General features: G+C 38.2%; 1 protein-coding gene across 1 annotated transcript; it reads left to right on the forward strand.

The window, feature by feature from the left end:
- The first annotated feature begins 41,133 nt into the window (after positions 1–41,133).
- Positions 41,134–56,352, forward strand: EXOC1L (exocyst complex component 1 like). Its single transcript, XM_039249030.1, has 3 exons — positions 41,134–41,254; positions 50,462–50,592; positions 56,086–56,352. The coding sequence occupies exons 1-3, from the start codon at positions 41,134–41,136 to the stop codon at positions 56,350–56,352; spliced, it is 519 nt and encodes a 172-aa protein (XP_039104961.1).
- The last annotated feature ends 15,496 nt before the right edge of the window (positions 56,353–71,848 follow it).

Raw genomic sequence — 71,848 nt, forward strand, 5'->3', positions numbered from 1 at the left:
ATAAAAGCCATTTATGAGAAGCCCACAGCTAATATCATCCTCAACGGGGAAAAACTGAGAGCCTTCCCCCTGAGATCAGGAACACGACAGGGATGTCCACTCTCCGCACTGTTGTTTAACTTAGTGCTGGAAGTCCTAGCATCAGCAATCAGACAACAAAAGGAAATAAAAGCTATGAGAATTGGCAAAGAAGAAGTCAAACTTTCACTTTTTGCAGACGACATGATACTCCATGGAAAACCCAACAGACTCCACCAGAAGCCTACTAGAATTGATCCATGAATTCAGCAAAGTTGCAGGGTACAAATCAACGTACGGAAATCAGTTGCAATTTTATAAACCAATAATGAAGCAACAGAAAGAGAAATCAAGAAACTGATCCTATTCACAATTGCACAAAAAAACCATAAAATACCTAAGAATAAACCAAACCAAAGATATAAAAGATCTGTATGATGAAAACTATAGAAAACTTATGAAAGGGGGCACCTGGGTGGCTCAGTCGGTTAAGCGTCCAGCTTCAGCTCAGGTCATGATCTCGTGGTTCGTGGATTTGAGCCCCATGTCAGGCTCTGTGCTGACAGCTAGCTCAGAGCCTGGAGCCTGTTTCAGATTCTGTGTCTCCCTCTCTCTCTGACCCTCCCCTGCCCATGCTCGCTCGCTCGCTCTCTCTCTCAAAAATAAAACATTTAAGAAGTAAAAAAAAAAGAAAGAAAGAAAAGAAAAAAGAAAAAGAAACCTTATGAAGGAAATTGAAGAAGACACAAAGAAATGGAAAAACATTCCATGCTCATAGATTGGAAGAATAAGTATTGTTAAAATATTAAGCTGCATAGTTCCTTGATGGCCTTGCTGCTGCCCCACTGAAATCTGTCCCTATGTTCCTTAGATCCTCCTCAAAGGAGCAACTGGGGGTCTAATGAGCTCTCTATCACCCTGGCCAAAAATTTCTGGGAACGACACTACAGTTCAAGATGTTTCCCAGCCAATCCCCTTCCTTCCCTTTCTCTTTCCACGGGTGTCAGACCTGAAGTGTGGGCAAATCCCACAAAACAATCCCATTTTTTCCTGCTCCTTCTTTCAATAAATTTCTTGCTTTAAAAAAAAATGTCATTACTACCCAAAGCAATCTACACATTCAATGCAATCCCAATCAAAATTGCACCAGCATTCTCTTCAAAGCTGGAACAAACTATCCTAAAATCTGTATGGAATCACAAAAGACCCCCAAAGAGCCAAAGTAATATTGAAGAAGAAAACTAAAATGGAAGGCATCACAATCCCAGACTTCAGCCTCTACTACAAAGCTGTAATCATCAAAACAGTATGGTATTGGCACAAAAACAGACACATAGACCAATGGAATAGAAGAGATAACTTAGAATTGGACCCACAAATGTATGGCTAACTAATCTTTGACAAAGCAGGAAAGAGTATCCAATGGAAAAAAGACAGCTTATTTAACAGATGGTGCCAGGAGAATTGGACAGCAACGTGCAAAAGAAGGAAACTAGACACCACTTTCTTGCACCATACACAAAAGTAAACTCAAAATGGATGAAGGACCTGAATGTGAGACAGGAAACCATTGAAACCCTAGAGGAGAAAGCAGGAAACAATCTCCCTGACCTCAACCGCAGCAATTACTTACTTGACACATCCCCAAAGGCAAGGGAATCAAGAGCAAAAATGAACTATTGGGACCTCATCAAGATAAAAGAGCTTCTGCACGGCAAAGAAAACAATCCATAAAACTAATAGGCAACCAACAGAATGGGAAAAGATGGTTGCAAATGACATATCGGATAAAGGGCTAGTATCCAAAATCTAACAGGAACTTACCAAATTTCACACCCGAAAAACAAATAATCCAGTGAAGAAATGGGCAGAAGACATGAACAGACACTTGTCCGAACAGGACATCCAGATGGCCAACAGACACATGAAACGATGCTCAGCGTCACTCATCATCAGGGAAATACAAATCAAAACCACACTGAGATACCACCTCATGCCAGTCACAGTGGGTAAAATGAACGAATCAGGAGACTATAGATGATGGCAAGCATATGGAAAAATGGGCACCCTCTTACACTGTCGGTGGGAATGTAAACTGGTGTAGCTACTCTGGAAAACAGTACGGAGGTTCCTCAAAAAATTAACAACAGAACTCCCTTATGACCCAGCAATAGCACTGCTAGGGATTTACCCAAGGGATACAGGAGTGCTGATGCATAGGGGCACATGTACCCCTATGTTCACAGAAGCACTTTCAACAATAGCCAAATCATGGAAAGAGCCTAAGTGTCCATCAACTGACAAATGGATCAAAAAGATGTGGTTTATCTATACAATGGAATACTCCATGGCAACAAGAAAAAATGAAATCTGGCCATTTGTAGCAACCTGATGGAACTTGAGGGTGTTATGCTGAGCAAAATAAGTCAGGCAGAGAAGGACAGATACCATATGTTTGCACTTATAAGTGGAACAAGAGAAACTTAACAGAGGACCATGGGGGAGGAGAAGGGGAAAAAATAGTTGGGGAAAGAGAGGGAGGCAAACCACAGAGACTCTTGAATACTGAAAACAAACTGAGGGCTGATGGGGGTGGGGGAGAAGGGAAGGGGGTGATGGGTATGAATGAGGGCACTTGTTGGGATGAGCACTGGGTGTTATATGGAAACCAGCTTGACAATAAACTATGAAAAAAAACAAAAACAAAAAAATAAAGAAAAAGTAAATGAACTTTAAAAAATTAAAAATAAATAAATAAAAGTCCTCATTTTCTGACCTGCTAGGTAACAGTTTTCTGTAACAGCTGCTATATTAAATAATTTGAAATGTTAAGGTGCTTAAACCCTTAAGTAACAACTGCTACATGTCATGAACATATCTTGTTTATGCCATTTTGACCATTTTTAAGTGTACCATTCAGTGGCATTAATTACATTCATATCATTGTGCAACCATCACCACTATTTGTTTCCAAATACTTTCCATCATCTCATATAGCAACTCTGTGACCATTAAGTAATAATCCCCCATCCTGTTTCCTGTAGGCCCTGACAACCACCACTAAATTCTCTGCTTCTATGATTTGACTATTTTAGGATCCTTCATATAAGTGGAAAGATGATATCTACTGTTCTGTGACTTGCTTATTTAATTTAGCATAATATCCTCAAGTTTTATCCATACTGTCACCGGTATCAGAATTTCATTCCTTTTGAAGGCTGAATAATACTACATTATATGGATATGCCACATTTTCTTTATCCATTCATCTGATCATAGACATTGAGGTTATTCCCACATCTTAATGATTGTAAATAGTGCTGCAATGGACATGGGAGTGCAAATACCTCTTAGAGATCCTAATTTCAATTCTTTTAGATAAATACCATAAGTGGGATTGTTGGATCACATAGTAGTTCTATTGTGAATTATTTTTTGAGATTTTATACTGTTTCCCATAACAATGGTACCATTTTACATTCTCATGAACAGTGTTCAAGAGTTCTAATTTCTCCACATCCCCACCAACATTCATGGCCTTTTAATTTTATGATAATAATCCTTCTAACAGGTATGAAGTGATATTATATTGTGCTTTTGATTTGCATTTCCTTGATAATTACTGACCTTAAGCATCTTGTCATATACCTGGTGGCCATTGGTATGTCTGCTTTTGGAGAAATGTCTATTTAGCTCCTTTGGCCAGTTTTCAATTGGGTCATTTGGGTTTTTTGCTATTGAATTGTAACAGTTTCTTATGTACTTGAGATATTAATCCCTTACCAGATAAATGACTTGCAAATATTTTCTCCTGTTTCATCAGTTGCCTTTTTTATTTTGTTGATTGTTTCCTTTGCTACACAAAAGCTTTTTAGTTTGATGTAATCCTATCTATTTTTGATTTTGTTCCCTGTACTTTTGGTGTCATATACCTGAAATAATTGCCAAGATTAATGTCATGATGGAATATATCCCATTCACAATAGCATCAAAAAGAATAAAATACTTAGAAATAAATTTAAACGGGGCGCCTGGGTGGCTTAGTCGGTTAAGCGTCCAACTTTCACTTAGGTCATGATCTCGCAGTTCATGGGTTCGAGCCCCACATCGGGCTCTGTGCTGACTGCCAGCTCAGAGCCTGGAGCCTATTTCAGAGTCTGTGTCTCCCTCTCTCTCTGACCCTCCCCTGCTCATGCTGTCTCTCTCTCTCTCTCTCCTAGAAATAAATAAAAAAATATTTAAAAAAAAGAAATAAATTTAAACAAGGAAGTGAAAGATGTGTATGCTGAAAACTATAAAACATTAATGAAAGAAATTAAAGAAGATATACACAAATGAAAAGACATCTCATGGTCATGGATTAGAAGATTTAATAATTTCAAAATGTCCAAAGCGATCTACAGATTCAATGCAATCCCTATCAAAATCCCAAAGGCATTCTTTACAGATATTAAAACAAACAAACAAACAAACAAAACCCTTAAAATATGGAACCACAAAGGATCCTGAATAGCTAAAACAATCTTGGCAAAGAAGAAAAGAGCTGGAGACATCACACTTCCTGGTTTCCAAATATATTACAAAATTGCAAAAATTAAAACAGTATGGTACTGGCACAGAGACAGACATACAGACCAGTGGAACAGAATAGAAAGTCCAGAAATAAATCCATGCATATATGATCGACTGATCTTTAGCAAGTACACCAAGAATGCATAATGAGGAAAGAATAATCTCTTCAACAAATAGTCCTGGGAAAATTGTATATCCATATGCAAAATAATGGAATTGGACCATTATCTCACACCATACACAATCATCAACTCAAAATGTAATAAAGACTTAAACATAAGACCTAAAACTGTAAAACTCCTAGAAGAAAACAAGGGAAAATCTTCACAACATTAGTCTTGCCAATGATTTCATGGACAAATAACTTTGTATAACAGAGATTTGATCTGTAAGGAAAAAAGACAAAACACTGGACTCAAGTTAGTAAATATGTATCTCACATGGGTCAAGTTCAGCAATTCAAAAACTACTTTACACACATACTAGACGTGAGCGAATAAGTAAATATATTGTAGATGATGACAGCCAGGTTTGTATCTGTGAAAGAAATAAATTACAAACAAGCAAAGGAGAGTGCTAGAATAAACCTGATGGTAACAGGCTGGAGTTAGAGATACCAGAATGAACTAATGTTTATTTTAATATATATACAGATGGATATATAAAGAAGTAGATACATGGTTGAGTATGCATAGGAACACTTGCTAGGTCTATGCACTAAAACCGCCCAGAAACAATGACTCTCTAGTTGCAACAAGAACACCAAGAGGCCAGATTTGGGTTTCTAAATCCCATTCTGCCATAAGGATCGATGATTCTTAAAAAATTACTGATTCTTAGGCTAGGGCACAGAAAATACAAGATAAACCAGGAGGAGCATCTTACAGTGCCAGAAAGTAAGTTAGCACACAAAAAGAAAAAAGATATGGGTTTGTTTAGATGACACAGGAACCAACTCTTAAGAGCTCCTGATGGCCAGAGCTGGGATAATTTGAGCAGTACAATAAACAAGGATAGTTAGTTACTAATTACAAGACAAAGAATAAAATAAATATCCATAAGTCAATAAATATCCATGTGATCACACTGATATAAGTATAGGAATGAATGAATAAATGAAAAATGGCAATTCTTCCTACAAAAGAACTATAATTACAGGAAGAATGAGGAAAATGGAACATCATCAGTAAAGTACTGCTGACTTTAAAAAAAATAAATAAAAACAGTGGCACGTGGGTGGCTCAGTTGGTTAAGTGTCACACTTCAGCTCAGGTCATGATCTTGCCGTTCACAACTTCTAGCCCTCCATTGGGCTCTTTGCTGACAGCTCAGAGCCTAGAGCCTCCTTCAGATTCTGTGTTTTTCTGCCCCTCCCCTGCTCACACTCTGTCTTTCTCACTCTCTCAAAAATAAATAAACATTTAAAAAATTTTTTTAAAAGCCAGCCACTATACCAGCAAAATGAGTTTATTCAAAAATAGCAGAGAATTGCGATGCAGGACAAGCAAACTTTGGAGAACCATAGGCAAGTCCAGAGAATAGAAGAGAGGGGTTTGTTTTTATGGTGAAAAGGAAGAAGTAGGGAGCTGCTGTTTCAGAGATTTCACAGCTTCTCATTGGCATAGGATGGCAGTTTCTCAGTGGCTGGGCTGTTGCTAGACAAGGAGAAATTCTCCTTCCTCCTACTGGAATATGTAAAGTAAGTTTCCATCTCTTTAAGGTCTGAGTGATAGTGTGTGAGAGCTTCCACTTCAGGATGTCCAGACTCCATCTTGAATGAGGTTTCTGTTACTTGTTTTCACAGTACCAAAGTAACAATGGCTGCAGGCAACATCCTCTGATGAATGCTAAAATTAGTGAGTGAAACTTAAAAAAGCACAGGGTATCCACACTGCCTCATAGTAGCTCTCATCAAATATTTATTAATAACTGTGCTTTTTAACATATGTCTACAATTTCTTAAATACTCCCTCCAGAAGATGGATCTTAGATCCCCTTGACTGGACTTAATAATTCCAGTGGTCTAGACTTAGTAACTTACTCCCAAAGCACAGAAAATGGAAAGAGGAAAATTGTAACTTTACAGTGAGACGCCCGGAACACACCACCTAAGACAAGTGCTCAAGGTTAAGGTCACCATGAATAAGCCATACTGATATCCTATACCTCAAATCCACAATCTCAGTCTAATCATGTGGTAAAAAGGCAAACCCATCCTGAAGAACATTCTACAAAACATCCAACCAGTACTCTTCAAAACTCTCAAGGTAATTAAAGGAACTGTCACAGGTTGCAGGAGACAAAAGAGGCACTAAAGACAGTGTGGTGTCCTGACCTGAATCGTGGAACAGAAAAAATACCAGGGAAACCTAAATAGTCTGTAGTTAATTGTACTTGTTGAACCAATCTTAACTTCTTAGTTTTGACCATTGTACCATGACTACATGAGATGTTAGCATTAGGGGAAGCTGGGTAGAAAGTATACAGGAACTATCAGTACTATCTTTAAAGCTCTTCTGAAAATCTAAAGTTATGGAAAAAAGTTTACAATTTTTTTAGCCTCAGCTAAACACAGGGCTTATACTCAGCAACTTGGAATTAGTGGTTCTCAATCCCAGAGGACTCAAACCAAAAATAAAAACATATCAGTAGTAACCAATTATTACTAATCACTTGTGCATTTGAATGTGCAAGTTCCCCAAACTAAAATCTCCCAGGAGTGTGGCCGAGGTAGCTGTCTGACTGTTGCTCTGTGAGGTGGTCCTATTTCAGCAGAGCTGGCTGCAGATCCAGAGTACACTAAGGAGAATCCATCCCTTTCTCCTCCTAGCCACTGCATCATAGCTATAGATTAGCACTGGTGGGTCCATGGATGGCTGAGGTGAGATGAAGCAAATGGAAGTTGGTAATTGGCACTTTATAGAAAGGTCAAAAAGCATAAGGGATGTAGTTATGTTCACCTCAGTGCTTTCTCCTTACCTAAAAGGCATGTAACATTCATTCACTTATGCATCTACCTTCATGACAATGCAGAGTAAATTCTCTGGTGTACAATCCTTTTATTCCCCAAACTACTCAAATCTGATAACGTGCAAACTACTCATCCCTAGCAGTTTCTTTTTTACAACATCCAGAACAGGGATTTACAATGTGTCACTTCTAGAGTTACTTAAAGAATTCAAAGGAGTCTCAGGGTGGGCAGGGATTTTTGAATTTCAATTATTTTCCAAAAATCTAATGAGATCATTAAATTTACCTGTTATAAAGTTGGCCAGAATAATACTAACTTTTAACTTTTTTTTTAAGGCTCCACACCCAGCACAGGGCTTGAAATCATGACCCTGAGATCGAGACCTGAGCTGAGATCAAGAGTTGGATCCTTAACCGACTGAGCCACCCAGGCGCCCCCAGAATAATATAATTTTCATTTGGTTTAGCTGGAATAATGGCAACTCAGAATGAACCAAAGTGCTAATTGATAGGAAGATATATTTTTGATTTAGAAAGGCAGAGAGATAAATTAACTATTAAGAAATGACTTTTGTTAGTAGGCAAAAACGTTTGTAAACAGGGGGTTCAAGGGGCAGCAATGACTAGAAGCTAGTGTGCTACTTACTGCATAAAATACTCTGCCCTCAGCTCTTGACACTAAAAGCCACCCTGTGATCAGAATTCTTAGCCTCTATCTGCCCAGCATTTCTTCCCATGTTGGAAAACCTAATCTGGTGATCTCTGCCAGTACCTTACAAGTGTTTGGTAATTTAATGCTATCTTGATTGCCGTACACATCCTCAAGAAACTGTATACTTCATAGTCTATGATTCATAAAGAGTTGAGTAAATAGTGTCTATTTTTATACCTTCAGGAACGTAATTCTCTACTTAAAATAGGTTCTGTGAGAAAGATAAATTTAACTTCCATCGTGTTTGTTTATACTACTCTTTACAAGTTATAAATTCACAGTTGCGGACTATCTGTACCTACACAAGAAGATCAGCTCTTAGTAACAAGGATTTCAGGACTGTAATATTTACCAGGGTTAGATCCTCCCAGGCTAAAATGGCATAGGTAGATTCAAGAAAATTTGACAAGCATGGAAAATATTGACTTTTAGAACTGTCTGATGCCAAAGATGATGAATACTTGTAATATGGCACTTTATTTTTTAGGATACTCTGAAATGCTTCATATCTTAAAATGTTGAGAAATCAATACCTCTTTTTACTTTATAGCTGGTTTACAAAACATCCTTTAAAAGCTAAAAAAATGACAAATGTAAATCCAATTTGCCTAAGTGTATTAAAATTTTAATAGAAGCAGAGAAGTTTCACCTAATCTCTTAGAGGCAGAAATCCATATCTATATAACAGATCACTGAAGTGATCTGAAGTGATCACATAAAGATTAGTAAATTAAAATTACAGAAAACATTTTAATAGGCTTAAATGAATTGATTTATATTCAAAATCAATCATCTCAAATATATACCTCAAATGTAGTCTATAGTAGTACCCCAATCATAAATATTTCTTTAATAAATCAATGAAATAAATGAAAGAAAAGAATAGTTTGCCAAACCAAATGAAAATATAAATATTCCAACCCTCTTTATTTAATCCCATTTTGTTTTCTAAAACCCTAAGACAGGATTAGGAGAATCGAAATAGAGGGAAAATAATTTAGGAGTATTTTTTTATGATGTTAACCTATATTTGCTTAAAATGGTAAAAAAGCATAACGAACAATATATTGGAATGATATATTTCATATACTGGAATAATCATATATCGGGGAAAAATCTTTTTTTATTTCTTTACCTCTCTGAGATTTTCTTGGGTTCTTTGCTTAGGATGAATGAACCTAACTGCTCAGTGTTTTCAGCTTTTCAAAATCTTTGCTCTGTAAAATGAAGTATTTTTACATTGAATGCATTCTACCTGTACCCACAGATACAATTTCTTCTAAAAATTTGGACAGGATTTATAGCATAGGGAACATATTATGTTTACATAATATTGACTTTTAACTTTATAGGTAAACTTCATTAAAATAACTTTAATGAAGAATTAAAGCACAAAGTATGGAATTCACCAGTCATGTTACAGATAGGCAAGTTTGATTATAATTAAGACAATAAAACCATTATAGCAAATTAAGAATTTCTTGCATGATAGATGACAAGCTATTTCTTGAGTTATGGATATGAGTCACCCCATGAATGTACTTCAATCTCATGTCAACACAGTTCAATAGAGATCACATTCACCAAAAAGACTCCATGAACCTATACAAGAGCATCAACAGTCCTTTTCACCTAGGGAATTCAATTTCAAACTAGTGTCACAGACTAAGAGCTATGCTAGAAAGTGAAATACAATTCAATTTGGTTGAGTTTGTTTATCCCAATAGAATATGTTTCTTTCACATTTTTTCCAGGTTTAGGCCTCAACACAAAAAAGTATGACCTCTATCCAATATCTTGATAACAATTTACTCTCTTCATATCTCATACCTGATAATGAGAATCTGAATACAGATCTAAGATACTTCTGGACTTATTTTGATAACTTGTTTGCTCTTATTAATAGTAGTAATAATAAAAATAGTAATTTATTGAGTCTTTAGTATGTTTCAGGCACTATTCCAAGCACTCTGCATGTATTAACTCATGAAAGCAGTTTACATTTTCAGGCTTCCTAGGTAAGGAAAAAACTTTCCTGGTTATTTAACATACCTATGAATGACATACAGATATGCTTACTTAAGTCTTCTGGTTTTTAGCTATTTTAAAAAAAGGAATCAATGACAGCAGCACCATAGTCTACCAAAGCAATACAGCAGAGATGGTGCAATACATAATCTTTAAGTCAAGGAACTCTGCTCCTGTCTACCTCTTGCCTACAGTAGAAACTACATCACACAGTGTGAAGCAAATGAACACTCCAATCTGCATTGTTCTAATGGAACTGAGTAATTTATTCACATAAGTTCATGAAAAATGAACTTTTAATTGGTTTAGCCCTATAATCTCAAGTGAATGCCAGGAACCAGAAGAAACTTATTATTGATATGATTAATATATAGCAATTTCATTGCACCAAATTTTCTTAAAAAACAGAGAAAGTAAACTGCTTTATTTGATGTCAATATATTCTCTAAATACATATAGGAATTTAGCTCTATGAAGCATAATAAACTGTAATTTTCAGAATTCAATTTTACTCTGTGATAGAATATATAAGCTCAAATGATTTTAATATTAAACATATTAAAATTTCAGACAGATCTACAAAACCAGTATCATTGTAAAAAGAGCCAATGTATTCATATGCATATAAAGAATGGAGGGGAAGTATACCAAATTGTTACAACTGATCATCTTCATCTTGGGGATGGAATTTTTAGTCAATTTTATTTTCTTTTTTTATAACCTTTCTGTAAGTACCAAATTTCTTACACTTAACTTGTATTATTTTATTTTATTTCGAATTTTTAAAAAGCAACATTTTTTCTGATTACGTCAGTGACATATTTACAATAAAAAGTGAAAATCTATTGAAATTCTGCTTATTCACTGCCTCACCAAGTCTGGGTTCAGCTCCCTTTGTCTATACCAGTAGCACTGCAATGCTAATGCTAATATATGTTTAATTGGCTGTCTTCTTTCCTATACCGTAAGTTACATGGAGGCAGGGACCAACTACATCTGATTATTATAGCCCTATACTTACTACAATGTCCAGCAGACACAGGCACCCAGTAAATAGCTGTTGAAATAGAAGTCGTTTCCTTTAAAAATTATAAACTAAAATAGAATAAACATTCCTGCACATACAAATTTTTACACTTATCCAATTACTCTTATGGGGTAAATTTCTAAAACTAGAATTGCAAAGACAAAGCTATGTATGTTTTGAATTTGAATATACATTGTCAAATTGCCCTCCATAATCCCTGGAGAAATTTACATTCCCACCAACAACGGAAAAGTGTCCATTCCCCATAGCCTTGAAACACTGAGTATTACCACCTTAAAAACAAAACAAAAGACATAAAACACACACACATTTCCAAAGGAGAGCTCATTATTATCCATTACTTTTATATTAGGAAAAAATGTTAAGATATTACAGATTTTGCTCTTCTTAAAACTACAAAGCTATTAAGATGCAGATAAAAAGTACTAACCAAATTATTTTTTAGAATGAATGGTTGCTCATGCTGAATAATAGTTCATTAGCTGATTGATTCTCTCTGTTTAAGTAAAATGGTGCCCATTTTTCTGCTCTACTTTCTTCAATGTAATGATAGAGGAGACAATATAACTATGTAGGAAAATATGTATGCACAGGGAAAGGGAAAAAGCAAGGCAAAGATGTGGTTCTCACTGCAGTCCACCCCAGCCTGATCCACACGGAGCTGCAGACCAGAATACATGGCAGAGGGATTCCTCTTTAAGACAGGAGGTACCCCAGTACCAGTCATCCCTTAGCTGCAGGCCACATCTAAGAGTCTTAGGATGTAACCTCCTGGACATTCTTGGCATAGCAGCTTTCATCCACAGGCAATTCTTGAAAAAAGGTGCAGCTGTGAGTTGTCGGCAGCCTATATTCATAACAGCTGAAGCATGGTGGCACCTACCCACCTGAAATATTGTTTCAGTTTCCTCCTCCATAAAGTGGAACTAATGATAGCAGCTATTTCATATGCTTGTCAAAACTACGTAATACTGGATGAAAGCACTCAGAATAATATTTTATATAGCACAGTATATGTAATTCACTTAGAATCACACATAGCAATAGTAAATGCTCAGTAAATGTTGTTACTGTTGTTGGTGTTATTGTGCCCTCAGAATTACTCATACCAAGTGTCTCATTGCCCGGTTGTTTGCAGCTGTCCAGAAATGAGATTTTTTTTTAATTAAAATATTTTTATTTATTTCTAGGAGAGAGAGAGAGACAGCGTGAGCAGGGGAGGGTCAGAGAGAGAGGGAGACACAGACTCTGAAATAGGCTCCAGGCTCTGAGCTGGCAGTCAGCACAGAGCCCGACGCGGGGCTCGAACCCACGAACCGCGAGATCATGACCTAAGCGAAAGTCGGACGCTAAACCGACTAAGCCACCCAGGCGCCCCAGAAATGAGATTTTTGCTCAAACATTAGTTAAGAGCAATCTAAAGTTTCCACATCTAGGTGGATATGCATACCAATTTTATCTGACATTTTCTCTGAGTTCAAAATCAGATAAGGTAACTTTTCTGTGTTGCTCTTTAAAGAGTAGGGATGGGTATGAAAAATAGAGAGCCTTTTCTCCAAGATGGAGAAAAAGACTAGGATGTCTACTTTCACCACTTTTATTCAACACAATACAGGAAATCCTAGCTGTAGCAATCAGATAAGAAGAAATAAATGGTGGGGCACCTGGGTGGTTCAGTCGGTTAAGTGTCCAACTTTGGCTCAGGTCATGATCTCACAGTTCGTAGGTTTGAGTCCCGTGTCGGGCTCTGTGCTGACAGCTAGCTCAGAGCCTGGAGTCTGTTTCGGATTCTGTGTCTCCCTCTCTCTCTCTGACCCTCCCCCTGTTCACGCTGTCTCTCTCTCTCTCTCTCTCAGAAATAATTTTTTTTAAAAACATTAAAAAAAAAGAAGAAATAAATGGTATCCAAGTTGACAAGAAGTAGGTAAAAGTGTCACTATTTGCAGATAACATGATGCTATATATAGAAAATCCTAAAGACTCCGCCAAAAAACTACTAGAACTGATAAATTCAATAAAGTTACAGGACACAAAACAAATAAGCCCAAATCTATTGCATTTCTATACAGTAATGTAGCAGAAAGTAGCAGAAAAAGAAATTAAGAAAATAATCCCATTTATAATTTCCCCAAAAAGAACCAAGTATCTAGGAATAAACTTAGCTAATGAGGTAAAGACCTATACTCCAAAAATTATAAAATGTTGATGAAAGAAACTGAAGAGGATACAAACAAATGGAAAGATATTCTATGCTCATGGATCAAGAAAACAAATATTGTTAAAATGTCGATACTACTCAAAACAATCTACAGATTTAATGAAATCCCTATAAAAATATCAACAGCATTTTTCACAGAGCTAGAACAATCCTAAAATTTATATGGAATTCAAAAAGATCCCAAATAGCTAAAGCAATCCTGAGAAAGAACAAAGCTGGAGGTATCACAATCCTAGATTTCAAAATTTACTACAAAGCTATAGTAATCGAAACAGTACGGTACTGACACAAAAATAAACCCAGAGAACAATGGAGCACAATAGAGAGCCCCAAAATAAACCCCCACATATATGGTCTATTCATCCATGACAAAGGAGGCAAGAATGTACAATATGAAAAAAATAGTCTGTTCAATAAATGGTGATGGGATAAGTGGACAGCTATATGCAAAAGAATGAAACTAAACCACTTTCTTAAATATACACGATAATGAACTCAAAATGGATTAAAGATGTAATGTGAGACCTGAATCCATAAAACTCTTAGAAAAAGACATAGGCAGCCATTTCTTTGATGTAGGCCATAGAAATATTTTTCTAGACCTATCTTCTCCGGCAAAGGAAACAAAAGCAACAATAAACTATTGGAAATACACCAAAATAAAAAGCTTTCACATAGCAAAGGAAACCATCAACAAAACAAAAAGGCAACCTACTGAATGGTTATTTGCAAAAATATATAAAGAACTTACATAACTCAACATCCCCTTAAATCTGATTTTAAAAACGAGCCAAGGACCTGAATAGATATTTTTCCAAACAGATGTAAAGGTGATCAACAGACACATAAAAAGATGCTCAAAATCACCAGGGAAATGAAAATCAAAACACAGTGCACTATCACCTTACACTTGTCAAATGTCTAGAATGAAAAAGACAAGAAATAATGTCAGCAAGGATGTGGAGGAAAAGCAACCGTTGCACACTATTGGTGGGAAAGCAGCCATTGTAGAAAACAGTATGGAAGCTCCTAAAACATGTAAAAATAGAATTACCATATGATCCAGTAATCCAATTACTGGACATTTACCCAAATGGAAAAAAACACTAATTCCAAAAGTTATATGCACCCCTAAGTTTAGTGCAGCATTATTTACAGTAGCCAAGATATGGAAGCAACCCAAGTGTTCATCCACAGATGAATGGATAAAGATGTGGTGTATATACATACAATAGAATATTATTCAACCATAAAAAATGAGATCTTGCCATTTGCAACAACATGGATGGACCCGGAAGGTATAATGCTAAGTGAAATGAGTCAGAGAAAGATAAATGCCATATGATTTCAGTCATATGTGTAATTTGAGAAATAAAACGAACAATTAAAGAAGAAAAAAAAAGGCTCTTAATTACAGAAACTGGTGCTTTCCAGAGAGGAAGTAGGAGGGGGTATAGGTAAAATATGTAAAAGGGATTGTAAGAGTACACTTATCTTGATAAGCACTAAGTACAAAATTGTTGAATCACTGTATTGTGCACCTGAAATTAACATAACACTGTTAATTATACTTCAATTTTTAAAAGGGGGGGTAGCTAAAAAAAAAAAGGAGTGGGGATGGGTCTATCTCAACATTGGCTGAGATTTGGTCCTGTGGCACACCCTCACTAGATGGATTCTTCATCTAATTTTGATATGAAAACCAAAACCAAAAATAAACCCCTCTCTTATCTATGATGTGTGACCCCAATCAGGAGAAACCAGAGTTTTCCTCAAGGGTTTCCACAAAGCCACACCCCGTACTTGGAGCGACACTATTAAAAATAGTCCTAGGAGCCAAATCTCTGATTCTTGCATTCTCCAGAGGCAATACAGAACATTTAAACCGATTCTCCTCTCCTATCTCCTACGTCTGGAAACCAAATTGACCTCTTAGTCATAGTCGACTCAAGAGAGTGGGATGGGTCAGTGACCAGTAGATACAGGGTTCCCAGCAGAGAGAAGGCAGTGATTTGCCTGCCGAGGAATGCGGGCAAATTCGAGGAGGGAGCGGGCTTCACTGAGATGGCTGCTTCACCCCAGGTCCCGGCGAAGGAGCCCCGCGGTCCGGCTACCTTTCGGGCCAGCACACCAAAGGGGGCCGCTAGGGAGACGCGGCCCTGACAGCGGCCGGCAGGCGCCTGGGCGGCTGTTACCTTTTCGTGCTCGGGGTCAGTCCACAGGGGAGCGCCAGAATCCCCGACGCCCGCCCGCCGCGCCTTCCCCTCGCTCCCGCCGGCTGGCGACAGGGCCAGGGCCACCCGGCAGCCTGCGGGTTCGCCCTCCCGAGGGTCACGGGGGGCTCGGCTCCCTCTCCCGAGGCGGTGAACCGCGGGGGCGGTGCCGAGGGTGAGGGTGGGGGATGCCGGAGGACCCGCCTCTGGCCCCGCCCCTCGGACTGAACCACCCTTTTGGGTTTCCTCCCTTCTGGGCGTCTCAAAATAGGAAGCCCACGGGTTAGCCGGGGATAGCGAGGGAGGCAGGCGCTAGCGTGGCGCTGTAGCTGGGAAAGGAACCGCGTGCGAGGAGGTGGGGAAATTTGAATTTTTACTTTTATTAGGAAATTGCTAAGGATAAGCTATGGAGGAAGATGTAACATTTACAGTCGTTCTTAAAATAATATGTGACTGAATAAATTTAGCGAGAGTGAGGGAGATCCCCTCCTCCCCCAGGGTGGTGACTGGCAGGGAGATGCCCTTAGGTGCAAGTTTGAGAAGCCCTCTTGTGTACATGGGTGGTTCTTTCTCGAAACGCGAGCTCCCCCTTAGCTGGCTGCGCTCAGGGTTCGACTCCAGAAATCGCCCTCGGCCTGCGCTCCACTTAGACCCAAGCCCCCTCAGGGCAGGTGGGCAGAGGACCGAGACTACCCCTAGTCAACCTCCTTGACCAGGAAAGTCCAAATCTCTATCCGGGCTTCCGTGGAAAACACTGAAATCTTGAGATAAAAAGCCATAAGCAGAACTTTAGGGAATAGTCGTGAAAGGCATCGTCTCTACTTGGGCTCCAGGATAAACGGTACTGATGGCTCAGAGGGCCTTTTTTCCTGGGCTGAATTATAAGTTATTGCTTATAATTTTGGTGGGGCAACTTAAACAACAAAATAAACCCATTTGCTTTCAGTTTCATGGTAAACGAAGTTAAATACACTTTATTTTTAAGTACTTACAAGGTCTTCTAGCAATGGCTGCATAATAAGCTGTCCTCCACGTTGTTCACAAGTTGTTCCATTAGAAAGGCCTTGCAAAGGGCACCTGGGTGACTAAGTCCGTTAAGTGTTGGACTTTTGATTTCAGCTCAGATTTTTTTTTTAAGTTTACTTATTTATATTGAGAGAAAGAGAGAGAGAGAGAGAGTGTGTGAGAGAGCGCGCGCAAGCGCGCGCGCACGAGAACATGAGAGAGGCAGGAAGAGAGGGAGAGAGAGAATTGCAAGCAGATTCCATGCCACATAACAGAGCATGGCTTAAACTGTTCATGAGCCCAAGCCCCTTTTGGGATTCTCTCTCTCACGCTCTCAAAATAAATAAACACTCCCCTCCCCTCCCCCACTCACACGCGCTCTCTCTCTCTCAAAATAAATAAACAACCTTTATTTTAAAAAAAGAAAGAAAGGCCTCAAAATAGAATTATGCCAGAACAATGTGGAATCTGGAGGGCAATGTGCATAACTGGGAGAAAAAACAAATATAGAAGGAGGTTGCCTTTTTATGTTTCTTTTTTTTTCTTTTCTTTTTCTTTCTTTCTTTTTTTTTAAATTTTGGCTGAGGGGGAAAGTAGCAAGTTTAAAGCTTTATGAAGAGTTAAGTCGTCTTTTGGAAGACCCTCCCAAGGTGAAGGACCCTAAAGAAAAACACAGTGAATTGGAAAAATCTGTCAATTTTTCCTGTATGTCTTCCTCTGTATTTCTGCTGTAGGACTCACACAAAACACTTCCTTTCTGGTCACCAAATGTATGAAGGTTTTTCTCCACATCAAGCAATTCTCTGTGACACTGGCTGGAAGACCTACAATTTCACTTGGTTTGAACACTTATCTGTGTGGACCTAGTGTCAGAAAAGGGTTCAGTCCCCCAAGACTGCTCCCACCCTACTTCGGATGTCAATTGTAAGTAGTAGGTGACCCAACAACTTCAAGTCTTCAAGGAAGATGGAGATTCCTACCATCTTCTTCCTTGGATTTGATTATTTGCTAGAACAGATCACAGAACTCAGGGGGAAACATACTAATGCTTAACTACTTACTAAAGGATACAGATAACCAGATGAAGTACATAGAGGGAGGTCCGGGAGGGTGCTGACCGCAGGAGAGTCTGTTCCCATGGAGTCAGGGTGCATCATCTTCCCTAGAAGCTCTCCAAACCCCATGCTATTGGCATTTGTATGGAGGCTTCCTCAGGTAGGCACAATCATTTATGAACTCCTTCTCTGGAGAAGTGGGGGCAGACCTGAAAATTCCAAGCTTCTAATTATGGCTTCATCTATCTGGGGACCACCCCCCATCCAGGAGCCATGTAGGAACCTAGTAAGCATCGCCTCCATAGAAAAAAGGATGCTTCTAATGCTCTTAACTCTTAGGAATCGACAGAGGGGTTATGAGCCCTGTATCAGGAATGGTTCCTCATTGGCTTGAGGATAAACTCATCTCATTGGATTTTATAAATTTTTTAAAATATTTTTATTTATTTCTAGGAGAGAGAGAGAGAGTGTGTGTGAGCAGGGGAGGGTCAGAGAGAGAGGGAGACACAGACTCTGAAATAGGCTCCAGGCTCTGAGCTGGCAGTCAGCACAGAGCCCGACGCAGGGCTCGAACCCATGAACCGCGAGATCATGACCCAAGCAAAAGTCGGACGCTAAACCGACTAAGCCAGCCAGGCGCCCCTCATCTCATTAGATTTTAAAGGCTCTTTTTAACTGGCCTCACTCCTTCCACTTTCTTCTTTAGCCTAGCCTCTTTTTACCCTCCCTGCCTCTCCATCTCCTGCCACACCTTCTTCCCGACGGCTCTTGTTAAAATACTCTGATTTCTTCTAGGTACAGGAATGCATCTTTAATCAACCGGGCTGAAATGATCTTTGACCTTTTCCCTGGCTGGCTCCTACTGTTCTATCAGGTCTCTGATTAGATGATTTTTTCCTCGTAGTGTCCCAGATTCCCCTCCACAGGCTCTTATAACCACACTGTAACCCACCACAGCACCTATCACACAGTATTATAATTGCCCATTTCCAGTTTCACCAACAGACTAAGCTATTAACCTGTGCCCCAAAGGAAGCTGCATATGTAAGGAACCTGACCCTAGGGGCGCCTGGGTGGCTCAGCCAGCTCAGGTCATGATCTCACAGGTCATGAGTTGAAGCTGCTTCTCTCGCCCTGCCCCTCCCCTGCTCATGCTCTGTTTCTCTCAAAAACAAATAAACATTAAAAAATAAATTTAAAAAAGAGAAAGAAACAGAGCCTGGTTCCAACCCCAGTTCCTGCATTTATGAGTTATGTGTACTTTAGCAAGTTCCTTACCCTGTCTGGGTCTTAGTTTCCTATCCGTAAAGAAAGGGTCACTATAAAGATTACTGAGACAAGGCATGTAAAGCATTTGCACATAGCCAAGCAATTTGTAGATGCTCTCTAAATAGTAGTTATAAACAGTAACAGTTCTGCCCCAAAGTGTCTTCCCTAGACTGAACTCCTCTCAAACGAGCTTTTATCACCATCAAGTGGAGAGAGAAGAAGAAAAAACTATGATTTTCCTGTCCTCCAAAATACTCATTAGCTGTATATATTTAAGGTTATTTGGTCTTTCAGCCCTCAGTTTCTCGATCTGAATTTGCATAAGTAGTATCATCATAGGATAGATATGAAAGTATTTTGAACAGATACAGCATTAAAAAAAATTTTTTTAATGTTTTTTATTTATTTTTGAGAGCAAGAGTGAGAGAGAGCATGAGCAGGGGAGGAGCAGAGAGACAGGATGACACAGAATCTGAAGCAGGCTCCAAACTCTGAGCTGTCAGCACAGAGCCCAATACAGAGTTCGAACCCATGAACCATGAGAACCTGACCCGAGCCGAGGTCAGACACTTAACCGACTAAGCCACCCAGACACCCCCAGATACAGCATTTTTGAAGTGACACATTCCATTCCCTATTTTTTATTGAAAGAAATGTGATTTTAGGAGCCCCAACACATATCTAATTTTACTTCTTCTAATTTCTACAAAAACGGTAGTGAAAAGGTTGTTTTAAAACACGTAGGAGAGTGGAGGAGAGGGAGGGAAGCAAATCATGAGAGACTCTTGAATGCTGAGAGTAAACAGAGTAGATGTGAGGGGGGGGCAAGGGGAGTGATGGGCATGGAGGAGGCACTTGGGGTGAACACTGGGTGTTATATGGAAACCAACATGACAATAAACTATTTTAAAAAACCCCACATAGGATAAAAACAATGAGAGAGAAAACATTGCAAACAAGATATGAGAAGCAGGCAGAGAACAGTGAGTGAGTGGTAACTGACTTAGAGTTGAGTTAGACCTAAATATTAACCCTGCAGAGAGGAAGCTCAGAAGCAACAGAATCCCAGAAAGATCTAGAATTAGTAGCACCAGCTACCTCTGAAAGCAAGGGCAAACATAGGCCTATTGAAGGACTGACTAATGTCTGTTTAAGAAGCAGTTAGATCCTGGGACACCTAGGTGGCTCAGTTGGTTAAGTGTCTGACTCTTGGCTTCTGCTCAGGTCACAATTTCATGGTTTGTGAGTTCAAGCCCTGTGTCGGGCTCTGTGCTAACTGTGGAGAGTCTGCTTGGGATTCTCTCTCTTTCCCTCTTTCTGCCCTCTACCACTTGAGTGCACATGCTTCATGCACACTCTCTCTCTCTCTCTTTCTCTCAAAATAAATAAAAAGAAGTGGTTATATCCTCAGATCACTCTCTCCCACTCTGTGCAGCAGATCCAATATTCCTCTACCACCCCTTCCAATACTGGAATTTTACTCTTTGGAGATAGAAAACAGAGTTTCTGAACCAGGCAACGTTAGGCACAGATGAGGACAGAAGTATTATACTGAAACCAGAAATATTAGCAGAATATTTATATACTGAATATTGTACCCCACATATCCCTGTCCAATCTCTTTTTTTTTTTTTTTAATGAGCACTGGAATAAAGTGAGCCAGGACTATACCTTTCAAGCAGGGAATTAGAAATATTTCTTTAGCAAATATGAGTAGTCCAAATCAATACATCTAAAGATAAACCACAAAATGTCCCTCCCAAATCACCTTTCAGTGAATCCAATAGTCAAAAGCCCAGAGCTTCCAATCAGTTCAGAGCTCTCAAATATGAACAGATGCACAAGGATCACGAGATAGCTGAAAGAAAGCCTATAGCATAAAAATCAGACTAAAACAAAGAAAGAGGAAACAACTTGGAAAAGTAGGACCATGTAGGTAAAATAATGTCTTAAATAATTATTAATGTGAGGCACCTGGGTGGCTCAGCCAGTTAAGCATATGAGTATTGGTTTGGCTTAGGCCATGATCTCACAGTTTGTCAGCACATCAGGCTCCATGCTGACAGTGTGGAGTCTGCTTTGGATTCTCTCTCCTACTCTCTCTGCCCCTCCTCTGATCTCTCTATCTCTCTCTAAAAAATAAACTTAAAAATGTTTTAATACTTGTTAATGTACTCAGACAGATAGGAAAAGTTAATTTACCCATAAAAAAAAAAAAAAAAAACAAGGCACTATCCAAATCCAAGACTTACTATAAAGTTATAGTAATCAAGACAATGTGATACTGGCAAAAGATCGATGGACCAAGATAGAGATCCCAGAAATAGACTCCCGTATATATAGTCAACTGATCTTTGACAAAGGAGCAAAAATAATATAGTAGAGCAATGATAGTCTCTTCAACAAATGGTGCTACAACAACTGGACATTCACATGCAAAAAATAAAATAAATGAATCTAGATACAGACCTTACACCCTTCACAAAAATTAATTAAAAATTTGATCATAGGCCTAAAGGTAAAAGACAAAACAATGAAACTCCTAGAAGATAACATCAGAGAAAACCCAGATGACCTTGAGTAAAGAGAGGCTTTTTTAGGTACAACACCAAAAACATAATCCATGAAAGAAATAATTGATAAGCTGGACTTCATTAAAATTAAAAACTTCTGCTCTGTGAAAGACAGCATCAAGAGAATGAAAAGTCAAGCCACAGACTGGGAGAAAATATTTGCAAAAGACACATCTCAGGGGGTGCAGTTGGTTAAGCGTCTGACTCTTGATTTCAGCTCAGGGCATGATCTAGCGGTTCATGAGTTCGAGCTCCACATCAGGTTCTGTGCTGATGGTGTGGAGACTGCTTGGGATTCTGTCTCTCCTTCTCTCTGCCTTTCACCGCCGTGCCACTGCGCACTCCCTCCCTCCCTCTCTCTCTCTCTCTTTTTCAATAAATAAATAGGTAAACAAATAAATAAATAAACTTTTAAAAAAGACACATCTCATAAGGAACTGTTCTGCAAAACATTTTTTAAAAACTCAACAGTAACTAAACAAAATATAAGAAAATCTCAATTATAAAATAGGTCAATGATAGAACTCCCTTATGACCCAGCAATAGCACTGCTAGGAATTTACCCAAGGGATACAGAAATGCTGAGGCATAGGAGCACATGTACCCCAATGTTCATAGCAGCACTCTCCACAATAGCTAAAACATGGAAAGAGCCTAAGTGTCCATCAACAGACGAATGGATCAAGAAGATGTGGTTTATCTATACCATGGAATACTACATGGCAATGAGAAACAATGAAATCTGGCCATGTGTAGCAACATGGATGGACCTTGAGGGTGTTATGCTGAGCGAAATAAGTCAGGCAGAGAAGGACAAATACCATATGTTTGCACGTATAGGAGGATTAGGAGGAACTTGACGGAGGACCAAGGGGGAGAAGAAGGGCGGAAATGGTGGGGGAAAGGGAGAGAGGCAAACCATGAGAGACTCTTGAATGCTGACAAAAACTGAGGACTGATGGATGTGGGGGGGAGGGGGGGATGGGCATGAAGGAGGGCACTTTGGGGATGAGCACTGAGTGTTACGTAGAAACTAATTTGACAATAAACTATTTGTAAAAAAAAAAAAAAAAAATAGGTCAATGGCCTTAACAGACATCTCACCAAAGAAGATATATAGATAACAAATAAGCACATGAAAAGATGCTCCATATCACATGTCATCAGGGAAATATAAATTAAAATAGTGAGATACTACAGTACACCTATTAGAATAGTCAAAATCTAGAACACTGACAACACCAGATATTGACAAGAATGTGGAGCAACAAGAGCTCTCATACAGAGCATCTGGGTGGCTCAGACAGTTAGGCGTCTGCCTCTTGGTTTCCACTCAGGTCATGATCTCATGGTTCAATGAATCGAGCCCCTGTCAGGCTCTGTGCTAATAATGTGGATCCTGCTTGGGATTCTCTCTCTCTCTCTCTCTCTCTCTCTCTCTTTCACCATAAATAACCTAAAAAAAAAAAAAAAAAGAACTCTCATACATTGCTGTTGAGAATGCTAAACAGTCCAGCCATTCTGGAAGACAGTTTGACAGTTTCTTACAAAACTGAACATACTCTCACCATGTAATCCAGGAATTGTGCTTTTTAATATTTACCAAAAGGGGTTGAAAACTTATATTCACACAAAACTCTGCACACAATGCTTATAGCAGCTTTATTTATATTGTTAAAGCCTGGGAGCAACCAAGATGTCTTTCAGTAGGTGAATGGATAAATCAACTATGGTACATTCAGACAATGGAATACTATTCAATATTAAAAAGAAATGAGCTATCAAGCCATTAAAAGACATGGAGAGATCTTAAATGCATATAAGTAAGTAAAAGAAGCCAATCTGAGAAGGCTACATACTGTATGATTCCAATGATGTGACTTTCTGGAAAAGGTAAAACTATGGAGACAATAAAAAATCTGAGATTTGGGGTAAGTGGGGATTAGGGTGGACGGGGAGATAATTGGGCAGACCACAGTGAATTTTTCGGGCAATGAAAATACTAGGTATGATGTTACAACAGGGATATATGTCATTATATATTTATTCTGACCCACAGAATGCACCACGGCCAGAGTAAATTCTAAGGTAACCTATGGACTTGGGTGATTATGATGTATCCATGTAGGGCCATCTTTGGAAAAAAAAAAAAAAAGTACCATTGTGGTGAGTGGTATTGATAATGAGAAAAGTTATGCATGTGTCAGGGCAGGATAGAAGATCTGAAGTGGGCTCTGCACTGAGAGTGGGGCTGGAACTCATGAGCTATGAGATCATGACCTGAGTGAAAGTCAGACACTTAACCAACTGAGCTACCCAGGCACCACAAAAATAAAATCTTTTAAAAAGGAAATCTTAAAAAAAAAAAAAAAAAAAAAAAAAAAANTACCCAGGCACCACAAAAATAAAATCTTTTAAAAAAAAAAAAAAAAAAAAAAAAAAAAAAAAAAAAAAAAAAGGATAAGGGGCATCTGGTGGCTCAGTTGGTTGAGCATCAACTCTTGATTTCGGCTCAGGTCATGATCCCAGGGTCAGGGGATTGAGACCTGCCTCAGGCTCTGTGCTGAGGGCGGAGCCTGCTCAAGATTCTCTCTCTCTCTCTCTCTCTCCTCTCTCTCTCTCTGCCTCTGTCCCTCTTCCCTGCTCATATGTTTTCTATCTCAAAAAATTTAATTTAATTTAGAAAGAAAAGAATAAGATGTTCTTTTTAAAAAGGAACATTCAGGGCGCCTGGGTGGTTCAGTCAGTTAAGTGGCCAACTTCACCTCAGGTCATGATCTCAAGGTTTGTGGGTTTGAGCCCCATGTCGGGCTCTGTGCTGACAGCTAGGAGCCTGGATCCTGTTTCACATTCTGTGTTTCTCTCTCTTTCCCTTCTCTACTTGTTCTCTGACTCTGTCTCTCAAAAATAAATAAACATTTAAAAAATTTTTAAGGAACATTCAGAAAATCAAAAATTCTTGGAAATTACATGTGTAAGAACAGAAATTAAAACTCAATAGAAGTGTTAGGAGATAAAATTAAAGAAACCTTCTGCAAAGTATAAAGCAAAAACACATAGAGTGCTCCCTTCAGCAACACATATATTAAATGTGTTTACAGGTAAATACAGGTTGTCTCCCTAGACAACACACAAATTTATGAAGCATTCCAAATAATTATAATAGTAACGACAACAAGTACTGGTGAAGAGGTGGAGAAATTGGAACATGTGTGCACTGCTGGTAGAAATTTAAAATGGTGCAGCCACTATGGAAAATAGTCTGGCAGTTGCTCAAAAAATTAAACACAGAGTGCCCAAATGATCCAGCAATTCTACTTCTGGGTATATCTCCAAAAGATTTGAAAGCAAGGATTCAAACAGATATTTGTACCCACATGTTCATAGCAGCTTTATTCACTCTAGCCAAAATGTAAAAGCACCCCAAATGCCCTTCAATGGATAAGTGACAAACAAAATGCTGTATGTAAACACAATGAATTATTATTCAGACTTAAAAAAGAAGGAAAATCTGACATGTGCTACAACATGGTACTAAGTGAAACAAGCCAGACAAAAAGGACAAATACTGCATGACTCCACTTAGATGAGGTACCTAGAGTAGTCAAATACGTAAAGACAGAAAGCACAATGGAGGTTACCAGGGCCTAAAGATAGGTGGTAATAGGGAGTTAGCATTTAATGAGGACAGAGTTTCAGTTTAGGATGATGAAAAAGTTCTGGAGACAGGTAGTGCTGATGATTCCACAGAAATGTGAATATACTTAATTCCACTTCACTGTATGCTTAAAGTGGTTAAAATGGTAAATTTTATGTTTATGTATATTTTACAACAATTTTTTAAATTGACAATGCAAGCATTTAACTTAGAGATAAAGAGGCATATATTAAAAGGAACAATTCTAAGAGTTGAAGTGTTTTCCTCTGATCATAGGAAAAGGGTGAGGGATGGGTGCTGTTTCTCAAGCAAACTTTTGTTAAATTACTTATCTCTTTAAATTATGTGCATGGAAAAGTTTGATCACACTATAAACAACAATCAAAATAAATTTGAAATAATTTTGTTTCAGCCTCTCAATTTGATAGATAACCAAATCATGGAGTGGATAGGACCCTTGGCCAAGGTGATCTAAAACAGTAAGTAGCAGATTAAGAAGTTGAATCTACATGTTCTAAAATCAAAGTTCAGCATCTTACCACAGCATATTGCACCCCATAATAGCATCTTCCTGAGTGTCCTAAAATAAACTTCTGGGAGTCCAGCCTTAAGCCTTCTTAAATTACTTTTCTTCATGTTTTATTAAATGCCTAATAATACTACAGATGTTTCCATTTTGCCAACACTATTCGTTAAAAATGAACTTTTTTCTAATCCAAACACACTTCTGAAGTAACATATTTTTCCAAATTTTCTTTTCTATCTTCATAATTCAATTGAATGGAATTTTTGAGTCAGGCATTAATGTTGCTCCCTGAATAGCTTGAGAGTCTTTCCCATTGATGAATAAGACACTGTCCTTTATTTCTTGTGTGCAGTATTTTGTATTGAGTCTAAAACCCTAACCATGGTAACCCTTATGACAACTGAAAGCATTCCATTTCAATTTAACTCAAGTCACGAGTTGAATATTAATTTTAATGTGATTTTTTCCTTTGGAAATATGATATCATTATAGAAAACAGACTAAGCAATGACATACAATTTACCATGCTTCCAACTATAGAATAAAACCCTATGTGAATACGTTTTTCAACAATACTCCATTAATTATCAGTTGAACATATCCTGGGCATCTATAAAATAATGTTTTAAAGAACTATAAGGACCTGTCATAAGCATATTCTTCAACACTGACAAAGTGGCTTTTCCCAGAATAATGTGCTTGACAAATCATCAATCTTAGAACTCTAAATGAGATTTATTATGCTTTTAAGATAGCACTGCCTATTACAATATTGCAGATTACTATGTATGGTTTCTAATTTCTAATCTATGTGACTGTCTCAATCAGGTTGTGTGCTTCCTGACGTCAAGATAGCACAGAACTACATACATAATAAATGCTCATTAACCATCTGTAATAACTAAGTAATGATCAGAGAATGGAATCATGTGGATATAGATGTTAACTGATTTACACAGGATTATGTGGCTGGCTGCTGACAGTCAGGCCTAGACTTCAGATGGGCTGATCCCCTGGTGCAGTAGCTTATTGTCAGATCCACTAGTGCATATTTTAAGTTAAAACTGAGCTTCTGGAGACTGCTGGGTGGCTCAGTCAGTTAAGTGTCTGACTTTGGCTCAGGTCATGATCTCGCTGTTCAAGAGTTCTAGCCTCGCATCAGGCTCTGTGCTGACAGCTGGGAGCCTGGAGCCTGCTTCAGATTCTGTGTCTCCCTCTCTCTCTGCCCCTCCCCTGCTCATGCTCTCTCTTTCTCTCTCTCTCAAAAATAAATTTAAAAAAGAACATTTTAAGAAAGAGTTTTTAAAAAACTAATCTAAGACCACTCCAAAACGCCACAGCTAAGGGAAGACAGGAAAGTGGGGCCAGGTCTTCTGCCTCTTGAGGCAGGGCTGCACCTCATACACATTCTGGTTCAGTGTGCTGATAGAGATCTCTCTCTACCATGATCTATAAATCCATATTCCAGACATATCCTTCTGGAACTTTCCGTTTTTCCAATAATATTCTTTTAGATTTACAAATATTTCCAATCTCTGATTTATGCCTTACCCATTACTCTCTGCATCAGATCTAATTTATGCTCAACCTCACATTAGTTCTTTGCCACTTCCCTGTTGCTCAGTGGAAAGCTCTGGCTACCTCCGCCATTGCCTCTCCTCCTAACACTGCTGAAGTTCTCCTTCTTTCAAGAGGGCAGCCTGGAGGTTGGCATGGCCTTCATCATACTTGGAATGGAAGCAGCTATGACAGCTCCAATACCAAATCCAGTCTTAACAGATCCAAAGAGAAATTCTGTGCAGGGAAGCATGGAATACAGATTTCCCATGAGCTCTCCAAAAGGGGTCAATTAACACAACAAAATAGGGCATACCTTTACCAATGAGAGTCATAAGGGAAGAAGGAACCAACAGATAAATTCCTTTCTTTCTTTCTTACAATGAATTGCCCCTTTGTACAGTGGTCCCATTAAACCTACATGAAGACACCCTATTTGACCAAGTACAAGCTGTGTTTTCTTTTGAAGCTTTGGCCAGTGCAGTAATGTTCCACCCTCCCTTTCTGCCTCAAACTCCTTTACCCTCTCTCTTGCTGCCCTGGGATTGCATTGCCCAATAAAACATTCTCATGAACACTTTGTCTCAGGTTCTGTTTTCTAGCCAACTCATATCATGAAAGCTTAATTTGAGGAGGAGTAAAAGTCTTACAAACTAAAAATATCCTTTCGCAAATTCAGCTGGCAATTATTTACATGTATGCTTTTTTCTGCAATTCCGGGTCCTGGTACAGGAGGAAGCAGGAGAGGTAGAAGGTAGAGGCAATGCTCATCTCAGGCCTCACTTTTCTCCCCAGTCTAAAAGCAGTTAAACATATCTGCCATCAGCAGATATTTGATATTTATTAATGAACTGAGAACCTTGAAGTCTTCAAGCGAGATGAGGAGATAAGTAAGTATATTCTTCTAAAATATCTAGAATATCTATCTAGGCAATCATTTCTAGTGTGAACTCTCTGGATTGCTGTCAAGTTCAATGACAAGGGCCAGAAACTCCCTTCCCTTTGAAAGCTAGATGTTAGCTACCCCGTCTGATTCTGGAGAATAAAGTTTAATTTCTGGGAAGAAAGCCCCAGGGAACCAGCTGGCAACTGTCAGAACTCAAAAAAACCAGCCTGGCTGTATTAATCATGGTTTTTATTTTCTACATTTTATAATGTTTTAACATTGTGGAGGCCTTGCACACTGCCCCTCCTAAAGTTAGCTAATTGCTATAGACTCTTTTTTTTTTTTTTAAGATTTTGTTTTTAAATAGTCTTTATACCCAACATGGGGCTCGAATTTGCAACCCTGATGAGATCAAGAGTCAGACACTCCACCAGCTGAGCCAGCCAGACGCCCCTAATTTCTAAAGATAGTGAACAATTCGCCCAAAAGCACGCACTTACATGCAAACCAACCACTGTAAAGCCCAAAGCCCAATCACTTCCTTTACCAAACTCTCACTTGCCAAGCCAATATTCCCCCTGCCCTAAATGACTCCAGGGCCAAGTACTAGATAGCTTCCATAGCTCAAAGCCTGTAGAAACTACCCAAACCACCCAATCCTAATAATGTGTCCTGCCTTCCCTTTCTCAAAGACACAACAATAAAAACTTGTACTAGTGCTTTCTCCTCCTCCCTCTACCTCCTGACCCACCCTGATGCTTCCCATTTTGCCCCGCGTGGAATGCTATGTCTCCTTTTTCCAGAGATCTGTGAAAATGAACTTTTCTTCCTTCATGAAAATCATGTCTGCATCTGTGTGTTTACCATGTCTGATTACAAACAATCCCAAGTACATTTTTCAAAACAACAGCCAAATAGCATTCCTCCTAGAGACCTGACTTTCATCTGCATGGGGCCTCTTCTCCAAGTTTCTAAGTTTTAATGATTTCAGCCTCTTTCCTTTGCCTCCCCAGAACTAGAGGGTGGTGGTTGTTTCTGTAGCTGCTACACCTATGACAGGTGTTTCTTTTACCTTTTCAGTTAAAGATTCTTTTTCCCTAGTCAACAGCTCTTCATAGAAAATTTTCTCTGTCAAAATGACTGTTATGTTTTCTGCCTCTTGACTAGACCCTGATGAATACACAATTTTATGGTTAATCTTGGCATTTAGGTTTGCATCAGAGCTTAATAATTTATCAATAGCTCATGAGATATTGCCAAGGAAGGGGGGAGGTGTGTGTGGAATAAGCTCAGCCAGTAAAAATTTCTGGGAAATCAAAGAGATTTAGATCAACTTATGATGTGTCATTCTCAAGAAAATAATGCTAACTTTCTTATACTTGCCAATTCCTCATCTTATGCAGTAACAATATTCTAAATCTTCACCTTTTACTAAATCAATACAGGAGACATATCCAAGTCTCTATGGTCAATAAAGGTCATGATATATTTCCAAGCTTATAAAAATCAAGAGGATTTCAAAAGCATATGTCTTTGTCAATTGGGCCACTATAACAAAATATAAATGGGGTGACTTATCAACAAACACTTAACTTTGCACAGTTCTGGAGGCTGGAAGTCTGAGATCAGGGTGCCACTAGTCAGGTTCTGGTGAGAGCCCTCTTCAGGGTTAAAGACTGCAGACTTCTCCTTGTATCCTCACATGGAGGAAAGAGAGTAAGCTATCTCTCTTGCCTCTTCTTGTAATGGCACTATTCCCATCAGGAGGGCTCTACCCTCATGACCTAAATATACCAAATACCATTACATTGGGAGTTAGGATTTAATGTATAAATTTGGAACATAAATATTCAATCCACAACAGCCTGTATAACATGCCACTTATTATTGTGATAACAGTTCATGGGAAATAAGTTATCCCCTGCTTATCAAAAGTTTGCATGAAGCTACTTTTCTTTTTATGAAAGACTTAAATTATTTCCTGTTTTTGCTAACTGAAAGAAATCCAAAGAATATTTTCACTATTATGAAAAGGGGGTGAAAAAGAAAAATGTCATTCAGCATTTGTTTCCCAGCAAGCTATTATGGAGGCAACAGGCACCCCAAGCAGCAAAAATGGAACCACCAAAATCCTTCCCCAGGAACTACACTCAGCATCTCAGCATCAAGCCTCCGTGGTTTTGAACTGTGCCTGTGAGCATCTGTATTTTATTTTGATTTATTTTGTGTATTCATCAGCAAGTTGTGTCTCAAAGTATAAGAAAGCCTAAGAGAGGTTATTTTTGGGGTCTGGGCATGCTCATGTAAGTTAAAAATTGCCTCTTTGCTTTTCACCATATTGTCTTATAAAAGGTTTCATAGGAATGTTCTACTTGCAGGTAGGAGAAACATGTACTCTGGAGTAGGTGGCAAAGTGCTTGGGTTCTAACCCAGCTATACTGGGTACCGACTTGGTAACCTGACTTGGTAGCCTTGGGAAAAGCGTTAACTTCTCTGAGCTTCAGTATCTTTATCTGTAAAATAGGATTATTAATACTAATCATTTTACCTACTTTATAGACTTAATTTCCTAAATATTTAGAGATCACCTATAAGCAAGATTTTATGGTAAGCATTCCATACACAAAGAGAAGTAAAACAGGTACCCTGCCCTCAAGTTTATAATCCAGTAATTTTCTATCATTCAACAAACACTTGTAAAATACCTCCTACCAGCACTATGCTAGGAGCTAACAATACAGATGTGTCTAAAATGTGGTTCTTTCCTTCAAGGAGCTCACAACCTGACAGAGAGATAAAATAAAGGCAGAGATAACAAGAACAAGAGGTAGAGTGTGAAACCAAAGGTTGAAACAACTCAGTGTGGCAGTTAAAGGAATAGAAACCTACACCTAGTTGAGAAGGTCAGGAGAGGTTTGGTGGACCTAGTGCCATTTGAACTGACCATGAACAAAAACCAAAAAGAAGAAAAGAATAAGAGAGTAACCAGAAGGGTGAGCCTAGTTAGGTATCATAAGAGCCTGAAGTGGAGTGGAGATGGCAGAAATCAGACAGAAGGAATAAATATAAGTGATATTAGATGAACAATGCTTGGAAATCCATATGGGACAATTATAATAGTAACTGAGAATTATGGATGAGTATACAACCCTGAATAAGGTGAGTGTGGCCACTATTTTCAAGGACCTATAGATTGGTTGGGAATAGTACATTTTTTTTAAAGTTCTCCTAATATGGCCCCTGTTTTAAAATATAGTTTGGAAAAAAATATATAGTTTGGAAATAGAAAAATTGGAGGTTTAGTACGGCTGACAGACCAGGAAGCATGTGCCATTAAAAAGATGGTTTGCTATTTTCAAACACCCATGGGAGAGGCCAAGAATGCCACACCACAGGGGGCCAGGCAAGGAAGCCTCTGGGGTCTGTCAAGAGGCAGAGGAAGAGGGGGGAAGTATGGGCAAGTGTCTTTACTATGGTTTCCATGGGGAGAAATGAATAAGGCAGGGTCAGCAGGTTTGGGATTTGCTAGTTTGATTAATTTCAGTGGGCTCTGGGACTTAGGAGCTGTCCCCAGATGGCTGGTAGTTTGTCTTGGGTTGATTATGGCAGCTAGCCCTGTGTAAGAGAGCCTGATAAGGAAGGCAATGAGGTTATGACCCATGCAGGGTCAACAAGGCTCCAGATGTCAAAGCTTCAGAAAACAGAAAATAGAACACATGGTTAATGAAATCTCCTTAAAAATAGGGGAGGCTTTTTTTTAAGACATTGTGGCTTTAAAAAAATTTTTTTAATGTTTATTTAATTTTGAAAGGGAGAGAGACAGAGTGAGAGAGTGCCAGAGAGACAGGGAGACACAGAATTGGAAGCAGGCTCTAGGCTCTGAGCTGTCAGCACAGAGCCCAACGTGGGGCTTCAACTCACAAACCATGACATCATAACCTGAGGTCGGACACCCAACCAACTGAGCAACCCAGGTGCCTCAATAGGAGAGTTCTTTTAGTTTTGTATCCTTGGCATCCATGACAATACTTTGCACACAATATGGAAAGATTTCATAAATATTTGTTGAATGATCAGGTCAACATAACCCCTCTTTGACTCTTTAACTTCATGGGAGTTGGACAACTCTAACACATCCTCAGGCATCAGCTCTGGGGGCACTTCGTTCAGGAGGTCCTTTTCAGATTCCTCAGACCAAGATGGACACCCCTGCAGTGGATACTTACTGCAGTGCATCGCCCTGATTCACACCAGTGTAGAAGAGTGGACAGCAGACAGCCTTCAGAGACTGTCTTTGGGAGGTTGTGAATAAAAGTTAAATAAATAAATGATCCTTTTAAAAAGTAAAGATACTATTAAAACTAAAAATGAACAGTGAATAATATTTCTTTTGTGGTAAAGCTACTTTATACCCTAGTTAGTGTTCTTTCAATTTCAAGAGACAGAAATCCAAATCAAACTTGCTTAAGGAAAAGGAGCAGGGGGGAGACTTTATTGGTAATATGACTAGAAAACTATCTTCAGTGATGGCAGCTCTCCACCTTCATTTGTCTCTCTTATCTATTTATCTCTGTGTATGACCTCATCTTTTTTTTTTTTTTTTAACTGAAAATAGCCTCTCTGTGTTTGGGAAAAATGGCCTCAAGCAGCTCCAGCTTACCTTATACTTATAGCTCTTGATCCAGCAGAAACCGTCTTCTTATTTTCCAGAATCTCTATGTAAATATCAGGAAACTATTGAATCCCATCTGGAGACAGAAACCACACTGTGTACTTGAACAGGGAGCAAGTACAAAACAGCAGTTACTAACTTTAGACTAAGGATGGGTGAACAGTGAAAGACTAAGGACCAAAGGAGTCCCCTTCTCATCAAAAATGAAATTCAGGCCTCTTTAGAGAGGGCATGGCTAGTGCAGGAACCAGAAGCTTACTGGTGGTAAGAGAAACTTGCCACAGGGTGCTGGCCAGGGCCAATCAATGGAAGCAGCTTACCACTGTGGGAGGGTGTAGACAGGCTGCAACTGGTCTGTTGAAGAAATCAACTGTTGCCAGAGAGTGTGGGTGGCTGCTGATGAGGAGAGGATGGCCTGAGAATGTAGGTAGAATTTCTCTGCTACCCACTAGGCTTCCACCCTAAATAACGGTAAAAATGGAGGATTAGGACCTAGAAGGGAGTTAGCTTCCTGCTGCTATTGCCTTGCAGGGTCATTCCATTGCCCTCTACTGATGAACTTTAACATTCCACTAGTGGGTGGAGGAGATATGTTTACAGAGCCCAACTTTAAGATCACAAAGCAGGGCAAAGAAGGATGGGTTTGGAGACCATGGTTAGTTACTATCCTGCTTGGATCATATGCACAACCCTGACCCAATCACCGTGAAGGAGGACTTCCATTAGCTTAAACTAGGCCAGGGTCATATGCTCATGCCTGTGCAGTGGTCGAGAAAATGGAAGGGGGAGCAGGTCCACTGCCACACAGGGATTGGCTTTTCCATGGAAAAGATAGACTCTTCTACCAGAAGAAGGGAGAGTACGAGGCAAAGAGAAAAAATGGATACCCTTTGTATGTTGTATGTTGACCTGTTTATGTCCGGTTCCATCTGGAGTTGTTGATATAGGAAAGGAAAAACCAAGGCCTTTCCCTAGGACTGATAGCTGCATTTTAATTCATTTAAGAGACATTTATTAAGCACCTTCTATGAGAGGAGCTCATCTTACCAGTTCCAAACTACTGGCATCTTTGTGGACATGGGTTGAATTAAAAGGCCTAAAAATGAAAAGGCAGTTTAAAAAAAAAAAAAAAAAGAAAGGTTGAGACAAGAAAACAATACCTTTATTTACAGATTACAATGTCCTAAGAAGTATATCTACAACTATGTAGCAAAGTTTTTAAATACCACCCCTGGTTGAGTTGGAACAAGGCAGTATGGCCCAGTGGTTCAGAGCGCAAATTGTAGAGCAAGGCTGCCTCTATTCACATCCAGCTCCACAACAGTGTAAGACTGGGCAGGGAACTGGCAACCTGTGTGAAAGTTTTCTCATATGTAAAACTGGAATAACAATAAGACCCCCTCATGAAACTGTTGGTAAGATTAAATAAGCTAACATCTGTAAAGCCCTTAGAACACATGGTAAACTCTGTACAACTATTATGCACTTATTATGAAGTGGCTATTATTAGTTAGACATCACATAATGTGACTTTCTATTAACTAATTTGAAATCCCCTTATTTCCAAAATTAGGTGAAAAAAAAACTTGTTTGAAAACATCTTAACTGCTATCTGTATATTAGCATCCATTCTACAGAAATAGTTTTATTATTTTCACTACCTTATGGCATTGAGACATTGTCTTTATGAACATAAACCATATATCCTATGGAGCCAAATAAAGCCAAACAAAAACTTGTTCTTGGTGTTTTTCTGTAGCATACAGAAGAAAATAGAAAGTTTTCTTTATACCGTTCTTTAAATCTTTGTGAAATTGTATGAAAAGACAAAATCTTCCCTGAACATAAATTTGTGTGTATATCTTGTCAAAATAATATTTTTATAAGAATACTTTTAGAATTTATTTTTTCTGTTTTGCTTTTAAAAGGAAACTGCTTCTATAAATCCAATGTTTTTAAATGACACTAGAACATTCCGAGCAAGAAATGTACTCCATCTCTGGCTGAGTCAGAGAAACCCTCTCTTAATGAGGACTCTGGCACTGACTGTGAACCACTGAAGCCTTCCTATTGTGACATATTCTGCAATATTAGTGATAAACTCAAGTCTGAGGGATCAAGTATCTCAGCAAATCCTCATCAGTGACTGTTAGAATGTCGGGGAAGGATGGGCACAAAAAGAAGGAATTGCATTTCTTTTCCCTTCAGGGACAGGGCTGTATTCTCTGATAACTCTTACAACAGAAGTATGGGACCATGTGGAGCATCCATACCTGGAAGAAAACAAGTGGAAACAAGAGAAAACACAGGACAAAGTACATCTATTTGGGATGTATTCTAAATCACCAATGTGCATGCGCACATGCGCGCGCGCACACACACACACACACACATCCTTAGTCCATTTAGGCAACTATAACACAATAGCATAGCCTGGGTTGCTCAAACACCAAACATTTATTTCTCACAATTCTGGAGTCTTGGGAAGTCCAAGATCAAGGCAGATTTGGTGTCTGGTAAGGGTGTGCTTCCTGGTTCTTTCCCCTGCGTCCTCCTCATGGAAGGAACAAGGGAGTTCTCTAGTGTATCTTTTATAAAGATAATCCCATTTGTGAGGATTTCACCCCATGACCTAATCAACTCTCAAAAGCCTTACCTCCTAATTTCAACACATTGGGAGTTAGGATCTCAACACATGAATTTCAATACATTCTAGTCAATTGTACACACACACACACACACACACACACACACACACACACGTACAAATATTCCTAACCTAGAATTGCCAAGAAGTACTTTGATTAAAGAACAAATATTTCTTGGATTAAGTAAGATATGATATGGTACAGTAATAGAATTTTTGGTGTAAAAAAGATTAAATATTTTGTACTAATATTGTCCTGATTCCTACAAATAAAAGTTTAAGAAATATAACATAGAACTAACATTTTTTCAATCTGAATATAAAAAAACATAAAATGCATCATGTTCAAGACTCTCATAATGGAGAAGGTTTAGTTATAGTAACATTTTATTACTAAAGATTCTTACCAAAGGTAGAAATAATAAATATAGGACAGGGGTGCCTGGGTGGCTCAGTCAGTTAAGCGTCCAACTTTGGCTCAGGTCATGATCTCACAGTTTGTGGGTTCTAGCCCCACGTCGGGCTCTGTGCTGACAGCTAGCTCAGAGCCTGGAGCCTGCTTCAGATTCTGTGTCTCCCTCTCTCTCTGACCCTCCCCTGCTCACGCTGTCTCTCTCTGTCAGAAATTAAATAAATAAATAAATAAATAAATAAATAAATAAAGGACAGAGATGCATTGCCTTCCTTGTCAAACATTAAGGAGAGCTAAAATGCTTCCACAGAATACTGTTTCTTCATAGGGAAAATGGGGACAATCATATATCTACCTCTTAGCTTTGCGGGAAGACTAAATTAAACAATGTATATTGCAAAGGCCAACACTCAGAGTCTGGCATTGATTAGTGCTGATAAATAGTGTTTTCCCTCCTCTCCTGGAGCCCAGGACTTAGTGATATGAGGGCATACACAACCACAGCCTTTTGCTTAAGCAAAAGGGGACTGAGATACAAGTCTGGAAAGAAGACACAGAGTTGGGGCTCAGCCTGTATTCACAGTGTTTACCACTACCTCATCATGTACCTGCAGAGCAGCCTTAAGAAGAGCAGAACTTTGATCAACAAAGTCCCAACCAGGCAAACTCTGTAATTGCAGAGGGCAATTAACTACATGAGCCCTGAGCTCTGTGGAAACTGACAGTCCTATAATTTGTGAATGTGCAAAAGGGAGAATAATATTATTATTTGTGCACATTATTATCCCACAATGTATGCACAGGTAGGACATGTACTCCTAGATATCTTAATCAAATAAATAATACTATGGTTGCAAAGGAACGTATAATTTTTAAATACTAGATTGGGAAGTGATTAAAGCAAAATTGCAAAACTGAAAATTGAAAGAAAAATAGTTCCTTGGTTTTGGGGGGAAAAATAATAAGAATAAAAAAGATCTGGACTATTTACAGATCAGATTTTATTGTACATTCTTCTAGTTGTGGGTCATGTAGAAACCAGGTTCCTCTGTGAGTCTTATATTCAAGAAGGCCTTTTCTTTTGAGTAATCTGTCTCCCTGTACACCAGCTAGGCTATCCCTATATAGCCATTACTTTACCCAGGATCATGGATTGGCTATGTCTCATTAGTGAAACAGTAGGTAGTAAATATTCCTTCTTTGTAGCAAGTACATTTAGGAGATGTTGGAGTTTTAAAAGATAAGAGTTTCCAGAAAAATACCATGTTTTCCAATGGTTTCTTCATCATCATCCCCATTGACAGTTTCAGAAAAGCATAGCATTTCAGAAAAGAAATTTACAGACTAGAATAATCTTTGGCCATGAGGAAAGAATGTTTTTATAGCTCTATTAAATATCTTTTTAAAAAAACTTTTTGAATAATCTCTATGCATAGCATGAGGCTTGAACTTATAACCCTGAAATCAAGAGTCATATGCTCTACCAACTAAGCCAGCCAGGCACCCATTATAGCTCCCTTAAATATTGTAATGAATACATTTGGGGTTATTATTTTTCTATAACATCTTCTGTTGATGCTAGTTTCCAAAAGTTTAGTACTCTATTCCTCTGAACTGACAAATAACGTAGGGTCTCTAAAGGTTTTCCTTATTTCCATTGTTGGTGAATTGCCATTTGTAATTTTTTTAAGATTGAATGCTTTGATTCTTTATAACTTAGGTAACATTTTTTTTTACAAATAGTTTATTGTCATGTTAGTTTCCATATAACACCCAGTGCTCATCCCCACAAGTGCCCCTCTCCGTGCCCACCTCCTCCTTCCCCCCCATAACTTAGGTAGTATTTTGACAGATTGGTCTCATAGAATGATTTAGAACCTTAAAAAAGACATTTATTAGCACGTTAGCATGAATTTCTCCCTATGACTGTCAAATCAATACAATAAGAATATTCAAACCAATGGCAAATCATTCCTGAACACATTTATTGATAGCACACATTTCAGTTTGGAACTAAAAGGTCACTATGTCATTTCCTGAACCTATAATTTCAACATTACTTAAGACCATGCTGGAAAACATAGCCACTCTTTTCTTAAAAACTTTCAGAGAAAGTTGTAATATTTCCTTCAGAAGTGCAGTTGAGACTCTCACAACTAACGTCCATGCATTCGTGGCAACAAAAAAAAGGGATATTGACACGGGCTAAATCATTGGTAAAACTGTCTACTCGAGCTATGAGGACATATAACTGCAAAATCAGCTAGGCAAAAAAGGAAGAAAGGAAGGAAAGGGCATTATAAGACTGATTGAATTGGGCTGCCTGGGTAACTCAGTTGGTTAAGAATCTGACTTCAACTCATCATGATCTCATGGTTTGTAGGTTCAAGCCCTGCATCGGAGTCTGTGCTGACAACTCAGAACCTGGAGCCTGCTTCAGATTCTATGCCTCTGTCTCCCCCTCTCCCCCTCCTCCACTCGTACTCTGTCTGTCTGTCTGTCTCTCTCTCTCTCTCTCAGAAATGAATAAATGTTTTAAAAATTTCAACAAAAGACTGATTTGATTATTTGCTCATTTAGCAAATATCTACAAATAGATTGAGTGAATAAGTAAATGCAAGGATGTCTATGATTGCTAGACACTGCATATCACATATCCTGGATGTATGGCAGGCAGGAAGAACATGGTTCCTGCTCTCATAACACTTACAGTCTAGCAGGAGAGAAACACATTTTTAAAAAAATTACATAAATAAATAAATATCTTATTGAATTTCAATGACAATGCTATTGATGAGTGTTCTGATTTTTATACCAGTTTTTTGGGTTTTATTTATTTTTCTTTGTTTTGCTGTTGTTGTTATTGTTTTCCATAAGAGGACTAAAACACCCAGAAATAGATTTTCAAGTGCAAAAGCTGGAAATAATGTCTTCTCTGAGAGTCTCCCTCCTGTGATGTGGGCTCATTATCTCATTCTCTAGGTGGAAGTGGAAAGTAGTTGTGTCCTGTTGACTCTACCTTCTACCTTTCGCATCCAATTAGGTGCCATGGCTTCATGATTTTATCATCCAAATATATTTTAAATTCATGTCCTCTTCTCCATTTCTGTATCTAAAAACATACTACTAGTTAGGTACTCTACCCAAAGTGTTTTACTAGACTCCAAAATAACAAACAGAATAGGAGATATTAAAGTAGGAAAGGACCCAATAGATAATTCTTTAGATGGGAAAACTTAGGCTCAGAAAGACAAATGTCTTACCCAAGACCCCACCATTCAGCCTAGCCACAGCCATGTCATTAATTTTTCTTTAGAGCAGCAAATATGGAAGCCATGGAACACTATTCACTGTCTGCTTGCAGTCATCCCCAGCCTCTTCTTCCTTGCTAGAAAATCCCCTTTCCCATGATAGGAACCAAAAATGACAAATACTCGTTTGCTAGGGATGGTCATGTGACCCAGTTATGGGCACCAAGATGGAAAGAGAAGTCTCTGGCTGGTTTTTGAGAGAGTTTTCTTCCAAAATAAAGAGAAATCAAGAAGAGCTGCCAACCCAACCCCCTTTCTTCCTGTCCTCGGACCTGAACAACAGTAGCCTAAGGACAAAAAGCCAATAGCTGAAGATCAGAAGGATGCAAAGCACATGGGACCCTCACCTACAAGCACTGAGCCAGGCTTGAACCTGCCTACTTGAAGACCTCTTATTATGAGAGATTGTTTGAAGTCTTTACTCTGTATAGCTCCATGTCAAGTGTTCTGTTACTTGCAGCTGAGTGCATCCTGGATGGTCACTGCTTTATTTCTTTATATTCCAACTACCCCTCTAACTCTACAGGAGCAAGGAAATGACCTACTTTTTTCATTGTATATTCCCAGTTCCTAGAACAGAGCCTGGCACAATATCAGCACTTGAAAAATATTTGTTGAATGAATGAATGCCCCAAAAATCTTCATTGGCTCTCCACTTCTATAGAATAAAGTCCAAAGGTTTAACCTGGCTTTCAAGGCCCTTTCTGATCTGGCCCCAATCTATCTTTCCAGCCTTGTCTTTTACTTTCATGCATGCTACATCTCAGGAAAACTGAACTACTTCTTGTCCTCCCAAACACCCCCTGAGCTTCTTGATGCAGGGCTGTGACTCACAGTGGCCAGTCTGTGCAATAGGCTCCTTTCCTTCTTCCACCTCAATAGTTTTCTCTCATTCTTCAAGCTCTAGCTCTTCTCCCATAGGGCTTCCTCTGATACTTTCCAGGTACAAATATCTTTTCTATGTTCCTTTTTCTTCTATGCCATTTATCACTTTTAAACATTCATGATAATTATTTGGTGTACTCATCTCAATTAGATTATGAGCTCCTTGGGGATAGAAAATCCACCCTCCCAAGAAACAAACACAAAGCTTTGTTCCAGCAGTACCTAGTACATTTTTCTTTGTGAGTAGGAGAATGAACAACATTAAAGGGAGCCCATTTAAAAAATAATTTGGACCCAGGGGTTGGTGCTGACTTTCACGGAAGCAAAGGTCTGAATGAATTGCAGGAGGGGAGAGGAGGGCAAGGGACTTGTTGGAAGTGTCAGGAGCAAGCACTGATGCTTTGTCTCCTGCCCATGACAGCAAAGTTCTTAATGGAAGATGATCCCAATCAATAGAGCCAGACAGCTGATTTATATAATGGAATCAAGCTGAAGCAGTGGTCTTGCTCAGCAGAGTGATGTGAAAGGGAAAAGGCTACTAGAGGAGAATAACCAAGGGACTCCACAAGTACAGCTGCTGGTGTTCAGAAACGTGTTCCCCATCAGCAAACCACAGGAGAGCTCCAGAGAGCAGCCTGCTTCAGCCTGGATGCTGAGGAGGGACCGTAGGGCGAGGGTTGCCGCTGGATTTTGGCTGCCGCTGCTGCTGTCGCTGGGCACACACCGCAGTGAGGGGTCTGACCGCGCAGACTGCTCTGCGGAGCCTGGGTCTGGTCAGGAATGAGAAGTTAAGAGAGCAAGGGCTGGGAGGAGCAAACCCAAACAAGGAATCTAGGGAGCAAAAGGAGAGAAAGGGTGATCTTGAGCCAAGACATCAGGCCAAGTGGACCTGGAGGAAATGTCATCATTGGTAAAGGAGGACTTGGAGAAGAAACTGTTTAAGCCACTCTCCCAGAATCTGTACGAGTTTATTGAAATTGAATTCTCCGTCCAGGACAGGTATTACCTCTGTGTGTCAGGTAATCTGTTCTTTCTGTTATCACTTCAAAATGTAAATAACCCCAAGATGTGTGGGTGGTAGAGGGACATTTCTGTGTTTGTTTTCCTGTATAATAACAGCACGTGTATCTTCTGATGGTAGAGCTTAACTACACCAAGTTTAGGAATTTGGATTCCACAGAATTTTATCTTCGGTGCTAAAATGGGAGACAGAAAAAGAATATCGTATCAAGAATATTTTGATTAATTGTTCAGAATGAAACTGGATTTGTATTTTCCTGATTGGATTACTTTGTCTCCAGTCTTTTAATTCACTTGCATGGTATGCAATCTTAATGTGTAAGAGCTCATCTTAAAAAATTCAACAGAGAGCTTTCTGTATATTTTTTAAAACACTGGAGAATTGAGTTATACAGCTCTATTTCCAACCAGTCTGGACAACTAGGATTCTCCTTTTTTGTGCTAGGAAAAGAAAAAGACCTTAATTTTTCTTCCTGGTAGTTTATTTTGAAAAGAGAAAGGATTTTTTTAAAAATCCTTTCTCTTCTAGGAAGTATGCCCACAGAAACAGTGCTCTAATTGTAGAAATTAGCTCATGAAGCTGTAACTTTAAGAATAAGGGGCTGCTCTCTAAACCATTTAAAATATAGATTTTCCACTATACTTTTAAAATTCACAAAAGTTGTCCAAATGTGGGAATAGGTTTTTGCACTTAATTATGATTTGCTTAACCTGTAATGAGTATGCTGAATTTAGACAGAATTGCTCACGCCATTATCGAACATAATATACAGCATTCCCTTTTCCCAATCCATGCCTTTTAATACTTTTCAGGGGCTTAGGAGGAAAGAGCTCAGAAACTCTAAATGTTCATTATGGACTTTCTTTTTTAAGGCACACACCTCAGCGTTTTCAAAAACAACTTATAATTCTCTTCCTGATAATTGCCTCAGAAGGACTCTCTAAAGTTGTCAAGATGGAATACTGTAAAGTAGACCAGATATAAATAAAGTGCTAAGAATTTTTTTAATTCTATCATTCCTAATAAAAACAATATTTACTCAGTAATAAGGGTACTAATATTTATCTAATGCTTTTCTTAGCATATGTTGCTGTATAAATACAAAGTATGAGGACTTGGAATATCAGCAAGGTAAAAATTTAATTGGCCAGGAAAAAGAAAGAAATCAAATTATGGGGAAAAAAGTCAAGTGAAATAATTTTAGAAACTGTATCATAACCATTAAATCTCAATATCTTAAAGTATTTTGACTTATTATACTAGAGAAGATGCTTATTCTGACATCAATATTTAATAATTATATTTCTTCTGTGATCCTCTTTATAAAGTTCATTACCCATCATGTGACATTAGCATACATGAATTTTTAAAGTGAACTTGTAAAAATAAAATAATCATATCAGTGTATATATCTAACTTATGAAATATATCTTAATTCCTCCCTGCAACCATATAATAAACTGAACTTGTTCAATGTGGCATGAAAAAAGTCCCCTCAAATTAAACTTTTGGAAATGGATAGTGACTTTTCTTTCTGTTGTCCTTGAGTTCTAGGAAAAATACTGTGGGCTGGGTTTACCTGCTGTTTTTTGTTTTGTTTTATTTTTAATAAATGACATGAATCTTTTAACAAGGATCAGAAGGTCAAGGGGTTAGCATTGTTAACATGGGTGAAGGCACCCTCTTTGGGGTTCAATTTTCTTATCTAGAAAATAAACAAGTAGAGGAGGTGATCACTTTCATTGGTAAAATTCAATGACTCTCCTCTGTAAGAAGAAAAAAAAACCACCACAAGGTGATCTCAGATATGAAGAGAAACAATATTGTGATGTTTCATATAAAAATTAACATTATTAGCCATGTTTGTTCACTAATTTTTCATAACTCTCCTCTATATCACATCATTCAATTTGAGAGTACTTTCCCTAAATGTAATATCTGTTTATGACCATTTCAAATACATGTAGGCAGAATGGTAATTTAAAGTGATGCCAATGTGATGATTGATAGACTTTAATCTTTGACACTGCTTTACTCAGAAAATTTCTATAGACATGAATCAAACAGGTCATATCATAATTACTGAGGCAGGTAAGTCAAGATCTTGGCTACCTTCACAGAGTAGAAAGACTCAAAGTTATAATTTTCTCTTTATGTCCTACAATCTAGTAGTTCTAAATTAGCAAGAGTTGAAGGCTAGAGTAGCTGAATTCCGTCATGCGTTTTCAAACTAAAGAAGATATGTTTCAGTAATCTACATTTTCTATGTATCTGATCAGAATCTCTTTTGCAGGGGTCTCGAAACCAGATGATTGTGACTTACTGTTATCTTGATACTTTACCTAATTGTTATAAAAAATCAGATGCCATGAACCCAATCTCCCTCTCTGTATTTTGCCAGGATTCACATTGAGGATTTCCTGGCATCTCAGAGTTTGCAAGGTCATTTCTCCTTGGGATTAGCTTCCCCTAGCCTAGAACATCATTATCCACATCAGTTAAAAGCAGCATCTTCTTATGGAGGAGGGAGGAACCTATTATATGCGGGCACTAGAAAGGGATAAGTCACTTGTGCAATGGTGAGTGCAAATGAATTAAAGAAATTCTGAAGGACTTGAAATAGCATATAGAGCATTCGCCATAATTGGGCGGGAAGGGCGTGGTAGAATGGACCTTGGAATGCTTGGGATAAGTCAGATCTGATATAAAACCTGACTCTACTTTGCCCACCTGCCAGCTGTGAAATTTGGGGAAAGATAATTAACCTCTCTGGCCTCAGTGTTGACATCTCTGAAATGGAAATAATAACACCTACAAATGCACATAGTGCTCTCCTATTAAATCCTAACTAGGGAAAAACAAACATGATTGATAAATTATTTTCCAAAGAAACAAAATAAGGTAGGGTTAAATTTTTTAAATATACAGAAAAATATATTTACTGTGAAAAACATATGCTGAAATATAGTTATATAGTGTATACTATAAATAAATACTTCAATAAAAATAAAATATACACTAAACATGTATAAGTATTGCATTTACTATATAATGAAGACTTTATATATTATATTATATGTTTTATAAATAAAAATTATATACATATTCAGATACAGGTTATTTTAAGTATTCTCATATATTTAGAAAAACATTTTTCATTCATAAATACTAATTTGAAAATAAATGGCATTTTCTAGAATTATGAAAACAGTGTGTATAAATTCTGCATACATATTGCATTTTAATGTCAGAACAGAACTCTGTGAACCAGAGAATCTAACAATTTTGTCAAGCCATTTACAATAATAATGGTAACAATTAGAGTGCTAAATAAGAATAAATTAACAAGAAAAAACAAAATATTAGAGACTGGGTGGCTTATAAACAACATTTATTTCTCACAGTACTAAAACTGGGAAGTTTAAGATCATGGCACCAGTAGATTCAGTATCTGGTGAGGACCCACTTCCTTAGAGACCTCCATCTTACCCTGTAACCTTACATGGTGGACAGGGCAAGGGATCTTTCTGGAGTCTTTTTGAAAGTGTGCTAATGCCAAATCACCTCCCAACATTTCTGTCTCCTAATACCATCATCTTCAGGGTTAGGATTCCAAAAATAAATTTGGGTGGGGGGAGACACAAACACTCAATCTACAGTACTCAGTAGAGCCCCAAAAATACTTTTATTAAAATATTCCTAGAAAAAAATTATTTGAAAATTACTTTTTTAATAAAATCAGTAATAGTATTCTCAAGAAACCCAAGACATCATCGATATATTGAAACATTTTCACTGAGACTTCCTATCTTTCATATCTTCCGGTAGATTTTCTCTATTATTTAATTTCAGTGGGAAAATTATGTGATACTAGGACTGTAAAATAACAGTCATTTGTTTATTTAAAGCATTTTTGTGCACCTTATTCATGAACTACTGTTTTTCCTCTATCCTGTAAAATTGTGTTGGTTCAATTAGCCAACATTCTTTCCATTTAGCTTTATAAATTAAAGTGACTGCTTTATCATGGTAATAGAGGCAGTTATTAATGGAAGTGTTTACTTTGAAATTAAAAGGGAAAATAAATGGTTGGTGTGAAGTTAAGATTGTAATTCTGAAAATGCTAAACTGGAATATTAATAGTGGAACAAGTTATTCTGAAATTCTCTGGGTCTCTAGATATTACTCACTAAATCATAAGTATATAATGGCATCTCTGATGTTACTAAAACCAACTCTCTAACTTTTTGACTATATAAACACATTTCTGTTTTGGGACAATGTGATAAGTTTCCACTTTGCCACTGCATTACTATGGATATGGACATTTAATTTTGGCTGGCAGCAGAGGACAGGCATGGAAATTAGGGATAGGGTTCACTCCAGCCTGAGTAGACTTCTTTGACTCTTGGCTGAAGAAAGTTCTTGGAGCCTCCTTGACTCCAGAGGAGGCTACTTTTGTCAAATTAAGGAGTCTACTGTCTCTGTGCTGCCTCATTGTATCAAAGGATTAAGTTTTAAAGCTGCTTGTTTTCTTAGTTTGTTGTTGGTGGGACAGTAACCATTAATGTAAGAAAACTTGATAACTGGTAGATCCTACCTTCTTAACATCTCTTTTCATCCTTTATAGAACTGCCCAAGAAAACTTTCTAGAATTTAAAGCTCAGCCCATTTACCTAAAATCCTTGACATCCTTCCCCCCAAGTTTCCCCTCCACATACATAGTTCTCAGATTAACATTCAAACTCCTTAGCTTAGCCTTCTAGACCCTTCAGGAACTCCCTCCTGCCTAACCTGCTTCCCTCACCACCTATCCACCCTCACACTTTATGTCAATAATACCAAATATCTATCATGGACTCAAAAGGGCAAAGTATTTCATGCTTTTGTACACATGCTGTTCTATAACTCCTTCTACCCCTTTATTCATTCTTCTAACTCCCACTGCCTTGTACAACTCAGATTAACCCCTTCAAGAAACTCTCCCTGACCCCACCTGTCAGATGGAGATGTCCCTTCTTGATTTTTGTATATTACCTGGTCCATGCTTCATTCACGGCACTGTGATCATGCGTTTTCTTTCTAAAGCCCCTACTCCCTGTAATCTCAGTGAGAGCAGGAATGGTGCCTTATGGGAATTCATTTTTTTCCATGCCTAGAACAGGGCTTTGCACAAAAGGGGCACTCAAATATTTATCAAAATAATGAAATGCATCAGTAACCCTATAGGTATTGGCTAGTTGTCATAACCTGTAGATGAGGCAGTGGAATTTGCTTCAAATTACATTTTCGTATAGTATCCAGTCATTTCTCCCCATAAGCATCCTCTCCCACACTCTAAATAGCAAGTGAGATAGCTAGCCAGAACAAGAACATTGTCCTTTGGTCTGAGGTAGAGCCTTTGTCTGAACAGATACAACGTGTTCCTGGTAGAAGGAACTGCCTCCAGGATCTTGTCCTTAATAAGTATGACAGAATCACTCTACCTCCACTTCAACGCACCATGCTAATAGCTTCTTTTCTAGCCCTTTCCTCTTCCCAAAACTAACATCTAGATCAGTGGAAATGGACCTTTCTAGAATTGGAGAAATGTACATGGGCAGAAACCCAACAATTTTTGCACACAATTTCAATTTTTTAATACTAGGTTTAGATCTTCTGATCTGGGTCCTGTCCAGGACATGCCCCTCAATCACTCCCTTTGTCCCCCAAAATACACAATCCCTCCTCTCCCAAACTCTTGGAATATGTTCTCTAAATCATAGCCTTTAGTCTCTTCCTGTTTCTTGTTTTAATCCTGCCTAACCCGGGAACTGGCACATAGTACGCACTCAAGACTTAGTGCATGAAGGAGACCCCTGCAGGTTGTCTCTGCCCTCACCATCCAGAGAAACTGCTCTCAGGAAAGAAATCAATGATATTCCCCAAGGCAGATTCTGTGCCAGGTCTGAACTCTGCTTTACCCAAGAAAGTGACTTCACAGGATGGTCTCCAATTTTTTCAATTCTCTGTCCTCATGATTTTCATAGCATTGCCATTGCTGGGCTTCTCTCTTTGCACATCATCTTCTCAGATCTCTGTGCTGGAACCTTTTTATTCTCTGCTCTCTCTTACCTCTTTGCTCTTTTCCCTATAAACTTGGTCTTGGAAACCTGTCCACGCAGAAAAATTCCAAGTCTGTATCTCTATTCCTAAACTACAAACTTCCAGGGCACTCGGGTGGCTCAGTCAGTTAAGCATCTGATTCTTGATTCAACTCAGGTCATGATCTCAGGGTTCATGAGTTTGAGCCCTGCATCAGGCTCAGCACTGACAGTGCTGGCAGTGCTTGGGATTCTCTCTCCCTCTCTGTCTCTCCCCTACTCATGTGTGTGCTCTCTCTCACTCTCAAAAATAAATAAATTAAGTTAAATTAAAAAATAAAGATGCAACCTAAACTATAATCTTCTATCTCCTTCTTTTCTGAGATAGTTTATGGACATCTCATCTGTATGTCCAAAACTAAACTCATTATTCTGCCCGACCAGCTCACTCTCCATACTTTCCTATTTTGGTTTCCGTCTGGTGTTGTCAAAGCCTCGTTTGAAATCTTACTTGGATTTGCCATATCTGTTTCCATTGCCTACATCCTATGCCTGGATTACAAAAGCCTCTTACACAAAATGAAGTGCTTTAACAATTACAGTTACTGCAAACCAGACACTATCTATGTCATTTATATACTTTATGTTAAATCTTTACACCCTATGAGTTTGTAGAGCTCTGATGTCCACTTTCCAACATGAGCAAATGGAGGTTTTATCTCTCCAGACATGAAGTTATTTACTCAGCCGTTTACCACTTACAGTGGTAAGGAGTGGCATCATGATTTGCATCAAAAACATCTAAAGCCAGAGCCCACTAAGTCTCGATGCCTTTTCCAGGGACCTCTAGTCCCTCTTTCTTTTCTTCTTCAATGTATTTTGTACATTGCTGCTTCCAAAAAAATACTCCTTTAATGGGGCACCACTGTACTAGCCTCCTATTCAAGGAAGAAAGAGACTTATGAATATGTGTAACTGTATGAGCTTTCACTGAATACCTGACAGAGTGCCATCTTCTTAGATTTGTCAACCCGCTCAGACTCCCTCTCTAGAGGACTGAACTACTCAGCAGCTCTAAGCTCAACTGGTTCCCTTAATTTCAGTATCACTTGCACCTTCAGAGGAAAATGACTCCCTTCCCCAGCCCGAATTCTGGAGCTCTCGCTATGCAGACCAGCGTCACAATCCTTCCACCAGGCAGAGGATTCAGACACCACAAGTCCTCAGTTGTTTCTGTCCCTTTTCAAATCCAGAGGCTTTCAAAAACATTTTCACAATCTTCTCAGCCTCATTAATCCTATTGCCCACCATATCCTAATACCAACCAGTCTATACAGTCCACTTTCTCTAACCCTACCTGGTGATGTTCAGTTTCTATTGTTCATTCATTTCCTCATGCTGTCCTTCGCCTGTAAACGTCTTCAAACATCATCTCTGCCTTCCCAAACAGGACCAATTTTAAATCCTATATAAAATTCTATTTCTCCCATAACTATAGTTATTGTTTGTATATAAACCATAACTATAATTATATAGTATATGTGCTATATTTAGTATATAGTTATACAGTTATAGTTTTTCCCTTAACTATTCCAATCCTCTCCCTTCTCAGAACTCCTGTTGAACATATATAGTCTGCTGTACATTGCTTATCTATTATTAGGATTATTTCATAATGTATGGCTTTATACTTACTTAACTAGGAGGGCATGCCAAAGTGGCACTTTCCAGAACCAAAAAAGAGTTCCTTAAATATAAATTCCCGTTTCAGTCGTAGAGGACAGAACCAGCTTGCAACCTTCTAAGATGTCTAAGTGACATCCATCTTGAAAGAAGTTTTTAGATATTCAATTTCCACTGCCACTTCTTTATAATATACCTGTATACTTGGGGCATCCGGGTGGCTCACTTGGCTAAGCATCTGACTCTTGATTTTGGCTCAGGTCATAATCTCACAGTTCATGAATTCCAGCCTGGTGGTGGGTTCTGCACTGACAGCGTGGAGCCTGCTTGGGATTCTCTCTCTCTTTTTCTCTCTCTCCCTGTCTCTCCCTCTCTCTGCCCCTCCCCTGCTCACTCACTCTCTCTCTCTCAAAATAAATAAATAAATTTTTTAAAAGTTTAAAAATAATATACTTGTATACCATTCTAATATATATTTTCTGTGCCTCATGTGTGTTGACAGTCCAGAGGGCAGGGATCATATCTCATACTTGCATCCCTCTGGCATCTGTGATAATTCTATCAGGTAAGTAGCAGGTACTCTGTAAATACTCCTTTATTAACCAATTGATAATTTTCAGTTCAGGAGTTCTAACATCAAATGTTGATTCTTCTGATGTATTGTTATGAGACCAAAGACAATGTTTTTAAGGCCAAGAAAGGAGTTCCTACATTTTTTTCCATAATAAAATAAGCAATGATTTTCTCATACCTTTCAAAGTATAATACTGAAATTTCTGTCTTAATGGCACATTTTGAATGCTAAAATTTGGAGACATGCTAGAGAAGACTAAAAATCTCAAACAGTACCAAACAGGTCAACTGTAGCCAAGATACCAGCACTTCTCCATCAAAAGTCTCACATCAACTTTTTTCCCACTGCAACTTTAAAAGAAAAGATACAAAGTAGTATTCGTATGGTCACTTTCAACATTGTGCTGCTGTGTGAGCTGAACTGTTTGCTTTCCCGACCTTACTCTCTCTATTGTCATAAATTAAAATTCCAATTTGTTCTGGTAAATACTTTGGCACTGACTGTATGTTAAAGCGAAGCCTCTTATTTCTTGCCAGGAGTCGAACCCTATTGTCTACCACAAAGCTCAGAGCTGAAAGCACATAGCTCAGTGCTCCATCTGACAGATATTACCACTGGAAGTCACAGCAGTGTGTAGGCACAACTGTAGCAAAAATTAAGTTAATGTATGGAACAAATTAGGGGGCATACTCATGAAGGCTCAGATACATCAGGGTTCATAATTGGGGTGCAGATAGAAGTTAGGCTCAAACTCATATGAAAAGGAGATAGATAAATACCAAATAGTATAGAAAGTATAACGATGAATAATTTATTGTCTTCTAAGAGTTTATGTAAACCAAGTGTTATTTTTTCTGTCCTACAGTGACCAAAAATGAAGAAGTAAAAATAATTATGGTGAAACACTACAGAATAGGTTTAGATGAAAAATACGAAGTAACAAAAAAGTGGTCTTTGAACGATCTGCAGATGATTGATGGAAAAGAAGCAGATACTGTAAGTGTTATGTTTTGTAAGGGAGATGTGGAATCAATATGCTAGAAATCTTTATGTTCAATATCCTCCTTCATATTCTTGGCATGTACTAAGTGTTAAGATGACATATTGCTCTTAAGTGGCATAGGTTATTCAGCTGGGATAATCTACTGGGTTTTTTATTCTGTTTTTCTGAGTTTAAGTTTGAATTTTTGTCTATTAAATTTAAAAGCACCTTTCCCAAGGGCTTGTTAACAGGTTAAACACAATTCTGCCCGTCAATCCTGAAATTTTAAATGTTTGATCGTTCCACCCCCACTCTCTCCCCTCCCCAAGTTCCTCCATTAAATTTTGGGGGCTCCTTTCTCATCTTCTTGAAACTACTGTCAGTTAGCCACTTGATCCTCCAGAAAAACCAGTAACTCTTAGAAATCCTACAACCTTAGAGTTGAAAGGGGGAGGGGAAATGGTGTATATGCCAGTCTCTCCACTTGACCACTCGATAAGTGGTTTCCTATCAGTCTTTCCTTGAACTCTTCCACTGATGGGGAACACATCAATTTCTGATTGCCATACTTATTTCCAAATCTCCTACTATGTTTAACCAACATCCGCTTCACTCTAACATCCACCCATCAGTCCTAGTTTTACCATTTGGAGCCATGTAGAAAAAATCAGATCCTCCTTTTACATAGCAGCCTTTCCAATATTTGAAGATGATTATGTTTCCTTAAGTTTTCCCTTTTCTAGGTTAAGTGTTATTTTTTTCTTTAAATAACTTTCATATGAAAATCAAATAAGATAATATGACAGGACAATACAAATATTAAGAGGTAGTAGCATTGCTTTTATTTTTCCCCCATGCCATTGCTTCAGCACCCTTCACTACACTGTTTTCTATCCTCTGAAATGCTTCAGCTTTTCCAGAATTAAATACAATACTTTAGAATTAGTGCAACTAGTTTCTATTTCCTTTCATCTGAATTCTTTATTTCTATTAAACACTAACCTGAAACCTCAGTTCTTTTGTGAATGAATTACCATTTGACCTGATCTGCCATACCCTCTACTTACATAGAATAAAATTTAAATAAGGGCCCTTGGTGATCTGGCCCCTTTATTTCTGGTCATTCCCTGTTAAACTGTATATATCCACAGTGCTTAACTACTGACGCATGAGGTTTATTATGCCCAGTCACCTCCATCTTTCACCCCATTTCCAGATCCCCATTGGGTAAAGTCCTACTCCTGTTTCCCTGCCCCCATTGCGTTGTGGAGGTAAATGTGTTACCGACATAATTCTACAAACTGCAATTGTTGACTTACTCTATGTCCCCTCTAGATAGAAACCTCCTAAAAAACTGTGACCATTACTTTTGTTTTTTGTTCTTTATCTTTTATTGTAGACTTCTGCTTGGTAGATATTAACTCAATAAGACTATTGAGTGCAATAGTCTTGCACTCAATAAGACTATGTGTTTTTGTTGGATCATTTAGAATTTAAGCTTATTTATTCTTAATCCTAGTAAATATCACATCCTTAGTTTGGCCTATTGTTCCTACCTATCAAATCTTTAAATATTTTTATTTTTTAATATTCACTACAGTATGATGCAGATTTAATGAGCATGACATTTGGGACTTCATTCAAGTCAATAATAGACATAATGAAGCAAGCAGAGCTAAGTGCCATCTGGGTAACCTCTAGGTAATTAAAGGTTACTATTACCGCCACTTGTAGTACCGCTACCTGCTGCCATCTCATATTTAATAAACTCATCAGATGCCAGGAACCACATGAAGGTCTTTTCATATACAATTTCACATAATCATCACAAAACCCCAATGAATTAGATCCTATTACTACATCCAATTTTTAGATGAGGAAAATGAAACTTAAAGAGATTAATTGACTTGCCCAAGGTCACAAAGCTACTCAGTGTTTTGTGGGTGGAGGCAGACTTTACCCGGAAATCTATTACTATGTCTTCTTGGACTGCTTGTTTGACATCTCTACATATTCATATATTCATTCATTCATTCATTGAGAATTTGTAGTATCCCAGGCTCTGCTGGGTTTGAGGATACAGTGGTGAAATAGACAGACATAAGCACTTAATTCTGCCTTACTTACTTACTTACTTATTTACTTAATTATCTAGTCTGAATTCCTGAATCTTGCCCTTATGATCTTTACTGAAATCAATATATGTTATCTGTTATTACCTTGACATTACCTAGGAATCAATCCAATTTTTAAAATTTGGTGTGTTTGGCATAACTTCTTGGCAAAAGCATGTTGGATTTCATTGCTTTTTTTCTTAAGTACTCACCTAGCATTTTTCTGGTAATACATTCTACCTAAAAGTTCAACACTTAGGAAATAGTTAAGTATATTTTGCATATCAGTAGCTGGAATGTCACACAGAAATTAAAAATCATGTTTCCACATGAATGCCTCTGAATACAATTGTTCACCACTGAATAAGTTGTTGTTGTTTTCTTATTTATTTATTCTTAAGAAAGACAGGGTGTGAGTGGGGGAGAAGCAGAGAGAGAGGGAGACATAGAAACCAAAGAAGGCTCCAGGCTCTGAGCTGTCAGCACAGAGCCCTACACAGGGCCTGAGCTCACAAACCACAAGATCATGACCCAAGCTGAAGTCCAACACTTAACTGACTGAGCCATCCTGGTGCCCCAAAATAAGTTTTTTAAAAGTCAGTGTAATACAAAACTTTTCTCTCTCGGGGCGCCTGGGTGGCTTAGTCGGTTAAGCACCGACTTTCGCTTAGGTCATGAACTCACGGTTCGTGGGTTCGAGCCCCGCGTTGGGCTCTGTGCTGACTGTCAGCTCAGAGCCTGGAGCCTATTTCAGAGTCTGTGTCTCCCTCTCTGTCTGATCCTCCCCTGCTCACGCTGTCTCTCTCTCTCTCCTAGAAATTAAAAAAAAAAAAAACTTTTTTTTTTTTTTAATTTTTAATGTTTATTTATCCTTGAGATAGTGAGAGAGACAGAGAATGAGCAGGGAAGGAGCAGAGCGAGAGAGGGACACAGAATCTGAAACAGGCTCCAGGCTCTGAGCTGTCAGCACAGAGCCCGACGCAGGGCTCGAACCCACAAACCATGAGATCATGACCTGAGCCGAAGTCGGATGCTTAACCCACTGAGCCACCCAGGCGCCCCTCTCTTTTTCTTTTTTAAAAAAATTTTTGTTAATATTTATTTTTATTTTTGAGAATGCATGCATGTGAACACATGAATGGTGGGGGGGAAGGCAGTGGATCCGAAGCAGACTTTGCACTGTGAATTGTGAACACAGAGCCTGATGTGGGGCTTGAACTCAGGAACCTTGAGATCAAGACCTGACCTGAAATGCAGTCGGCCATGTAACCGAGTTACCTAGGCACCCCATGTCTCCTAACAGGAGAGAGGATGGCATAATAAAACCTGGGGCTGGATTGACTGAGATCTTGGTTCTTATCCTGGCTCTGCCAACAACTACATGTGTGACCTGGGCTTCACTTCTCTGGAAACTATTATCTCAGCTATAAACAAGAGATCACTGAGTGGTCTATGAGACCCCCTTTCAGCTCTAAGATTCTATGGAAAGAAAGAACAAGAGAAGTAAGGGAGAGAGAAAGACGGAAGGAGGGACTTGTAATCTATGTACATGCCTGCTTAGGCTTCAATTATTAGGCTAAAGGAGAAAAGTAATTTCCTCTGAGTATCTTAAAAGCATAATGGATACTTTCTACAAGATAAGGAGTAAATGTTTTAGTGAGAAAACTATACAAAGAGCATGATTAGTATTTGATAATGGAATGGGTGTGATTTCCTTTTATTGAGATTTCCTGCAGAAGTGTCTTTCAAGCTGCAACTATGACAGCCAAGAAAAGTTTTGCAAGATGTGACTAAGGGGAATGATGCATTTAAAATCACATCGCTTTTGTACATTCTTTTTTAAAACTATTGTTTGGGGGGGGTTGTTTTTAAATTAATGGTATAGGGGTGACTGGGTGACTCAGTTGGTTAAGCATCTGACTTTGGCTCAGGTCATGATATCACAGTTTGTGGGTTCAAGCCCCGTTTCAGGCTGTGTGCTGACAGCTGGGGCCTGAAGCTGCTTTGGATTCTGTGTCTCCCTCTCTCTCTGCCCCTCCCCCACTCACACTCTTGTCTCTCTCTCTCTCTCAAAAATAAATATTAAAAAATATTTTATTTTTTATACCATCTTTACCATTTTAAAAAACTAATGGTATAAAGCAAGGTGATATTAACACCAATATCACAATGGGGGGGGCAGATTTGGGAAGGAGAAAGCCCTTATTATGCAGTTTGTATTAATCTTACGTAAACAGCATAGTAACCCTTTCTTAAATGAGCAAAAATGTGAAGGTCAGATCAGGTAAGCACTTTGTCCATGGTTACATCAGGGACTCAAAATGGTTATCTAACTTCAAAACTCATATTCTTTCTCCTGACTCCTGCAAGAATTTTCTTATTTTACAAGAGAAATTGCCAAAATATAAGTTGTTTGTATATAATATTTAGATACTACATGGGAACTAATTATTAATACTCTGCTTTGGTTTCTCTCTACCTCCTTGTCATTCAAAGCAATGTTTACCTCCACTTCTCTTTTTATCGGACTATTTCAAATCAGTTCAACTCACGTTTATTGAGAACTTAGTAGTTGCCATGGATAAGTACAAAGATAAATAATTCAAAATCTCTGCCCTAAAAAAAAAAAAAAGAGAGGTTAGGCAGGTAATGAATATGAAAACACTTCATAAACTGAAAATCACTTTATAAATACAAGGTTATGCTGTTACTACTTTTAGTAACAGTGGAAATTATTATTTTAACATATAGGACTCAGATCAGTTTTGATATCGACTTTTTCTCAAGACACCTCCAATGGAAGTGTAGCGACAATCCAGAGGCAGTCAATCAATAGAGGCAGTCTTGAGTAATTTGACAGTTTCAGCCAAATGATTTAAAGATCCTTGCTATTAACTTCAAAGCTAATTCCTTACTATTAACTTTAAAGTCAGCAGGTTTGTGACATGTAGCATGCTGAAGGCTACTCTTGCCATCTTGTATTTCCCCCTTCTACCATTGTAATGGCACAAGGGACCAACCTCCTAGTAAAGAAAAGGAGGAATCTTTTCTCTCCTTCAGAAGCTTTTTCTATCTCTATCCACCCTCTCAAATTCACTACCCTGGGAAGACTTGATAGCAGCGCCTTCTCAGACATGTTTTACTTGGAAAATTGAAAAATCACAGATGCATCCAAAGAAATCTTTCATACTGTTGTTCTTTTTAGAAGCAATATGTTTAAAGCAGGTAGCTTTGGAAATCTCATTTATACATTTTAGAAATATGTTTGATATTGATTCTTTACGATCAATAAGCATGTACAAGAGAATATGAGAAGCCCCCCCCACCCCCACCCCAGGAAATCTAGCTACTTTCCTGGCTACAAACAAAACCATGTCTCTCTTTTTCTTCTAGGACAATCCATTTTTTGATCTGCACTTCAAGAAAGTGTACAGTTTGGAAGCATATAGTTGTGCTTCTAAATATGCCTTTGCTCGAACTGTGAATAGGCTGAATCATGCATATCTTAAAAAGGACTTACAGATTGTGAACTTTGATTCTACTTACATTAATGATGATTCCATTTGGTCCTCCAACAATAAGGATTGCTTGGTTCTTATGAGAATATGCTTTTATGCTTTCAATCTAGTATGCTTGTCCCTGTGTCCCCTGCCACTCTGAAGATATATACTATGTTCCTTCATCAATATTCTATGAAAATGGTTCCCTAGGTAAATATTGATAGTTATGATTTTGTTTTTCCCTTCCTCAGTGACTACTATTTATATGAAAATAAAGTGATGCTTTGTGAATTGCAGTGGGATGTGTCTTAATGCAATCATTCAACAATTGGGACTTTTACCTGTGTGTTGCTTGGTAACTTTGGAAGGAGTTGGATGGTTTTGCCTATACCTCTATTCTACTAAAAAGTATCAAGAAGTATCTTGAAAGGCCTAAATAAATGCAAAGATATTCATGTTCATGGATAAGAAAAGTTAATGTTGTAAAGATGTCTATACTACCCAAAGCAACTACAGATTCAATGCAATCTCTGTTAAAATTCCAACAGCTTTTTTTAGCAGAAATGGGAAAGTCGATCCTCAAAATCATGGAATTGCAAGAAGGCTCGAATAGCCAAACAATCTTGAAACAGGAATACAAAGCTGAAGGGCTTAGACCTCCCAATTTCAAAATTTATTACAAAGCTACAAAACATTATGGAACTGGCATAAGGATAGCCATATAGACTATAGAATATATGGGTAGGATAGGATAGAAGTGAGAATTCAGAAATAATCCAAACATCTATGGTCAACTGATTTTTGACAAGAGTGCCAAATTTATTCAAAGAGGAAAGAATAATCTCTTCAACAAATGGTGCTGGACAACTGGATATCCCAAAGCAAGGAATGAAGCCCCTATTTTACACCATACACAAAAATCAACTTAAAATGGGTTAAAGACTTCAATGTGACACCTGACACCATAAAATTCCTAGAAGAAAATATAGGAATAAATCTTTAGGACCTTGGATTTAGCAATGGATTCTTACTATATCAAAAGTATGAGTAATAGAAGAAAAAAATTGACTGGACTCATCAAAATTGCTTTTGTGTCAAAGGACATTATCAAGAAAATGAAAAACAAATCTATAAAGTGGGAGAAAATATTTGCAAATCATATACCTGATAAGAGTTTAATACCCATAATATAAAAATAATTCCTACAACTCATTATCAAAAAGACAAACAACCCAACTTAAAATGGCTTGAACAGGCCTTTCTTCAAAGGAAATACTCAATAAGCACAAGAAAAGATACTCAACATCATTAATTACAGCGAAACACAAACTAAAACCACAATGAGATACTACTTCATGCCTACTAGGATGACTTTCAAAACAATAACACAAAATAACAAGTATTGATAAAGATGTGGAGGATTGGTGCCCTCAATGTAAAGTGTACATTTTTACACTGCTTGTGTGAATGTAAAGTGGTACAGTCACTGTGGAAAACAGTTTCATATTTCATCAAAAAGCTAACACAGAATTACCAAATGACCCAGCAATTTCACTCCTAGGTATATACTCAAAGGAACTGAAAGCAGGGGCTTGAATAGATGTTTATACCACAGTGTTCATTGCAGCATTATTCATAACAGTCAAAAGATGGAAACAACCCAAGTATCTATCAACAGATGAATGGAGACAATAAATGTGGTCTATGCATTGAGTGAAATATTATTCTCCCGTAAAAAGCATTGATGTTCTGGGACACCAGAAGATGTTGAAAATGTGCTAAGTGAAATATCAGACACTAAAGAACAAATATTGTATGATTCTATTTATACGAAATATCTAGAATAGGCAAATTTAGAAATAGAAAGTAGGTAGGAGTTACCAGGGGCTGGGCGGAGCCCAAAATGGGGAGTTGTTGCTGAATGGAACAGAGTTTTTTGGATAAAGAAAAAGGTTTGGAAATAGATGGTGGTGATGGCTGCACAACACTGTGTGTGTAATTATGCTGAATTGTACATCAATAAGGTAAATGTAACGTTATATATATTTTACCATAAGTTAAAAAATAATGTAATATGCTATAAGTCATTGAATTGTACACTTTAAACACATGAATTGTATGTAAATTATATCTCAATAAAGCTGTTAAAAAAAAAAGGACTACCTTTGGTCTACTAGAAGAAAACATGATTTAATTTTATATGAACTGAGAGTGGGAAAAACTGCTAGTTGTCACATCCAGAAATAACAAAGAAAAAGTGATTAATTTCACTACATACATATAAGACGACTTTGCCTGAAAAAAACTATAAATAATCAAATAACAAATTATTTTTTTAAAAAAATACAAATAATAACAATATACTAATAGTTTTCATGAATAAGTTTCTTCTAAACTTGAGGGATTAAAAAGATCAACAATTCAATTTCCTAAAAAATTAGGAAATGAGGGCACCTGCATGGCTCAGTTGGTTAAGTGTCTGAGTCTTGGTTTTGGCTCAGTTCATGATCTCACAGTTTGTGAGTTCAAACCCCACGTTGGGCTCCATGCTGACAGGGCAGAGCCTGCTTGGGATTCTCCCTTTCCCTCTCTGTCTGCCCTCCACCTCTCTCTCTCAAAGTAAATAAATAGACTTTAAAAAATTAGGAAATGATGCGAACAGACATTTCATAAAAAAGAATTGCAAATGACCCTTAAACATATGAAAAGATGCTTAACCTTGCCCATAAGAGAAATTTAAATTAAATCTACAGTGTGATTTAATCTGTTTCTCACCTATTAGATTGGCAAAAATCCAAAGCTTTAACATTATTTTACTGGAAATGGGAAAACCGTTCCTCTCATTCATTGCTGTTGGAAATGCAAAAGGGTACAAATCCTATAGGAAAGGAATTTAACAATATCTTACAAAGCTACATATACATTTACTCTTTAACCCAGCAAATTAATTTTTTCCCCAGGACTCTATCCCAAAGACATTTTTGCAAAGATACAGAATGACACATGCACAAGTCATGTGACATTGTTTATAAGAACAAAACATTCAAATAGCTCAAATATCCATTACTAGAAGATGAACTGCATAAACTGTGACACAAACACAATACAGTATCATGCAGTGGGACAAGGTAGAAGATAGTGAAGGTCTCAGGTACACCCTGGGTGGAGGCTGTTGGCATGGGAAGCTGTGGGTGGGCTAATTAGAAGTAGGGTATCCTAGGTGATTGACTAAAGACACATCTTTCTCCAGTTGGTCCTAAGTTAGAAGTGGAGGCCAAAATAAGGGAAGTTGTCAATTATTAATCAAGTCCAGGCCATTTGGGGTCCATTGCTACAGGGTTGTTATTTGACTTTCTAGACTTGACTGCTACAAATAGTAGTTTGACTTCCTGGATGGGTTATTGTACTTACAAGGGTGGCTTCCTAAGCTGATTGCTGCAAGTCAGAGTTGTATTTCTACCTGTAGCCTGGCCACTGCCCATTTACATATTCAGAAATATATATTTTTTAATGTTTATTTTTGAGAGAGAGAGAGAGAGAGACAGAGCATGAGTGGGGGCGGGAGGGGGAGGAACAGAGAGAGATAAAAATAAAATCTGAAGCAGGCTCCAGGCTCTGAGCTGTCAGCACAGGGCCCTACACAGGGCTTGAACCCACGAACCATGGGATCGTGACCTGAGCCAAAGTTGGATGCTCAACCGACTGAGCCACCACCCAGGCACCCCTAAGGTTAAGTTCTTAGTTCCGACAATTCTAATATGGTTATGTGAGATGTTAGCATTGGGGGAAGCTAGACAAGAAATGTGGAGCACCCTGTACTATCTTTGCAATTGCTCAGGAAGGCTGAATGTTTTCCAAAATAAATTTTTTAAAAGCCCTAGATGAGTTGATTTCTATGAAGCAGTAAAGATGAACAAGGCCGTCATATACAGACAGCATCAAAATGTGGAAAAATAAGTTAGTGGTGTCTCATTCCATGAAACCAAATTACCTACTTGTCTAGCTGCATTGAAAATGGAAATGCCCTCTAGCTGAGTACAACCTTGAGTACACCTTTTAATCAAAACAGGAAGTTCAAATGATGATATGCTAGAAAAACCTCATATATCCCATACGAAGTCTTACATTGTCCTTTCCAACTAATAAAAACTGATCCATATAGCTGACATGTTTACTTCTCAGGTAAAGAGTTCAGACTGTGGTTAATAAAAATGATCACTTCCCACATTGGAGTGATGTCTTTATAGAAGAGAATAAAGATCATATCTTATTCACCTTTGGATTATACACAGGAGGCACTCAAGATATATGTATTTGTTTTCTTGACACGTAATCCTTATAAAGGAAGTCTGACTTTTCAGCTACTTGTTAAAAAGCTGATCATATTAGCATTATTTTGTTTCTTCTCTCTCCCCTTTGCTTTTTCTGTGTTCTTTTTTCAACTCTTTTTTAGTTTAATTCCTCTGCAAGCCTGAATGTCTTATTTCTCTACCCTCTGTTCTTTTGCTTTGCTTTGTTTTGTTTTAGAGAGCACACGCATGCACATGAGACAGAGAGAGAGAGAGAGAGAATGGGGAAGGGGCCAAAGAGAGAGAGAGAATTTCAAGCAGACTCCATAGTCAGAGTGGAGCTGGATGTGGGGTACAATCCCATGACCCTGGTATCATGACCAGAGCCAAATTCAAGAGTTGGACACTTAACTGACTGAGCTACCCAGGCACCCTTCTCTATACTCTGTTCTTAAATAGGTTTTCTTGTACTCTTCTTTACCTTAGCCACTCTAAGCAGTTTGAAACTCCCACAGCATAGTTGCCAAGATCAGCAGATCACCTAGATAGGCATTCATGTTGTACACCACACAAGAGCACCACATCTAAAAGGGAATTTCGGATCATCCAGCTGAGCTCTGGAGCAGTGGGGGAGGCTCTCTCCTCCATAAACCCTCATGTGCACCTATGTAGATTAATTACCTAGCACATACTATACCCATGACTACATTCTAAGCATTAGTTGGTATCAGCTATTTTCACACTAATGCCATATAGTTTTTAACAAAAACTATAAATTGGAATGGCCTAAAAACACCAAGTATCCAGCTCTTTCTCACGCATTTTTAGGTTCACTGAAATATGGCTGATCTAGGCTGGGATCGGCTAAACTGGGCTGGGGTGGCATCCAAGTTTTAGGTTGAGTTCAGGTTTGTTCAACATCTCTCTTCCTCCTTCAACCAATGACTACCCAAAACTTTTTCTCTTTATGGTCAAAGACAAAGAAGCTTTGAAAAAATTTTTTAAAAAGGCAGGTCCTTTTTAAACGTGCACAAGCACATTTCAAAGTTCTGCTCGCTCATATAATGTCCACTAGCAAACCACTGGTTAAAGCAAGTCACCAGATCAAGTCCAAAGTCAAAGTGCAGGCCAGTCTACTCCACTCACCATGAGATGATATCAAGAATATAAATGTATAGGAATAGAGGCGCCTGGGTGGCTTAGTCGGTTAAGCGTCCGACTTTCACTTAGGTCATGATCTCGCGGTTCGTGGGTTCGAGCCCCGCGTCGGGCTCTGTGCTGACTGCCAGCTCAGAGCCTGGAGCCTGTTTCAGAGTCTGTGTCTCCCTCTCTCTCTGACCCTCCCCTGCACGCGCTGTCTCTCTCTCTCCTAGAAATAAATAAAAATAAAACATTAAAAAAAAAAAGAATATAAATGTATAGGAATAGAAGGGGAATAGAAGGGAATAATAGATACCAATACCACAACCTAACAAATTTCTCTTGGAAGCACAAGTCCTTCTGGCTTTGTTTCCTCACCTAGATGGATATAGGGAGGATGAATGGTAGCACAGAATGCATTCTGTCTGCCTGGGCTCTAGAAATCTCTCTCAGAAGGAGTTATTCAGGTTGTGCAATAATATGCTATCTAAAATTTAATTTTAGGTGTACTTTATTAAGTTCATACCAAGACATTTCATGGGCAAGAGAGTGATGGCTTCATAAGGTGGATACACCCAGTGGTTTTCAGTTTTCATTCCAAGGTCCTTAAAGACATGATAAAAAGCTGTGCATCTGTGGGTTCCTCATGGCACATTATACAGGGCCTGCCCCCACAGCTGTTTTATAAATATAAAAGTGAGATTTTATTTGGAAAACCAGGTTTATTTTTTATAACAAGGAGATCTAAACTTTTTTTTTTTAATGTTTTATTTATTTCTAATCTTATGTAGTATTTTAAATCATCCAATTCTCTATTTTCAAAAATCCTATTAGAAGAAAACATCAGTAAGAATAATGAAGATTGCCAGGGGCTGGGGGAAAAGAGTGAGGGGGAGTTATTGTTTAATGGGTACAGAGTTTCAGTTTTGCAAGATGAAAAGTTAGGGAGATAGATCATGGTGCTGTTTGCACAATATGAATGCACTTCACACCACTGAACTGTACACTTAAAATAATTAGAGTGGTAAATTTTATGTTAGTTATATTTTATCACAATTTTTTTAAATTGGGGGAAAAGAAAACATTATTGAAAATGTTAAGAAAATGAATAATCAACTATGCTTCCAAAATTTTTCCTACCTTAAACAACCCTTAAACGAATAACCAGACAATATAATAAAAGTCATAAACTACACTGGGGCACCTGAGTGGCTCAGTTGGTTAAGACTCTGATTTTGCCTCAGGTCACGATATCAGGGTTCCTGAGTTAAAGCCCCAAATCCAGCTCTCTGATGTCAGTACAGAGCCCGCTTTGGATCCCTTGTCTCCTGCTTTCTCTGCCCCTCTCCCACTAATGCGCACGCAGGAGCTCTCAAAAATAAACACTAAAAATATACACTGTATATTTAAAAATCATAAACTGCCCTGATAATTAACACTGATAAGAATATTAAGTCAAACAGAACACTTGTAATTCTCCACTAATGCTGATATTGACAAGCTCCATTTGTTCTGTCAAGAAAATATAGAATACATTTTGTGGGCATCCATAGATTTCAGAAACAAATCCTTTATTTCAACTATGCTGATGGAAACTTATTTCAATGAGCTAACTTTTGACTGATGGCTGGTGCTAATATCAAGCTTTGTACATTGTTCTTATGTAACCATTCCAGGCTGGACAACTCCCTGCAGGCCACATTTACTGACTCTCTCTCAAAGCAGTTGTACTTTTCCTATTTCGTGGTTTGACTATCCTTTTTTTTTTTTTTTTTTTTTTTTTTTTTTTTTTTTTTTTTTTTTTTTTTTTTTTTTTTTTTTTTTTTTTTTTTTTGCTCACTGCCAATTTTAAATATTCTGCCTGGAAGACTGAAGTTACTGTGAAAAAACAGGTAATAAGCTTACTACAAAAGTACCATATTTTATATAACATTTCTAAGGGAAAAATAGTCTTGGAGACTCATTTCATGCCTCTTCTAGGAAGTCCTTGATCTTCAAGGGACTTCTTTAATGATAAAAATTAATTATCTACACTCCTTGCCCCTAAGTAATGATAGTAACAACAGTCTTACCTTTGTATAGTTTAAGTGCTACTTACTAGAAAGTTACTTACTGGCTGTTTTTAATAAAGCTTTATTACTTAGTATATATGAAATTATATCTTTCCATTGAATTTAATCCATGCAAATGGTAAACAATTTAATAATGTTTTGAGATAAATGAGGGATATAAGTTTGAAGCAGTTGGAATATTCAACATTAAATCTGATTTTTACCAAAAATGAATATGGTCAAGACCATAAATTCACTTATATTTCTCTTAATTTGCTTATACTTCTAGGGTCCAGGTCTAGGCTTGCCAGTGGCATTGTTCCTGAGTTCCCCAAGTGCAGAGAGGAGAAAAATCCCATGTACAGTACTTGATCCAAGTATATTAACAAAATTATGCTGAGAAATATTTACCTCTACTTCAAGCCAAAATACATATATTTTTGTCCATGGTGGCCAATTCCCAGCAGAGATTCAGAATTAGATGAGAGATGATCTCTGCACTTCTGAGGGAATCTCTCTGAATGTGTACAGGAAACTTGGCACCACGCCCTTCTTTGTAATACCACCCCACAATATGTACATTGAATAAAGCAGCTGTATTTAAAAAAGCTTGAGACACAATGTGATTCTGCAACCCAAACTGCCTTCCTCATATCTATATGTCTTACTGTATTACTTTTCTATGTTGTTCAAGTGTGCATCTGTTATCTAGCTAATATTTATTTTTGATATTTACTTAATTAATAGTGATACCGGTAGTTCTCATTCTCATTTAGTGGCTCCCTGACTTCCTTCTAAAAAGCTGCAAAAAAAAAAAAAAAAAAAGAAAAGACAAGTATTATCAGAGGATATTTATACATCTGTTTCTAATAAAAACTAAAACAAACTCCAATTACTATGTGCATAATAGTAGACACTATTCTGTCATCCTGATACTTCTAAAGCCATTTATAAAGAAAGAATTTGGAAAGTGGGGCACTGTGATTCTCATTGTTCCAAAAAAATTACTTGGATTTCTTTGTGTTCATACTAATGGCCTGACAGCCCTGAGAAATTGTTCTCCCTTCCTTAGACAGAAATGTGCATAATTGAATTATAAGAAAACAACGCTAAGAAAAAGAAAATAGAAAAATCCAAGTGACTGACATAATAAAAGTCCCCAAATTTAGGAATAAGGAAAAAATGAAATTACATAAACTCATAGGATTTCTTCAACCATATAAAGACCTCTTGGCCTAAAACTTAATTAAAATCAATCAGATTTAAATTAAAGGACAGGTGGACTGCAGTACAAGTGGACCATACAAAAGTTCACTTGTATGAGATCTACGGCTTCTCATTAAACAAAGTTTACAAAGCCAGTGTGCTATCCACTCATCAGTGTTTCATCCGGCAGAGCCCTGGAGACAGCAGGACACTTCTGTTCTTCCTCCCTCAGGGATATTAAGCAGGGAGAAAGGGATTCCCCTTCCACCTCCAAAATATGGGAAATGAGTGCAGCTTACTCTGAGTGCTCTGAGATCATTAAGAAGCCACAAATTTCACACCTCTGCATTACTGGAGCATAGTATCAAGAGAGGAAACAATTAACTTCAGTAATCATGCCAATATTGTTAGCATCAATACTCACTACTCTTGGCCATTTGGAAGAAACCTTTCCCATGGAGCTTTTTAACAATGGAAAAATTATTTCATGCTATCCAAACATGAGATTGCTGATTGCCTCATATGTGATGTATGTTAATATACATGGCCTTCTGTCTATGAAAAGGAAGGAAGATCTCAGAGCCTGAGTGACATTTTTAAACAACATCAGTCTACCCAATTTAATCTTCTAAATCAACGAATAACAGCTATCAGTTATGGAGTGCTTACAATGTGCCAAGAACCATGCCAAAGTTCTTTATAAGAAATACCTCAGCAAATTGCATGACAGTCCCAAAAGATGGGGATTATTATTTTGAATTTACAAATGAAGAAACTAAGGCTCAGAAGAATTAAATAATTTACCCTGTGGTCACTGAACCAGTAAAGACCAGACTTGAACCTACTTCTACATGACCCAGTGATGATGTATTTCCACCATTTTATGTTGTTTCTCAGGTCTGCCTGATGCAGAGGATTACAGTAACATAAAGAGATATTCATTAAAATACTACTACATGGTTACTATGTGTCTTCAGGCTAAATAATGAATATGTGCCTCAATTTTCTAGTCTTTAAAATGAGGATAATAAAGATTCTCACCTCGGGGCTCCTGGGTGGCTCAGTTGGTTGAGTGTCTGACTTGAGCTCAGGTCATGATCTTGCGGTCTGTGAGTTTGAGCCCTGTGTTGGTCTCTGTGCTGACAGCTCAGAGCCTTGAGCCTGCTTTGGATTTTGTGTCTCCCTCTCTCTCTGCCCCTCTCCCACTCAAAAATGAATAAATGTTAAAAACATTTTAAAAAATAGTCTTACCTCACAGGACTGTTGTGGAGACTAAGTTAGTTAATACATGTAAAGCACTTAGAATAGTACATAGAACATAATAAGTACATTGGCATGAGATCTAGGAACTGGAAATACATCAGTGAACAAAACAAGTAAAAGTCCTTACCCTCATGAAGTTTCATTCTAGAGAAAAGAAAGAGCAAGTAAACAAATAACATATATGTCAGAATGTAAGGTTATAGTATTCCAGGATGTAATAAGAACCATGAAGAAAAACAAAGCAAGTCGGAAGATAAAGAATGTTAAGTTGGGATGCTATTTTAAATAGGACTATTGTGGAAGCTCTCAATGAGGTAACATTTGAACAAAGACTCAAAAAGGATGCAGTATTGAGCCATGCAGATATTTCATGTAAAATCATTCCAAGCAGAGGGAAAGGCAAGTGCAAAGGTCCAGTTTGCTTGCACCTTTCATAGAACAAGGAAGTCTAAGGAACTGCACTCCAATGATCAAGTAAGATAGTAGGAGATGAAGTCCCAGCGGACAGAGAAAGGAGCAGATAGTGTAGAGTCATTTAGGTCATTGTAAGAACTTTGGTTTTTACTCTGGAGTGACTGGATGATTCTGAGCAAAAGGTAACACAATTTGACTTGTATTTTAAAAAGGATCACTCTGGAGGAGGTGTTAAGAATAGACATAGGGATATAAGAGTAGAAAAACATAGAGCATAGGAGGCTTTAAGGAACAGTTTGGACAGCAGTAATTCAGGAAAGACATGAAACTGTCAATAATCAAGGAGAGAGTAGCCATGGAGATGGTGAGAAGTGGTCAGATTCTGAATGTACTTTGAAGGTAGAACCAATCCAATTTCTTGAAAAATTGGATGTGGAATGTGAGGGAAAGAGGAGAGTCAAGGACTGGCCTGAGCAACTGAAAAGACAGAGATACCACTAACCTGAATAGAAAAAACTGAGAGAGAGAGAAGCTGTATTTTTTTATGTTTTATTTATTTTTGAGAAAGAGAGAGAGAAAGAGACAAAGTGTGCTCAGGGGAGGGGCAGAGAGAGAGGCAGACACAGAATCTGAAGCAGGCTCCAGGTTCTGAACTGTCAGCACAGAGCCTGAAGTGGGGCTCAAACTCATGAACTGCGAGATCATGACCTGACCTGAACTTGGACACTCAATCAACTGAGCCACCCAGGAACCCTGAGAGAAGCTGTGTTTAGAAAGCCCTCATGCGTCATTTTAAATCATTCCACCCTCACCTCTTATTGTAAGTGTTGAGCAGTGACCAATTCTAAGCAGATATCAACCAGCTTCTCTTGAGAGCAATATAACAACATCTTGTCTCTCTCACTCTCTCCTTATAGCATGGGAAACCTGCAGAAAACAGCCCTCCACACCCACGTGCAACTAGAAGCATAAGTGCAATCATGACCAATGGTAGACAGAAAGTGATGGATAATGTTTTACTCTTTCTTCTTCATTCCAGTGAAGAATTCTGAAAGACATCCCATAAGTACCTTCTGGCTGCTCAGAAGTTACCATAGGATCAATCAAAGTTGCCCATGGCATAGGTCACCTCAATAATATTGGTTTTTCTTCTTTCTCTATTTCCCCTGTGCCCTCATTCTATCTCTTAAACTCATATTCTCAAATACATGCTTGTAGGCCTTTGTCTTAGGCTCTGCTTTCAGGGGAACCCTGGGCACTACAACTGGCTCTAGAAAGGAAACTCAGTATGAGATTTCAGAGGCTGATCCTACATCACTGATCACAAGACAATAAGGACCCCTGCTGGTAGTAAGTGGTTGGTGGTAAATTTCAACTGGTGATAACCCCTGGCATATAGTAACATCACAATTACCAAAGCTCTCAACTGTAGTAGATTGGAATAAGGTGCAGACCAAAGATGAAGCATTAGATTATGTGGCAGATATGGTAAATCATCATTATGAAAGCAATAGTAATTATAAGATGGGCTGATGTTTGTTAACGGCTTCGGAGATCTTAACAAAAGAAAATGACAGGGGGTATTCAGTCAGTCATGGCACACTGTGAAAGCCACAAGTCCCCTAGGGCAGTGTAGCCACAGAGCAGACATGCTAAACATCAGCTCCCACATATAATTATAAGGGTGGCAGACCTACAAATAAATCTTAATGCACAGCCTTAAAACATCACCCATGTCAAAGCCAAGGCCCTAATAGGAAAATAATGGAACCCTGAGATCTAGAATGAGGACATGTGTGGACATGCTTTTATACTCTTAAACCTTCAGATTTTTTGTTATCCTCTGTGCCAACAGTCTCCTTTCTCTTGATAAAGAAGAGCAGCCTCTCCTTGTCCGGAAATGCTGCAAAGGATATATCTGAGGCAAGTATAACCTTATATCCTAATATAACCTTATTTCCCTCAATATCCACACCGTTACCCTCATTACCTCATATCCTTTGTGTGGGATTGCAATCCCTGCTCTAGAAAGAACTAGACCAGGTTTTTTCAATCTCAGCATTTATGACATTTGGGCTGGATAGTTCTCTGTTGTGGAGGGCTGTCTTGTGTGTTGTAGGTTATTTATAGCATCCCTGGCATCTACTCACTAACTGCTAGTAGAATCCTCCCAGTAATGATAACCAAAAACGTCTCCAGGCATTACCGAATGTCCCCTAGGGGTCAAATACCCCCAGTGTAGAACTACTGAACTAGACTAACTTACAAGGAATTGCAGAGCTGCTAACACACACCAATATGAACTGGAGGGATATCTATGAGAGTGAATATTTAGAGTGCTAAACCAGAGGTTCAGGTTATAAGGCCGTATATGAGAAAATGTATGACATTAGGCTATTCACCTATGATTCTGAATTTAATGTTTTGGCAAGGACATCTGGAGTCAGTTCTAATACACAACCTTGGTGTCTCCCTTAAAGTTTGGATATGATGATGCCCTGTGCTAAATGAGTTGTTAGAACAATTTTGAATGAGTATTGAGAAAGGAATCAGAAGACAGAGAAACAGGGATGTCAGAATGACTTATCACATGAGACTAAAGAACCACCACTAAAATATGTTTCCTAGAAGTAAGGATATTGGAATGAACTTGTTGAAAAACTAAAGTACCCATTGCATGGATATGCTCCCACAAGGACTGTGATACAAATTACCTAATGCTCAGGTCATTTGTTTGAGCAGATCTCATGGTACTATAGAGATCTATGATAGATGAAAACACTGGGTGAAATTTCTGTAAATCCCCCAAAAAAGAGTGTTGCAGTATAGGTCCCTCATGCTCTGCAAGGCCATCCCTTCCAAGGTAGAGAACTAGTCACTGGGAAAACTAGAGCTATTTATCATGAACTGAATAGTATAAGATATACCAAGTCACAAGCACATGGGTACACAATCTATGAAGTATGGAAATGGTATCAGTTTGAGCCTGAGAAGAACCAAGAGATACGAGTAACCTACATGACAGGGTAACTTAGACTCCTTGCACTTTATTCTACAGCACTGACATTTATCCCTCAGCTCATGCCTATGGCCTTTTGGGAGTTCCCTATGACTACCTAACATGGAATTACAAAATCAAACTTGGTTCACAGATGGATTGGCATATTATGTTGGTAAGTAGGCAAAACTGGTCTGCTGTTGCACTACAGCTCCACTCAGGGATGGATCTAAAGAACAAAAGTGAAGGGGAATCTTCCCAGCTACCAGAGCTTGAGGGAGTATTCTTCCTTGTTTGCTTTATAGAGAGAAGTGGCCTGAAATATAAATCTTTACAGATGTCTAGGTATTTCTGTCTTGTTTGCAGCTACTCTCCAACATTCCACAATCACCAGAATTATTAAAACATTTCTGATCAACATTATCTCAACTAAGGAATCCACTACATGGCCCAAAATAAAAATAAAACCCAAAAAACAAAAAACCACAAAGTGACAATATACGCATTACCATGGAATACACTGATATTGCAATATCCCTCATCACACAGAAGAAGCCAAGCTCATGAAAATGGTGGAATGGCTTGCTACAAATGCAGTTAATGTTCTGTTTGGGATTCAGGCATTGTCCTACAAGATGTGGTAAATGCTTAAAACCAACCAATAAAGAATATCCCTAACAGCTAAAGATATGACTCCAGAAACCCAGTAATTGGAACAGAATCGGTCCATTTTACCAGTGACTCACTTACAGATTTATGTTTCTTGACTCTCAAATTTAGGTTTTGCTAGATAATTAGTTCTCTAGGGGTTAGGAGAGAGGTATTTTCACCAGAACACACAGCATGGAATACAGTAAACTTGAAACTCTCACAATTAGTAGGTCAATTTGAGCTCCATTCTTCCCTTGTGGACAGTTTTGAGACTCATTTCATGAAAATTCTCAGAAGGTCCTAAGAGATCAAAACATTTAAGCACGGTGATGACCAATTAAATAACACACCATTATATTGCCTCTCCGTCTTCCTTGTTTTACTTCCCCCTCCTCTTCTCTTATTCTTGCTCCCTGGGGGTCAAAGCCTCAAATAAAGTACTATCAACAAGCCTTTGTTTCAGCTTCTACTATGGGGAACCCCAAGAGAGGAAAGAGGAAAATTTAATTTTTGGAACCATAAATTTGAGATGCCTGACAGATATGCAAGTAGAAATATTGGGGAGGCAGTATACATAAATCTGGAGTTTAGCGAAGAAGTCTAGATTTCTGAAATGCAATTCACTTCCCAACTTTGAAGAAGGCCATAAACAAACATATAGGTGAAAAACAAAAACAAAAAAACAAGCATATTTTGCATGACAAAATAGCACACGTGATTCTCACATAAATAGTGGCCATAGTAAGACCTCTAGTACTGAGCACAGAGCCGAAAGGATCTTTTTAAAGATAGGACTAGGGGTGCCCAGGTGGCTCAGTCAGTTAAATGTCTGACTCTTGATTTCAGCTCAGGCTGTGATCTCATGGTTTGTAAGTTTAAGGCCCACCTCAGGCTCTGTGCTGACAGCACTGAGCCTGCTTAGGATTCTCTTTCTCCTTTTCTGTCTGCCCCTCCTCTGCTCATGTTCTACCTCTCTAAATAAATAAATAAATAAATAAATAAATAAATAATAAAATAAACATTACAAAATTTTAAGCTTAAAAATAAATTTAAATTAATTTTTTAATTTTAAAAAATAAAGATGGGACTAGATACAGATCATGCTTAGAAGGAAAATCATTCAATGAAATTGAAAAGCATTCCAAATAGTATTAACTTGAGCATATTAGTGTGTGTGTTTTTTTTAATGTATTTTATTTAGTTCTGAGAGACAGAAAGAGGCAGAGTGAGCAGGAGAGGGGCAGAGAGGGAGACACTGAATCCAAAGCAGGCTCCAGGCTCTGAGCTAGCTGTCAGCACAGAGCCCGACACGGGGCTCGAATCCACGAACCATGAGATCATGACCTGAGCCGAAGTCAGACGCTCAACCAACTGACCCACCCAGGCGCCCCCTAATTTGAGCATATTCGTTTCAGCAGCAAATAAGTCATTACTGATTCTGATTTTTCCACCAAATTATACACTCAGATTCACACTGAAAGATACTTTGCATCTTATTTGTTCCTTTCTCAATGAATCCATAGTTGAGAGAGTGAATCACTCTTTTGCAGTTTCATGTAATCTCTTTTTTCTGCCTTGTTGTGGGATTTACCTCACCAAACTGTACTTTATCCTTGCATTTAATTCTGCTTCCCCAATGAAGGT

The sequence above is a fragment of the Hyaena hyaena genome, unplaced genomic scaffold (assembly GCF_003009895.1).
Source record: "Hyaena hyaena isolate Hyena2069 unplaced genomic scaffold, ASM300989v1 scaffold_329, whole genome shotgun sequence".
In the NCBI taxonomy this organism is placed as follows: domain Eukaryota; kingdom Metazoa; phylum Chordata; class Mammalia; order Carnivora; family Hyaenidae; genus Hyaena; species Hyaena hyaena.

What these genes read in the sequence shown, in the direction of transcription:
- EXOC1L (XM_039249030.1), top strand. Translation starts at nt 41,134, where the DNA reads ATGTCATCATTGGTAAAGGAGGACTTGGAGAAGAAACTGTTTAAGCCA. An exon ending in GTATTACCTCTGTGTGTCAG is followed by an intron (nt 41,255 to 50,461) that starts GTAATCTGTTCT and finishes TCTGTCCTACAG; the next exon opens with TGACCAAAAATGAAGAAGTA. An exon ending in ATGGAAAAGAAGCAGATACT is followed by an intron (nt 50,593 to 56,085) that starts GTAAGTGTTATG and finishes TTTTTCTTCTAG; the next exon opens with GACAATCCATTTTTTGATCT.